The sequence below is a fragment of the Sceloporus occidentalis genome, unplaced genomic scaffold (genome assembly GCF_023333645.1).
Source record: "Sceloporus occidentalis isolate IW3139 unplaced genomic scaffold, rSceOcc1.0.p SCAF_1, whole genome shotgun sequence".
NCBI lineage: Eukaryota > Metazoa > Chordata > Lepidosauria > Squamata > Phrynosomatidae > Sceloporus > Sceloporus occidentalis.
Window position 1 is genome coordinate 260,483,432 of NW_028316981.1, and position 72,089 is coordinate 260,555,520.

The 72,089-nt window shown below is 40.7% G+C and overlaps 1 pseudogene; it reads left to right on the forward strand.

Annotated features, from left to right (window-relative positions):
* Positions 1-27,961: 27,961 nt before the first annotated feature.
* Positions 27,962-28,107, forward strand: LOC149323803 (U2 spliceosomal RNA; annotated as a pseudogene).
* The last annotated feature ends 43,982 nt before the right edge of the window (positions 28,108-72,089 follow it).

The window sequence follows — 72,089 nt, forward strand, 5'->3', positions numbered from 1 at the left end:
CTACTTCACTTTTTTAAAAGACTCATCTTCCTTGAAAGAAGTGGTTGCATTGAAGCAATCATTTAATTGCTTTTATATTGTTCCTCTGGGTTAGCTCCATCATCTTTTTTATTTTCTTTGCTGTATTCAACTTTTGGTCATATAGCACCCCTACACTTAGAGTAATTTTCTCTTTAATTTCTTACATACTTACTATATGGTTTTATCAAAAGTATTTGACTGGGACCCAAAACATGACCCTACTTCCAAATTGACCACAGTATGTTATTCTTTAGCTCAGCATCCATGTTTGAGATGTCTGCAAAGGAGAAACCACATTATGAACTGGAAGGATAGGCTTCCTCTTTGTAGATGTTTGCATACTATTAAGAGAACATGAAGCAGTTCCATTTACCTAATGCACATTCACATAGGTTTACAGTAACAGTGTTAGTGGCAACAAAAACATCAAAAATATAAATGGGGAATTATACACTGGCTTTTAATTGCATGTATTGAATTAATGTAACAGAGGAAGAAGAAAGAAAAAAGAGGTAATATATAGAGGGAAATTATATAGAAAAATAGACAATTTAATTTTTAAAAAAGATTTAAAATTTTAAAAAAGCACACACAAACAAAACAAAATCTTCAGTAGTGTAACGACATGCCAAAATTGTATCTTCACTGTTCTAGAATGCACCCAAAGGATAGCATTTCATGTTTTATAGTCTAGAGGAAAAAGAAATTAATATAAGGTGTCACTTTTTTGGTGTGACAAAAAAGCAAGTGTGTGTCATACATTATACTTGGAGAACTGAGAAAAAGTCTGCTAGTGAAATGACTCCCATTCACTAGGATGATGTACTACTGATGATCTACCAACCTCAGTCATCCTTGACACTTAGGTAGCATATACCCATCAATAGGATTTATTTAAACTGACTCTAATAAGCCCCAGAGAAATAAAACTGGAATTAACAGCTTCTCTGGCTGTAAAGGGTACTCTTTAAAACCAGACATTCTCTATTACAAACTTTTGCAATACTCTTAGTGCTATGGTAGATATCCTACAACCTATCACCAAGAAAGCCACAGCCAAGAGTTTGCAAGATTTGAGCGGGGTTAAATTGTTTCTTTCTTTTCTGGAAACTCATGGCAGACCAGCAACTGACAGCTTGTGCACTGGCACCAATCCACAGACCACCAGGTTAAGTAACAATGTTTTAAAGTTCTCTCTTTCATGGAATCACCAGAAGGTGAAGCTAACTTGACAGCAGATAATAGAAACAAAAGTCATAGAACAATTACAGGCTGCCGTAGTTGTTTCTAGATACTCCCTCTTTCCACCTTTTAGCAACTTTCAGAAGGGATATGTTTATTGTCTCCTGGTACAATATGTTTGATTTTGCTCCTGAGACATTAATTAACAAAGCCAGCATGATGCATGGAGCATCGGACTATGACTTTGGACCTACTGGTGACCTTGAGTAAGGGCACATGTACACTGTAAAAATAATGCAATTTGACACCAATTTAAGTGCTGTAGCTTTATCCATGGAATCCTGGGACAGTTTATCTTACCAGTCTTTAGTGTTCTCTGCCAAAGAGTACTGGTGTCTCACAGAACTATAAATTCAGGATCCTGAAGGATGGAACCATGGCAGTTAAAGTGATGTCAAAGCTTCTCTGAACAAATGTTGCCAATAATACTCTGTGATAGATTCACCTTAGGGTTGTCATAACTCAGAAACAACATGAAGGCACACAACAACAAATAGTAAAGTTTAAGATTATCAAGTGATCTGAATAGATTCTATTCAGGATCTTTAATAAAAATGTTATACCATGGGATATAACCAACATGTATATAGGTTACACAGTTGCAACAACCTCTCCAACATGAATTACAATTTATTTATTGAATTTTTATACCACTTTCTCCCAAATATCTGAGACCCAGAGAGCTCATAATATAGAACCAGCTCTGATAAGAACCTAGTCAGAATAAAATACTAGTCATGAACCAATTTTATTGAATTCTCTATTTGCTGAAATTGTTTTGGTTGGTTTCCTTTGTTAATCTGCAATAGGTAAGTGTAGGTCTTTCTCTGTAACCATCTTTAGACCTTGTGCAAACAATATTTCAATTGCTGAAAAATATTGTGTTTATTTAAGCTTCTTTTAAACCAGGACCAACATTAGCCACCTTGGATCACAACCCAGGAGAAAGGTGGTTATAAATTCAATAAAATAAAGATAAATAAATAAATATTAATGCTTTGATTCAAGTAAGAGGGCACATGATTTTTCTTGTTACTTCCACATTACTAAGGAAGTAGACAATTTGGTACATTTATAGTCACAATTCTGGGTCATCTAGGTCATTGCATGTAATTTTTGTAGTTTTAAAATATATATATATATATATATATATATATATAATTACTTTAGAATAAAAAACCCTTTTAGTCTACTGAGCTACATTTCTCTCCAACATGCAAATTTGAGCAATCTTACCAGAGTATAAAATAGAGACCATGGGTTAGTATTTTCATTAATTCAAATAATAGGAAGTATCTCTGTTAGGAAGTCATAAAAGCCCTACTGGATCAGCCCAAAGTGCTGTCTAGTCTAGCATTCTGTTTACCACAGTGGCCAACCTAATCCTCTTGAGAAACCCGTGTAAGTGAAATAGTCTATTCCTAATCTTTTTTTAATCAGGAACTATTTCCTCTAATCATGGAGAGAAAATATAAGCACCATACATTAAAAAGTGATATCTCCAACCAAGTGTTAAAATCTGGGATGAGAACCACGTGGACCTCTAAATTATGTCAATCAACAATGCCCAGCAACCCTAGACAGCATGTCCAGTGGTGAAGAGTCCTGTAAGACCACATAATTTCCATTGCTGAACTGAATGTACACATTCTGAGATGCATAGTCACTTTGGACCCCAACTTTGGAGAAAGGCAGGATATAAATCAAACAAATACATTTAAAAATGCATGCATATCTCAAGGGATTTTAACTCTGGCAGTCACACACCTTAACAAACCTGTTCCACCAACTGATAGCAGTTCTCTTATTCAAGGGAATTTTATTTGCTGCAGAAAAAACAACAACATAAGGATTACTCCCTAGGAATAGCATTATTTCAGGAGGCACTTAATTGGAAAATTATATAAATCCTAACAAGAGGTAACAGACAGAAACAAACAAATCCATGACTTATGAATAAAAGAAGCAAAGAGTCAGATGAACAAAATATAAAGCTGCACATTAATCTTATCTGTGTGAGGCTATAGCTTGAATGGGTGTATCTGATATTTAAATTAAAGGTAGTTCAGTCAGAGAGCAAAGGACTGGCTGCGTAGAGATAATGTGAGCCATGGCTATAGCCTATCATGTACCATTTATTGATCTAGATGTTTGAAAGTATAGATATATATTTATTATTTTTATTGTGTATTTTTGTGGAGATAGTTAGCGATCCTATACTCTTATGTAGAAGGGTGAAGTGTAAATTAAATAAATAAGGAATAGTAATGATAACCAAGTACAGCTAAAGCTAAAGAAAATGGGATACTAAGAAGATGAAGGGGGGAAGAAAGGCCTTTGAGAAAAAAGGATTGCCCTCCCACAGCAGACACAGGAATTGGCAGATTAATGTCATAACTTTATCAAATACTGGGATCTGCAATGCAGCAGCCAGTGGCACTTGAGGGGACAGATTGCTTATGGGAGTCCAATTAAGCCAAGTGGCCCTAATTGACTGGCTTCTGGCCTCAGAACCCAGGGTATAAGACCATACAATTCATCCCAACATGATCTATAATAGTGATGGCGAACCTTTTTGGTTCGCCATGCCAGGAGCGGAGATTCCACTGTCCAGGATGCGTGCTAGGGGTGGTCTTCTGCCCTCCAGGAGCGGGGCTTCCACCTTCCAAGGGGTTGGGCTTCTGGGGCAGGACTTTTCCCCATGCCTTTTACTCACTTCCAGCTGTCTCTGAAAGAGAGCTAGAAATTGGAGAAAATTGGGGGAGGGGTGATGGGCACACTCCTCCTCCTCCTGCCCTTCCCTTGGCCTCCAGCTGTCTCCAGCTGGACACCTCAGGTCTGGCAAAGCCCCACAGGGAGGAGGAGGAAGCCCATGGCCCCTGCTCCTCTCCTCGAGGCTTTGCTAATCCTGAGGTGTTATTTGAAGGACACCTCAGATTTGGCAAAGCCCCACAGAGAGGAGGAGGAAGAAGCCTATGGTGTCCGGGAAAGCTGCCAGCAACACTGACCGTAGCTGATAACAGAGCCTTTAGTTTAGTGGAAGTAAAGCAGACCCTGCAAAGAAGCAGTCCGAGGGCAGGTCAAGAATACGAGCCGAAGTCAGGATTCCAGAGATTCCAACGTTCCGAAAGTCAAGCCGAAGTCAGGATACCGGGAAACAGCGTAGTCAAACAGTCCAGGGTCAAAAAAGCCAAGAGATAACGAAGTCCGGTCCGAGGTCAAGGTAACAAAGAATCTAGGAGCTAGTGCTAGCAGCAATCACGCCAAGGGATCATGCAATAAACTCTAGCAACCAGCATTAGTATCTCTCCCACTTAAGTAAGGGAAACTCTCCCTCGTGCCACCTGAGGCTGGTTGGCTAATTGCCTCTCGGCAATTCTCTGTGATCTGCGCCTGCAAGCACTCTCGGCTCTTCTCTCTTTGAAAGAAGGCACCTGCATGCAAGCTTCGTCCCCAGAGTCCCCACTAGGCAGTGGTACCATAGAAGGCCTCTCTTCGGCACTAGGACCTGGTTGAATCTCCTCCTCTGGGGCTGGAGGATCACAGCTGGGACCTGGCAGGGCAGGAACAGCACCTGGCGTTGCCTCAATCAGCCCTTGCTCTGGAGGAGGCTCATCCTCCTCCTCATCCTCCGAGAGCTGATCTTGGCTGGCCATGACATATGGCCCCTGCTCCTCTCCTCGGGGCTTTGTTAGTCCCAAGGTGTCCTTCGAAGGACACCTCAGGTCTGGCAAAGCCCCACAGGGGCGAGGAGGAGGAGAAAGCCCACAGCCCCTGCTGCTCTCCTCGGGGCTTTGCTAGTCCTGAGATGTCCTTCGAAGGGCACCTCAGGTCTGGCAAAGCCCCGCAGGGAAAAGAACTGGGCACGCGACCCAGACCTCTCCTCCCCGGGCCTTTCCTCCACCCAAAAGGACTCCAAAGGGCCTGTTCGGGTGGAAGAAAAGGAAGCCGGAGGAAGAGGACTTGGCACACGACCCAGCCCTCTCCTCCCCAGCCCTTTCCTCTGCCCGAATGGGCTCCGAGGGGCCCATTTGGGTGGAGGAAAGGGAAGCTGGGGGGAAGAGGACTGGGGATGTGACCCAGGCCTCTCCTCCCCGGGCCTTTCCTCTGCCTGAATGGGCTCCGAGAGGCCACTTCAGGTGGAGGAAAAGGAAGCCGGAGGGAAGAGGACTGGGCATGCGACCCAGGCCTTTCCTCCCCTGCTTGCCTTTCCTCTGTTCGAATGGGCTCCGCGGGGCTCTTTCAGGCAGAGGAAAGGTGAGCCGGGGGAAGACTGGGCACGCGACTCAGGCCTCTCCTCTCCGGGCCTTTCCTACACCCGAATGGGCTCCAAGAGGCCCCTTCGGGCGGAGGAAAAGGAAGCTGGGGGGAAGAGGACTGGGCATGCGACCCATGCCTCTTCCCCAGCGACCTGTCCCGGGCCCCAGCTATCTCTCTGGAGATAGCTGGAACCCGGAAAAGGTCTCTGGGTAGGAGTCACTGGCATGTGCTTGTCGCTCCTCCTGCCTCCAGCTATCTCAGAGAGGCCGGGAGAGGTGGGAGGAGGAGCTAGATGAGCGCACCTCTGGCTCCTTCTCCTGAGGGCAGATATAAAAGACTCAAGATTTGATTCTGAGTCACCTAAATACTGTAGACCATGCAAAGAGCCCAAATGGGCATGAAGACTGAAGAAGAAACAATGAGGACTAGAAATGGGAGGCTAAGCATGGTCCTTTCTAGTGCAGTAAGAGGCGGTAATAAATGACTAGGATTTCAGTCATATAACTGATTAAAAGATAAAGCTAATCTCCTGCCAGTCACAAAACCACATAGCAGGTAAGTAAAAGACATGAAGACTATCACATGAATGGAAATGACAAGACAGATATGATGTTGAACAATACCTTTCCAAAGATCTGTCTGAATGCATTTTTGAAGATGAAGGTGTGGTGCAGGAAACATGTAAGGGGAATGAAAGGACTTGTTAAGGGACTTCCGGGGGGGGGGGGGGAGGGGGGGAGAAAACTTGCAAAAGAACAACTGTGGTATGGACTACTACTTTATCAGAAGAGAGGACTCAACTGGACATAACTAGATTTTCTTGGATGAAAGCCAATGAGGGTCTGGCAAAGCATCAGGTTCAAATGGCAAAGCTATGTCAGGCATCAGTAAGACATCACTGAGACTTTGTCAGCAAGAGATGTGTAGATTTTGAAAGCAATGGAGAAAAAACATGAACACTGAAGCCAAGGATTTATATTTTGGGGGTAGGAATTAATCTCTTTTCAATTCACCCTACCCATCATAATTAAGAACACCAGTAATATGTCTCCTCTGTTCCACCTTTTTTCTCAACTGAAAATAATTTCACCTATTTCAATTCTATATTTTCACTGTAGAGATACAGCAGTTTGAAGACTCAGGATCTATCACATAAATTTTACGGATTCATGCAGTGAACACATGCATTCCTAAACTAGACAAGCTCCATACGGACTGCACTATGGATGAAGACACTTCATGCATCATTACCCTGTCTTGTTCCTACGACTTCCACACTGGCTATCATCTAATGAGCAGCATGTTGCCCTAATGGTCAATCAACAATCTTTCCTGCTCCTAAATTATGTCAGGCCTTGATATATATCTCAAATAAAAAAAAAGAAAGTAGAGAATTGAGTAATATCCCAACAAAACACAGACAAACAGGCCAATCAAGGATTGCATGGAAATATTTCTTTGGCTCTCTGAACTGTTAATAATAACCCTGCAGCTGTAGTTCTATTTTAACATTATAAATAGAGTTTTCCATGCTAGACACTAACAGGCTGGTGTTAAAAATACTAAAGCGGCGGGGGGGGGCGCTCTAAAAATTTGACACATGAATGTGTGTGATGTTGCTGCTTTCTCAAAACAGAGCAAGAGCAGAATTGATTAACTGTGGTCCAGTCTCACATGGGGGTAGAAAAAAATTGCAGCATGAACAACTAAAAAAAAAAAAAAAGAAAAAGAACAGAGACACAACACAAGTTCTGACTTCATGATTCTATTCTTACCTTTGTCAGTTAGATGCAGTTTCTCCTTCTTCCACACTTGATGAAGCATCATGGCAGACCACATGATCTTTACCACTGGTCAATTCCTCTGAATAACATATATATTGTGGAGGGCTTATAATATAAGCCCCATGACTATTTCTGGCTAGAGGGAATCAAATTCTCATATAATATGTTTTTAAAACAAAATCCTGTCAACATTGAGACTGTTAGAGGCAGCAACCTTAACATGCCTGTACTCAGTCATTGCAAATTTATATTTTCCCTAAGAGTTTAGGTATAGCTAGATCCTTTCTTTCCTGCATAACTTAGGGGTGAAACAGACTGCCCCTTTGTGCTGCCGTATGGGCAGCTTTAGAGTGTGGCATTTTGACGTCACATGCTCTGAAGCCTCCTGGAAACCAACTATGTGGGCCAGCTTCCAGGTATCTTGGGGGCATTGCTGTTACACACTGTAAGCAGCTTTTCAACATTGGGGAGTTTATTGCACAGGGCTTGGAGGACACAATCGGAGAGGTGTGAAAGGGGGAGGAAATGGAACGGAACGGGGAAAGAATGCATATTATCACACAGGAGAATGCTGACGATGCTGCCAGAAGTCCCCAATCCATTCCCATTCCTCCCATAGCAGCCAATTTTCAACTATTCTGAACAGTTCTTGAAGATCAGCTGCTGTGGGATGGATGGGGAATGGATTGGGGGCATCCGGTGGCATTGGCGGCATTTTCCTGTGCAGTAATATGCATTCTTTCCCCATTCTGTTCCCTTTCTGCCCCCATTCATTCTGCTCTGTTCATGTTCTACAAGCCCTGCATAATAAACTCTATGTTACACACTAAAGTTGGCTTTTCCACAGCTGAAAAAGGAGCAGTTGAAAATCCAATCTGTCTTTGGGTGGGGCAGCTTCATGCCACCCCATCCAGGCCATCTATTTTGGGCCATAGCCTGCAATTAGTCTGAGTCTTTCTATCCTCCATTTTGTAGTCTGTAGTACTTTCTTTCATCATTGCTTGAAAAGTTTACTGCAGAATCTATCACCATGAGATGCCATAAACATTTACTATTTATAAGTAAACATTATATGTTCCTTCAAAGAAGATTCAGTTTCTTTCCTCACTGTTTCTTTATCAGGGACTTGGAGGACAAAATTGGGGGCATACTTATCAAATTTGCAGATGACACCAAACTAGTGGGAGTAGCTAATACCCCAGAGGACAGGATCAAAATTCAAGATGACCTGAACAGACTAGAAAGCTGAGCCAAAGCTAACAAAATGAAATTCAACACGGAGAAATGTAAGGTACTGCACTCAGGGCAGAAAAATGAAATGCACAGATATTGGATGGGCGACACCTGGCTGAATGAAACTACATGTGAAAGGGATCTGGGAGTCCAAGTAGACCACAAGTTGAACATGAGTCAACAGTGCAACGCAGCAGCTAAAAAGGCCAATGCAATTTTAGACTGCATCAATAAAAGTATAGTGTCTAGATCAAGGGAAGTAACAGTGCCACTGTATTCTGCTCTGGTCAGGCCCCACCTTGAATATTGTGTCCAGTTCTGGGCACCACAATTTAAAAAGGATGTGGAGAAACTGGAGCGTGTCCAAAGGAGAGCGACTAAAATGGTGAAGGGTCTGGAAGCCATGCCCTACGAGGAACGACTTAGGGAGCTGGGGGTGTTTAGCCTGGAGAAGAGAAAGTTAAGAGGTAATATGATAGCCCTGTTTAAATATTTGAAGGGATGTCATATTGAGGAGAGAGCTGACTTGTTTTCTGCTGCTCCAGAGACTAGGACCTGAAACAAAGGATGCAAGCTACAGGAAAAGAGATTCCACCTCAACATTAGGAGGAACTTCTTGACAATAAGGGCTGTCTGACAGTGGAACACACTCCCTCGGAGTGTAGTGGAATCTCCTTCCTTAGAGGTCTTTAAGTAGAGGCTGGATGGCCATCTGTTGGGGATGCTTTGATTTGGATTTCCTGCATGGCAGGGGGTTGGACTGGATGGCCCTTGTGGTCTCTTCCAACTCTATTATTCTATGATTCTATGATTCTAAGTTTGTATTTCGCTTCTAGAACTTGTAGGTGGGTGATGTTGGTATTGGACTGTTCACAAGCACCTTAAACTTGTGAATACTAATTACTGTACTTATGAGATATTTTACCTCACCTTCCACAACAGAGACAAGGACAAGCTTGTCAATGATGAGGATAAGCTGCCACATACTCTTGTCAAATGCCCTACAGCTGTCTTAAAAGACAACTATTTATGTTTGTGATTTACTTTTATTTCCTTGTTTTTCAAATTTCTAAAATAAATAAGTGGGTGAGCCTTTCATTTCAATACTTCATTTCATTTCATTTCAATACTTCTTTTTGGTAAGAAGTTTAAGAATTTGTAAAGAATTTCTGTATTCCAGAGAGAGAGAGAGAGAGAGAGAGAGAGAGAGAAGCTAAACAGCTCTGTCTCTCACACGCACAGAATGATTTCTGCTATCCCATACATTCCTATGTGAAACTGAAGGAAAGTGTGGCCCTCCAGATGCTGGGGAGGGGAGGGGGGAGGAAGGAAGGAAGGAGCTATGTACTTTCATTGCTAATGGTGGATCACATCCCTGACAAATGCTTCAAAAAGTTATCTTTCCCCCAAAGCAAATAAATAAAATTCAGTGAAATAGTTCTGTTCAATGCATCTACTGCAATGTAAGCATGCACACACAGTTCTGTCTTTATCTCATCTCAAACAGGAAAAACTGGGAGATCTTTGAAACGTTGTTAATTTGTTCTCACCAGGTTACATCTTTATTCCCAGACTTTCTGGCTCTAAACTATTTTAACACTGGGATAATCTAGGGTTGTTTTCAAGTTCAGGAAGTCTGAGTTCAAGCAGCCTTGCGTCCAATTTAATTTACCTAATTTCTATGCTTCTTGCCTTTCTGTCTTGCAGGCTTGTTCACATAAAGAAGTGATACAAGGATAACTAGCATGGTGTGTGTTAGAAACAGAAAGCATTTGAAAGGAGACAAAATGACACATTGGTAGCAACAGAACTATTTGTCATGTGTAGAGAGTTCTGAAGAGGATGCAAAGAAGAGGCCATGGAAGTAGTAATCTGACAAATTGTCTAACGCATTTGTTACCTGCTTCCATTGCTGTTCCAATAGCTGCTTCCTGCCACCAGCATTAGTGTCAATGAACAGGGCTGGCCCTGTCATTAGGCAGAATGTAGCAGTTACTTTGGGCTACAGATTTAAGCATTTGAAAAAATAAATGATGGTAACAGATATTTGCATGGCATCTTCCTAATATGGGAAAGGTCTGAACAGATACTTATAGAATGTTTATTGGATTGGTAGTGTCATGAAAGGGCAGAAATGTCTTTTTTAAATATTTAATTTGTTTTTTAGCTGTACAGTCATCCCTCCATATTTGCGGATTTGATATTTGTGGATTTGATTATTCACGAATTTCATTAATATGTTCTCTCTAGGACTGTCTAGGTCCTCCAGTACAACTCTGCGGTCAACTTTAACTAAAAATTGCACTGAAAGACCATTTGTAGCTACTCCAGTGCCATTCTATGGTCAGTGTATGTTGGATATTGACCACAGAGTTGCACTGGAGGACCTAGAGATTCCTAGAGAGGTGTCCTCTCAGGTAAAAACAGTGTTTTTGTTATCTGCGGTTTTTCCATATTCATGGGGGTCTTGTTCCCCTAACCCTAGCAAATATGGAGGGACAACTGTACTTCAAAAGAAGGAGAAAGTTGCTTGCAAGATTTTTTGTTGTTGTTGTTCAAAATAGACTGGTGTGTTTTAAATGTTATGTACTTTTAATTGGATGAGAGGAGGGAAGAATTCTACCCCAGTCAGCAAAATAGTTTTGGTGGTAAGGGTCAAGAATAAAATTATCTCAATGTACTTGAAAAATATATATTGTATTGGGCTCAAGAGCATAAATTTAGACAAAGCATCTATAATAGCCATCTACATGACCCGTGAATCCAGTACAGCTACATCAAGCCAGATATGGACTGCACCAACCAAGAAGATGCTCCATGAACTATTTGTTTCTCTTATTCTTTCACGCCCATGATAACATCTCTCCGATTTGTGACATGTTGTCTTAATGGCCAGTCAATAAACTTTCTGGTTCCTAAATCTTCTGTTATCCCAAAAGGTGGGGGTACTCAAGTTTCCAATCAACTATGACACCATCTCCTTGATAGTTGGGGGAACCTAATAGCTCAACAGTCCTGCAAAAGGTTAGGTAACTTTAAGGGTCTTTTACACTTACGAATACTGCAAAGAAACTCCAGTTTCAATGAATAAAAGAGTTTTATTTAGAAATGTGCAAAGGTGAATGCAAATGCATAAATCTAATTCAACTTTGCGAATCATACAGAGCTAACATAAACAAAGATATGATAAGCTGGACAGCAAGAAATCAGGAGTCAGAGGGAGGTGATATTAATAGTCCTGAAGAAGGGGTTCCAAAGAAGATGACTGGGACTCAGTGTCTGGAGGAGACACAGTGAGTGAGAGAGGCCGTCTCTGCACACAGGGTCTTTCTGTATGAGAGCACACTGTATTTGAGGGGGCTATGTCTGGGGCTGATATTTGCATCTGATTATATAGCCTTGAGGGGTACTTGGTGTTTTCTTGTAGTATAACAAAAACTTGATGGTCTTCCTAGGGAATTGACAGTAGGATTCTATAACAACTAATGACTTTAACTTTGGAGTTAAAAAAAAAAAAACATTTATTGGATTTAAGAACCCCTCCCCCCTCCATGGTTGGATAGAAAAAGTGATAAAAGAAATATGGTGCTTTAGAATGTTACTGCTTTGCAATGTGACTCACTCAGTCCTATTGCAAGAAGATGTGCAGAAGCCTGGGTGAAGATGGAATTATCAGCAAAACCTATACTATGTTTATAACTATCTAGTTCCTCCACATGTCTTCAGGTCAGCATGCCTTTCCCTTGAGAAACTTCCTGGTTCAAAGGTCATTTTGATCTCTTAAAAACATGCCTGGCTCTAGATATCAATATGTCAGAATATGAAACCCTATATTCACTGTGGAGATTGTAGGACAGGCTAACAATTCCCAAGTCCTGATATGTGCCTCAGATCAACAAGAAATGTAATGGTCTCTCTCTGTGTGTGTGTGTGAGAGAGAGAGAGAGAGAGAGAAGCAAATAAACAGTCAACAAGTTTATAAAAAATCTATGAATTTCACCAAAATGGTAAGAAGTTTAGAAGTAACTCCATGAAAAAAGTGAAAAATCTTATGGAAAAATTCAAATCAGATTTAGGGAAAAACAAAGAAAGGGGATAAAATGGAAATGTAAAAATGGGAAAAGATACTGCTGATGGGGGAAAAAGATCAAAGTTATATAATAATAGAATGATAGACTTGTAAGAGACCACAAGGGCCATCCAGTGCAACTACCTGCCATGTAGGAATACACAATCAAAGCACTCCAGACATTCCGGCATTCCCAGGAAAATGGCCTTGGATATTCTTAAACCAAGTACAACTTCCTTCTTTCTGCTCATTCACAACAAAGAAATGTGATCAAAAACCTCTAGCAATAAATTTCTCCCTGAAAGTCCCATCATTTCTCCTCAGTATTGTATAACTGTAACGGAGAAGCACTCCCAGCTGTCCAATCAGAAGGCAGCTGAGGGCCAGCCAATCGCCTGTGGGCTGGAACGTTTGAAAATTCCGAACGGTCAGTTGGGGAGTCAGTTGGGACTCAGGCAGGAGAAGGTTCAGTTGGGGGTTGGAATGTTGAGGAGTTAGGACCTGGAACCCAGAGAAGAAGGGTTTTCAGGGGTTAGAGAAAGATGGTTAGGGGTAGAGTCTGAATGGAAAAGGGCTCCCTACCATTATACTGCCAGGGCTCTAGAAAAGAGAGTGCCTGGAGTAGAATATCCTGCGGGATAGTGTTAGTTAGAAGTCAGAAGGGGTTGGTTGAGTGAGGTTGGGAAAAGACTAGTCCCGAGAAGGGCTATAGTCTTGAAGTCTCTGAGGGGACAGTGTATTAAGACGAGTAAATTTGATCTGTTAGACCAAGGGAAGACCTAAAGATTAGAAAAAGGGTCGCATCGGATATAAGAGTTTCTGTAAACCTCTGCAACTAATTTATTAAGAGACAAGTTCACAACAGCTTATTATTGACAATCTTTTATTCTGTTCTGTTTCTAAAATAAACTTATTTTATTGATTTTCAATCAATCTGCTTGGCCTAAGTGATGAGTTTTAAACACGCTACCATCTACATATTTGAGGCTAGAGATTTGTGCTTTTGTTACATCATCATATAGAAGGAAGATTGTTACAATAACACACTAATCTCATATAAGATCCAACATATGTAGGAATCCACTTCCAAGATGGCATTTCAAACCATTGTGTTAGCATATCCTACATCACTTTTGTCAGATATGGAGTTTCACATTTAATATCTAGCATCAGGCATGTTTCAAAGAGTTTACAACAACCTATGGAACAGTAGAAAGTTGCACATGTTTCAAGGCATGCTGGCCCAAGGACATGTGGGAGACCTAGGTGGCAAAATAAAAGTTAAACAAATTTGCTGCTCACTCCATTCCTCCTCCAGCACTACACATTTAGAGACAAACCCAGTCTCATTGCAAAAGCAGTTAAAGACCATCTCCTACCTGAGCCCATGCTGTGTTCCTAGTTACCCTTCTTGTTCAACTATGTCAGGGTTGTCCCAGATTCAGTCACTGTTTTGTCACTCCAAAATTGAAGCCATTAACTTATTCAGCCCCTTTTGTCAAGCAGCAAGTACTCTTCAAAGGTATGAAATAGGGTATGAATATGCAGCCCAGACAACCTCATGTGCACACAGTTGGTTCCCAGGCCAGGCCTCTATTAAACAAACAAAAAATCCTCTCTGTAGGTTTCAGATGCTGTCTTAGCCCCACTCCGTTTTACATGGACCTATGTTCAAGACAGATAATTATCACCTTTTCTACTATCCAACATCTCACTATTCAGCCTTCCATTCCTTCTTTTCTATTAGCCTTGTATGGTTTTTAAAGTTGCCATGGTTTTGTGTGTGCCTTTGTACATTTCTAAATAAAACTTTTATTCACTGAAACTGGAGTCTTTCTGCAGTTAGGACTGGTATACTCAGGGCTGGTACAGCTGGTTATGAAAAGGGGGTATGGTGTATGCCTCCCAGCTGCCCACCCAGCAGCTGGCTTCCAGGTACTCAGGCAGTGAAGTGTTTAGATACTGCATGCCTCTAAAGCACCGTAAAGCTGTGGCAGGAAAAGCAGTCTTTTTGCTGGCACTTCTTTTTGGGTTGGCAAAAAGGCAGATTGGGGCTACATCATGCAGCTGCCATGGCCACAATCCAGCTTTCTCAGTGGCATCTTCAAGCCTCCTCTTCACAGACGTATGTTCCACACATTAGCTCTCCGAAGTTACCCTTCTCTCACAGGCCTCTTCTTGAGCTAATAATTTCCCCCAGACATCAAGGAGATGCTGACACTGTTGGTGGGGACTCCAAATCCCCCCCCCACCTTAGAGTATCAAGGGCAAGCAAGATACATGATGCAGCTCCTTGCAACAACACCATATTACATTAGAAAATTACATGAAATATTATTCTTACTCACTTTAAATGACCTTTTTCAAGAGCCCAGGTGGTACAGTGGTTAAATGCCTGTACTTCAACCACTCACTCACAAACCATAAAGTTGCGAGTTCAGGACCTGCCAGGGTCTCAAGCTCGACTTAGGCTTGCATCCTTCTGAAGCCACTAAAATGAGTACCCAGATTGTTGGGGCAATTAGCTTACACTTTGTAAACTGCTTAGGGAGTGCTTAAGTGCACTGATAAGCAATATAGGTGCATCACAGACCGCCCAAAAGGGTGGTCTGCTGCCGACCTTGTTTGGTGCATGAAGGAGCCGCAGTGGATAAACTGTGCGGCTCCCCATGCAGCAAAAAGAAGCCACAAAAAGTGGCTTCTTTTTCCAGCGCGGTTGTGATGCTGCAAGGCACCAATGGCGCCCTTGTGTTATCACAAGGGCACCAAGACATGTGGATGCTAGGCGTACGTCATGTCAAAATGGCGGAGCCCATGTGTATAGGGCACCGCCATTTTGACGCCCTCGTCACGTGCTAAAAGTGCCGTCCCTTGCACGTGATGATGGCACCTCTATGGGCCCATCTATAACGTGCCACAGAAATGTACTTGCTATTGCTATATTGCTATTTTTGAAATTATCAAATGTACAAACAAAAGTGGGGGAAATTACAAAAAGAAGAAATTGCATGTAATAATATAGTAGCCCCATTAGATTTAATAGTCATGGGAAAATACAGTGCTGCATTAATCAGAAATTTGTGTCCTGAATAAATCGTGCATGGAATCAGTACCTTTTTGTGACATATATATGTTAGCATTCTTATGCCTCTTATAGGAAAGAAAATAGGATGCAGCACCACATAGGTGAATCCAGGATTTAATGCAGACCCGAGGACCTTAAACTATGAGAATGTGCCTCACATTGTCAGCTCTATAGCCATGGTAACTTTAATAATGTTTGGTGATATAGCAGTGCATCAGCTATTCAGTAAAAGCAGAAATAGCTGCCTAGTCTAATAAATGGGCAGCCCTTTTTTATTCCTTCCTTTAGGCTAAAAGAAGTGAATGGGAATGATCATTTTAATTACACAGAGCCTTGCAGGTCTCCAGTAAAGAATCCTGAATACATAAATAAAAAAAATAGTTGATTTCAAAAGTATCTTTAGGGTCTACTTCCATCTTTGATATATGCATATTGGGAATTTTGGAGAAGAAACAAAAATCTGAACGTTTTCTTTTCTTTTATAAACTGAACAAAAATAATGCTATATTTAACAGCCAAAGTGCTACTGTAAATTACTTCTGCAATAACTCTAGATTTATCTCTCTTTGTAAGCTCTTTGTAATTTGTACTTTGGCTGTTATCCACACAATATCCAGTCCTATTTTATGCATCTTTTTATGGCACACCATTATAATACACTTGACCTCCTAAACATCCGTCTACGAGTGTTGCCTTCTGTTCACTAAGCAGTTATTTCTGCCATCAGAATTTATTTGTAGCTTTCTACCTATTACTAAAAGAAAATTCATGCATAGATTCCAAGTGCAATGATCAATAAATGAATTGAAATAGAGAGAAAGTACTCACACACCTATATTTGCGTGTGTATGTACATGTGCGTGCGCGCACACACACACACACACACACACACACACACACACACACAGAGGTTTTCTATATGACAGTGGATTTTATCCTATACAATTTAGCCAGGAACATTAAAAAATAGTTAAGGGTAATACAGCCAGATTGCTATATTAATGGAGACATTTTGAAATCAATGTTTAAAACCTTTGAAATGTTACCTCTTTAAAGGAATTTAGAATCATATTGACTGAAGAAGTATTTGTCTATGTATTGTTCCCTAAGCAGGTCTACTTTAAAAGAAAAAAAAAATAAGATACCTATACAGTTATTTTCAAAACCACAAAAGCAAGCGAAGGCGAGCCGATTCAGTAAACAGTTTACTAATCCAGTTACTAATCATTGCTTGAAAATTTACACTGGATTTCTCTTAGTACAGAAACAAAGATATACCTCATGTATGTAAGATGGCAATGCTATAACTACATGTTGCAAAACCAGAAAACAATGGCAATAAAACCTCAGAGAGGGCACATTGAAGTTCCTTGCACTCTTCAGTTTTGGCCTCCTGACAACTTTTATAAAAGAAAACATGGGAGTCCAAGATGGCAGGTTGGTCAACACAACAACTTGCTTGAGATTTTTAAACAGTGTCTGATCGTGTAGCTCATGCATATATTTAATTTTGTTTTTCACTGTCATAATCCTTTTTTTTATCAGTCCAACATTCTGTATTGTTTGGCCCTTCCTGACCTGTTAGCTCCTTCCTTTTCATGACCCCGCCTACCCCAGTCACTTGCTTCCAAACTATTTTGTTCCAGTGAAGCAAACTTTATCCATCCTCCCCTGTATTATAAATAATGAAAAAAGATTTGTCAAATAAGTTGTAATTTATCTTGCCTTCCTTTGTGACTGCCACCCCCCTTGTTCTTTGTCCTTCTACTCATTTGAAGAAAAAGCTCATTGTTTCCCAAGATGAAACATAGCATTTGTTTTGGAAAGAGAGGAGGTGCACTATAGATATTTTCTTTATCTCCTTTTCCTTTTATTTATAATTCATTAGGTAGAAGCATAATACTTACCTTGTGCTCATCCCTATCTATAAAGCAAAAACAAAAGGGTGTTTGTGCAGAATAGTTTCTTGAAAAATAATATTGCTCTATCAACACCCAGTGGGCAGACATATTTTTCGACATTCCTCTTTTAATTAACTTGTCTTACAAACAAAGGCTACCAGATGAACACAATTTATCCAGTGCATATATTTTCAGCCAGAAGGCAGATAATTATTACTCACTACAGAAATAATGTTCTTCAACTTGTTCATGTAAAACAAACTTTAAATGGCATTTTTATAGCAATAAAAATTGCACAGTGAAGTGTCATCTTAAGACACAGCAATTACACGCAGGAACTTTTCATTAACCTGAAGGTCAAAGTTCAGGGACTATCACCAGTTCTTGGTAATACAAACCTAAATTGGTTTACACTAAGTGTAATGATCTAATAATCAGGGGAACATGTGAAATGTAAAGCCTCAGCATTCATTATGAGCTGCATTTCCAAGCAGATATTAGTTGTTAAATATAGTATAGATCATGACCACAATCCAAACAGAAGTACATGTTGTTCTCTAGGAACAATAGCCCTGTTCTTAGAAAACATGTTTGCCTTGGAACCCAATTCATTTACTAGGACGAAGGGTTTCATCTGCTTGTTAACTGACTTCATGTTTCACCTTGGAGCTGTGGCAAAATATCATTCGGCCTCATGTTCTGAAACCTTCAGAATCTCTTCTCTATTGACTAAAGTCAAGAAATCAACAAATACCAATGCTTTTATTTTCAATTTCCTGGAGGAACTGCATGCAGTTCAAAAGGCTATGAGTGCTTTTAGAGATACAGCCACAAAGGCTTTCAGATATATAAGCTGAAATATTTTAAGAAAGATAAATGATCCAGGAAAATAAAAAGAAACAGTATTTGAGGCTTCAAAATATAATTCTGATCAATTTCCAAAGAAGCCGTTAAAATTGCAAAGCTGATTAGAGCAGAGGTGATTTTTTTATGTCAGCTTCCAAACACAGACAAGAGCCGATGTGATGTAGTGGTTTGAGCGCTAGACTATTCCTTTGGGGACCAGGGTTGAAATTACTGCTGAACCATGAAAACCAATTGGGTGATCTTGAGAAAGTCACACACTCTCAGCCTCAGAGAAAGGCAAGGCAATTCCCCTCTGAATGAATCTTGCCAAGAAAACCCTGTGATAGGTTCTCCTTAGGTTTACCATAAGTTGGAAATCACTTCAATGCACACAAAAACATCAACAATCCAAATAAATGCCAAGCCCTGCCACAACATCCCACCTAACAGACAGGCAGATAGAGGAAAGGTTGTACACTCTCCAGAACATCTAAGTTCTATGATTGCAGTGTCCCATACTTGAGAGTTCCTGAGCATAGATCCAAAGATCAACTTGTGCACCTAGAATTGGAAACTCAAATTCTGACTGGTTCCTTGTCAGCTAAGTGAGCTCCATGTCTGGTGTCACTGAAGGCCAAAGGAAAAACAACTGGGCCCAGGATGAGAAGAAATCTTATGACTGGCGATAAACTAATTGATATTGGCCACAGTGACATGGTGAGAAAGCATGTTGAGCTGTCTCTTTTGCTGAACCCAGGTTGTGGAGCTCCCTTTCCTGGAAGGTCTGATTGACTCTCTCCCTAAGGTTTTTCCTGGCAGAGAAAGAGCTTTTTATTTAAGGAGGCTTTTAGTATGTTGCAATAGACCTAAATACCTTAAAAGCAACAGATCCTGACTGATCTTACCTGTCAGATAGATCTTACCTGTCAGATAGATCTTTTGCAATGGTCTCGGGTGGCCAGACTTCATCCTCTGTTCCCCTATCTGTTGGAATTCCTGAGGGTTCTGTTTTGGGTCCCCTCTTGTTCTCTCTATACACACTGTCTCTTAGTAAACTTATCAGCTCTTTCGGTTTCTCTTATCATCTGTACGCCGATGATACCCAGCTGTACCTTTCCACCCCTGACCTTTTGCCAGGGCTTGAGCAGCAAGTTTCATCTTGTCTGACAGCTGTCCCCCACTGGATGCACCATCGGCACTTGAAGCTCAGCATGTCCAAGACGGAGCTTCTTGTCTTCCCTCCTAAGCCCACCCTTCAATATTCCTTTTCTGTCTCTGTCAACAACATCTCTATTCAGCCAGACCAGGAAGCCCGCAGTCTTGGTTTCATTTTTGACTCCTCTCTGTCATATATCCCTCAGATTCAGGCCACAGCCAAGGTCTGTAGATTTTTCCTCTATAATATTTCCAAAATCCGTCCATATCTCTCTGCTTCTACTGCAAAGACTTTGGTCCATGCCCTAGTTGTCTCTCAACTTGACTACTGCAACCTTCTCTTGGCAGAGCTTCCTCTCTCTCACCTCCCCCATTGATTTCTGTTCAGCACTCAGCTGCTCATATTATCTCACTCGCTTGCCAGTATGACCATGTCTCCCCCCTATTGTCATCCCTTCACTGGCTCCCCTTTTCCTTCTGCATTCAGTACAAGCTTCTCCTGCTCACTTTTAAAGCTCTGCATGGGCTGGCCCCTCCCTATCTCTCTGAACTTCTTTCTCCCTACATTCCTACTCGTTCCCTCCGTTCTGGTAGCCAAAATCTCCTGTCCCAGCCCAGGATTTCCACGGCCCCATCCCGGATTCGTCCCTTCTTGCTTGCTGTACCTCACTCCTGGAACCTCCTCCCCTTACAAGCACGACTCAACACATCTCTAACCAGCTTCAAAGCTGAGTTAACGACCATATTGTTTAGGGAAGTGTTCCCAGGGAGTCTGTGATTGTGTCCTGGTTGTTCTGATGCTTGACTCATTATTGGATATTTGCTGTTTTAACTTGTTCTTATGATGTTTTTAATTTGTTATTTTAACTTTTAGATTGTGCGCCATAGGCAGGCTTTTTATATATTCTTGATTTTACTTGGTTTTGTACAGCGCCGTGTAGATTTACGGTGCTTTATAAATAAAGCTAATAATAATAGTAATAATAATAATAATAATAATCCTGAATACTAAGCAGCGTCAGCTCTGATTAGTACTTGGATGGGAGAGTGCCAATAAATACTAGCTGCTATAGGTTATATTTCAGAGGGAGGAACTGGCAAAACCATCTCTTGCCTAATAAGATCCCATGAAATTCATGGGATTGCCATAAACTGACATAGAATTGAAGGTACATGTACATACACATGTTGCAGCAAATAGAAATTTTAATGAGGGTATAGTGATTTATTCTATTCTTTTATTATTAAACATTTTAATGCTGCTTTTAACTTGTGCTTTTTAAAAAAAATAAGTTTAATTTTGTTTAACATTTGTTTTGTTTAACTTTTGTTTTGTTTTGTTTCAAATGCTGCCATTAATCCCATGCTGGAAACAGGCAGGATATAAATTAAATTAATTAAATTAATTATCCTACCCCTTTTAGAGCTCGATTCTGCCCAAAATTGAGATGCCACATGAGTTTTTTTGGCCACTGTTTTTTGCATGTTGACTTCATGTTTTGTGCAAAACCTTGTGCTAATAATAATAATAATAATAATTTGTTTTATTTATATACCGCTGTTCCAAAGATCATAGCGGTGAACAGCAAGTAAGCTAATTAGCAAGTAAGCTAATTTGCCCCCAACAGTCTGGGTACTCATTTTAGCAACATCGGAAGGATGCAAGCCTGAGTCGAGCTTGGGCCCTTTTGCTGGTCTTGAACTCGCAACCTTGTGGTTTTGAGTGAAATGGCTGCAGTACAGGCATTTAACCACTGCGCCACCAGGGCTCCTTCACTCAAACTCTCACTTCATTCAAACTCCCACAAACCAATATTTAGACGTTAGGAGAAAATTGCATTTCAAGCACAAGTGCAAATATACCTTTAAACATATTTATTTTATAACATTTTAACAGTATACAGAAAAATATACAAAAGAAACTATTTGTTTGTTTCAAGCTCTAAATTGAATTGTGCTCTTCATGTAGGTTTCTAGGCTTTTTCTCAGTACTAACTAGATAATTAGATTTCTGAGTTAGTCACAAGTTCCATTAAAGAGAGCTGCCACTTATTTCTATTTGGAAATGTGAATGATATATCTACATTATATAATAGAAAGGGAATGGATGACATGAACAAAATTATATTACAGTGAAGAGAATATTGTTTTACCTGGGAAGTACAGTTTTATAAGTGAACTGTTAGATAATACATCAAAGCACATATAATAGCTTCTGATGGTTTGGGGTTTCCCTCCCCCCCTTAGCACAGGGGTGGGGTGGAGTTATGAAAAGTCTGTGCCAGGTAGAAGAATCCAGAAAGATTTGCCATGGAGTGTTGGCAGAGGGGTTTTTCTACACTTTCTGCTCCATCTGTCTTTCTAGTGCAGATAAAAATTCAGTTAGGATGTACAATTTTGAGTAGGAAAATGGCTGGTTGAAAAAAAAGGTTCAAACTGGGATTGTCCTGGCTAAAAGCGAGATATGACAACACTAGCCCTAAGTGCAGTACCTTACATTTCTCTGTGTTGAATTTCATTTTATTAGCTTTGGCCCAGCTTTCTAGTCTATTCAGGTCATTTTGAATTTTGATCTTGTCCTCTGGGGTATTTGCTACTCCTCCTAATTTGGTGTCATCTGCAAATTTGATAAGTATGCCCCCAATTCTGTCATCCAAGTCATTGATAAATATGTTGAATAGCACTGGGCGCAGGACAAAACCTTGTGGAACCCCACTTGTCACTTCTCTCCAGGATGAAAAGGAGCCAGTGTTGATTACCCCTTGGGTTCCGCTGGTCAACCAATTACAAATCCATGTAACAATTACCTTGTCTAGCCCACATTTTACAAGCTTGTTTGCAAGAATGTCATGGGAAACCTTGTCAACGGCCTTACTGAAATAAAGATATACTATATCCACAGCATTCCCTTCATCTACCAAGCTGGTCATTTTATTAAAAAAAGAGATTACTGTATATATTCATGTATAAGTTTAGAAATTTTAGTCAAAAAATTGACCTCAAAAACCTGAGTCGATTTATCCATAAGTCAATGTAAGTACTGTACTTTAACTCTTATTTTAAAAAAAGGAACCATGCCCTGGTGAAAAGTAAGAGCATAATCTGTCATGGAAGCATTGACCCTTTCTCTGTTCTCTCATCCACCCAGCTTTTAGTATGAACACAAACAATTGTGCCTGTTGGAATTTTGCAAGATGTTTGGCATTGTTTTCTTTGCTTCATCCTTTGGATCCTTTGTCACATGCCCCTGTGTTTTACGCTCAACTTATACACAGGTCATATCAATATCCATAATTTTGGCCTCAAAACCTATAAACCTAATAAACCAAAACTTATATGTAAGGTCAACTTATAGTTGTGTATATACAGTAGATTTGTCTGGCATGACCTGTTTCTCTGAAACTCATGTTGGCTTTTTGTGATTATGGAATTGCCTTCTAGATGTTCACAAACTCTCTGTTTAATGATCTGCTCCAGAATCTTTCCTAGTATTGCTGTCAGACTAACTGAACAATAATTGTTTGGATCCTCTTTTTCCCCCTTTTTAAAGCTGGGGACAACGTTTGCCCTTCTCCAGTCTGCTGGACGTCTTCTGTTCTCCAGGAATTCTCAAAAATTATTGTCAATTGTAACACACTAAGTTTTATTGATGACAACCCCCTGGGCCTTTTATCCCACCACTGTCACCAATTTATGTGACATCCATCCACAAGTCTCTCCTTTGATGGACAACACCACTGTGTCTACTGTTTGGTAGTGTAGTTTGATTTTAAAACACCACCCACATATTTCTTAAGTAATAACAAAAGTTTATTGTAAGGCAAGAAAATAAACTTTAACTTGGTTTCAAAGTTGTTATTGTTGACTTCTTACTTTAGACTTGGTTATTTAGGCGGGGTACAAACCACCAGAAAGAGGCATGTCCCCAGCGCCTCTCTTTGCTCTGCAGGAGCACTGCAGCAACCAAATTGCATGGCACTCCTGTGGAGCAAAAAAGAAGCACCGGGAAGGGGCTCCTTTTTTGCAGCACACTTCCGCGCCCTAAAGTGCCAGCGACGCCGTGGTGACATCACAACTGCGCCACCCCGTTTGGAGGAGGTGCAGCTGCAATATCACCAGTACGCTCTGCATCCACTGGGCGCGCTGCAGCTGCAGCACCCTTGTCACGCACAAGGGCTGCCGGGTGTGAGGGCACTCTGCCTACCAAGCAGCCCTCACACATAACGAGAGCACCTCAAAGGCCTGTCTGTTCCAGGCTTTAGGTACAAGTTGTTATTTTACTCTTAATATTAACTCAGCCACAAAGACACTATTATCTTTCTGAATACAAACTGACAAAACTCCTGTTTCAGAGTCTGGCTTGTTCCTAACACTGTCCCACTTTGGACTTATCAGACCCTTCCGTGGTCTATCAACAACTCTGTTCCCTCAAGAACTCCCGGAACACACACCCTCTCTCAGGCTTAACTGTTCCCCTACAACTGTCAGAATCCTCACCCTCAGAATTCTCAACCCTCACCAAACAAACCAACTGTCACATGGAATCTTTCAATTCTTCAGCCAGCCCCTGATTGGCTGAGCTCTAGCTGCCTTCTCATTGGTCAGCTTGAGGTTCTATTCACCACACCAATGTGTCTGATATTACATTTGCCAATTATTTTAATACTTTTGGATGTAGGTCATACTCTTGGATGTAAGCTTCAACTTGTTTGCCCTCATCCAGTCCATTACAGACAGCAGACACTGGTTCAGTTTAGAGATAGCTTCCTTGGTATCAGATGGAGAGTGTGATGTCCTGCCAGGACTGATTGAAACTTTCCCCTGCATTTTCTTTCATTTTGGTTCAGGCCATAGTATGTTTAGTGTAGAAAAGTTCTTTGTATTAGTTTGTGGGAGGAGCTGTAGGATTCCCCTGCATTATTTCCAGGTTTGGTTTGCCCTTTCCCAACATGCTCTGCTGTAGCTAGAGGTTTTTAGTGGGGGAGCAGTCTTTGCTGTGAGCAAGCAGAGAGCTGTCTTTTGGTGGCAAGCAGGCCCAGACAGCCGGAAAGGGCATTTCTTACACCTCAGCCGAATTAGTTACCATCAGCAAGAAAATAGAAGAATTCAGGAGCTGAAAGACCCTGCACCAGCTCCATTGAGAGAGGAGAGCAAACTAACATCAGACCCAGAAAGATGACATCCGGAAGATTGCTGAACTGTAAAGTATCTTTTGTTTAGAGCTGGGGAGGAGAAAACTCTTTATTTTTGTCCTATAAATTAAATTTTCCCCCTTTTGAACTTTACATTCAGCTTCAGAGCCTTTTTTGGGTAAAAAGTTTGATCTCACCAGGGTACCGGCGTTGCACACCCAAACCTGCCACCACCTTTAGTTGGGTGTGTCTTCACAGAGAGAGAGAGAGCTGGGTGTCATCCACATACTGGTGACACCACACCCCAAAACTCTGGATGATGATGATGATGATAATACATTTTATTTATATCCCACTTCTCCCTATGGATTGAGGCAGGTTACAATGACACAAAATAACAATAAAACACATAGTACATATTAAACCAACACTACATATTCCTCTCCCCCCAACCTCCCTACCTACCTTAAAAACATAACAAAAACAAAACAACAACAATATAAAATACTGGTTAAAATTACTCAAAAGTAAGCATACTTGAGATGAGACATCTTCTTGGGACAGACAGAAGCTATCTATATCAGTGGAAGGGGAGGTTAGTCTGGAAAGGCCCTCAGGAAGAGATCCATCTTGATGGCCTTTTTAAAGGTTTCAAGAGTGGTAATATGATGGATCTCCTCCAGCAGTTCGTTCCATAGTTTAGAAGCAGCAGGTGGGAAGGCCCAGTGACCTAGCCAAGGGGAGGGGGGTCTGTGGGGTCCAGACCCCCTTCTGTTAATTAATGTTAAAAATAATATCAACCAAACCTAATCTAATTACAAAATATATGGTGGCACTTAGTCTGGACCTCCCTTTCCAAAATCCTTGCTATGTCCCTGGAAGGCCCTTTGGATAACTGCAACCAACCTAGTCCTCCTTGGCTGCAGTAGGTTCTTTGCAAAGGATCTGAGTGAGCGGGGTGGATTATACGGAGGAAGGCGCTCCCACAAGTAAAATGGACCCAGGATGACCTCTCCCAGCAGTTTCATGTAAATGTTAAATAACAAAGAGGACAGAACAGAACCCTTCAGGACCCCATAGGTCAATGGCCAAGGAGTCAAACAGGAGCCCCAACCCCACCTTCTGTCTTTGTCCCTTCAAGCAAGACTGGAACCACTGCATAACAGTATCCCTAAGACCCATCTCAAAGAGACAGCCCAGAAGGGTACCATGACTGATGGTATTGAAAGTTGCTGGGAGATCCAGGAGAACCAACAGGGACACACTCCCCTGTCCAGTTCCCTTCGTAGGTCATCCACCAGGGCAACCAAGGCTGTCTCTGTCCCATAGCCAGGCCTGAAGCCAGATTGAAATGGATCCAAATAATCTGTTTCATCCAGAAACCCCTGGAGCTCAGAGGCCACAACCCACTCCAGAACCTTGCCCAAGAATGGAATGTTAGAGACTGGCCAATAGTTATCTAGAATGGTGGGATCCAGGGAAGCCTTTTTCATTAACGGCCTAAACACAGCCTCCTTTAGACAGGATGGAAATCTGCTTTGCTGCAGCGAGGCATTTACCAGTCTCCTTACCCACTCAGCCAGTCCACCTCTAGCTGTTTCCAAGAGCCAAGAAGGGCAAGGATCCAGTATGCATGTAGTGGCCCTTACTTCTCCAAAGATCCTGTCCACATCGTCAGGCTGTACAGATTGAAACCTATCCAATGAAACAGGACAAACAAGTGCCAAGATTACATCCACTTGACCTGTTTAGCATCCAAGTCAGAGTGGATCTGAGCTATTTTGGGACATGGGCTGTAATGCCTTTCTCGCATGTCCTGTTGTTGTTTTTTCTTGTTTTGTATACTAATTATTGTATTTTAGACTGTCTTATTATTTGATTGAATAAGGATGGATTTATTGTTGTATAGTAGCATATGGTTTTTATCCTGTCTGTAACTTGTATTGTTGTATTTTGTATTTTATTCTGTTGTAAACCGCCGTGATCATAGGAACGGCGGTATATAAATAAATTTCATTTCATTTCATTTCATTTTGTCTGCAAAGAGTCTTGCAAATTCTTCAAAGCAAGCTGTTGAGTGGTTTTTATTTTTCTCTTGTGGGCCAGAGTGTAAATGACCCCTGACCATTCAGGACAGCTCTGCTTGGTGATACTGTGCAGATATTTCACACCAGGATGATTGGCAGAGCCTTGAGGGAGGGTGGGGCTTTGATACCCTCCATGATAGAGACCAGAATTTTTAAGATAAGCAAGGTCCAATGGACCAAGCTGAGGCATGTGATGGGGGGCGGAGTCAGTATATAAGGACAGTACACCCCCATCCTGCCTCTTTTCCACCCTCCCACCCTAAATGCAGTATGAACTTTGTTGGTCACTTCAGGACCGGGTAGAAATTTTCTCCCCTTTTCCCGGGGCTTTTTGCCTACCCCATACTGTATGCTGGGATTGGTAATTGGCTTTGGGTGGCTGTTAAATAAATTTCACTGGCCCATATGGGGTTAAAGAACTGTTTGGTACGCACCATTGGCACCCCTTTGTGGTGAAAGGTTAGGCTCTTGATCAGCTTTACATGTTAAGGGGCGTGGAGTTGTGAGAGAACCTGCCTTTGGAGTAGACATGGGGTTTTTGCTCAACCTTACAAATTCATGGGAGTTTGGGGGAGAGTGCCTTATGTTTACCTTCCTAGGACTGGCTGAGGATGCAATCCGAATCATCGGATTTACCTCAGGGTTCGGTGTTTGTGCCCAAAGGGAAGGCTGAAGAGGAAGTCTAGGACTGACACCTGGCTTCAGCTGGACCCGCACCAGGCTTTTCACTTTAATCAGTTTGCTCAGAGTTTGAAGTTAAGGTTGAAGTTCACAAGTGCTTAGCTTTAAATAGATTATAGGTCAAATAAATGGCCCTTTATTCATTCAATTTACGCGTCTGGTCTCGTTATTTCATGGTTGGGTATCAATATGGTGGCAGAGAATATAGTTTCTTCACTGTCACAGTTGCTATGGCATAGACCTTCCAATGGCCTCTAGCTCATGTTCGGTCGGACTTGCTCCAAGTCTTCTGCCATCATCGCTCTAGTCTCCATCCCACTTGTTTCATTACCACCTGCTCTCTAGTAAACCAGGGAGCTCGTTTGGCTCCACTTTGTGGGAGGGGATGCAATCGTTTCCCCCCCCCCTTTTTTTTTTGAAAGAATTAAAGTATGGTACTTTACATTCACCTGTGGGTAAGTTGACCCAGCTTCTCGGCCTTTTTGGCTAAGATCAAGTGTAGTATCAGGTTTTTTGGTCAATTTTTTCAATAAAATTTCTAGACTTGTACATGAGTATCTACAGAATGTAACTTTTTAGGGTTACACTTTGCCTTTAAGGCTACATTATTGTCTTAAACTATTTGGAGTGTCATCAGATACCACAGTTGTCCTATCTCTGGCTTTACACACAGCTAGTCCAAAAATCAACAATATAACATAAATGACTGAGTGATTCCACCTCCTAATCAACAGGCCTAGGCTAGGATAAATTTACATCAAATTCAATGGCCAAAATGACATATCATGGTTTAGGTTGGGGTTCTTTTCTTAAATGCATACACATCACACAAAGGTAACAATAGAAAGCAGGCAAGACTCTCTTACTTAAGGGCTACAAACTTCAAGTATAAGAAAAATCAGGTCCAATATTTTTATTGTGGTCCTTGTAAACCTATCAGCTACATTTATAGAGGAAATATTAACTGACTAGAATTAATTGAACAAAATTATCTCTTAATGTAGCCATAAGGGTGAGATGAAAGCGAAAGTCATTGTAACATGTTTTGTAATTCTAGGGGCTAATCCGTTCAACCTAGTTTAAATGGCACAATAAGGATCTTGATAGTCATTGTGAGAAATAACATTCTGTAACATTATGTTTCAATTCTTTTAAACATAGAAATAAATCCTGTTTATAGGTACCAGACCAGCAGTTAGGAAGTTGTAGAATACTGTCTATCATCAGAACTCCAAGCTCTTCTATAAACTATTGTGAGGGTTTGATTGCATCTATGCTTTGTTTTGTCTGAAAATTAACTTTCCTCCTTTAAAGAAAAGGTATATATTGTGACTGTAAAAAAAAGGCAAATACTGGGCTGTGCAGACTGCCCCTAAGGGGCAGCCTGTAGCTGCCTTCAGGTGCATCAGATTGGGGCTGTGGCAACCTTATGCTGTAGCCCTGATCTGGCCTTTCGAGGGTGCAAAAAGTGGCTCCTTTTGGCAAACTGGAAAGGATGTGACAGCTGTGGAGCCGTGGCTTTAAGGCGCTCCTTTGGGGCTGCATCACGTGGACATAGTGCCAGAGGAGCTCTGTGATGCTATGCACCATGTGCGGCAGTGCATGGTGTCACGGTGCCCTGAGGGTGGAGTCGAGGCATGTGTTATGCTTCCAAGGCCACTGTGAGGTTTTACATTTGAAGAAAGAAAAGTTTATTGTTCAGACAATAAATCCTTGTTTTTCTTAAAATGTAAAATGTACGTTAAATGTAAATTGTACATTAAAATGTTAAAATTCAGACTAAATCAAACTGTATTTAGAAATGGTCTGAGTAAGCTGAATGGTTATATTATCTTGTTGTGAAGATTGAGTAACCAAGCTTCTTGAAAAGGATGTATGCAAGATACAACGAAGGGGTAAATGAAAGCCACATATTTTATTTGATACCTTTTCATAGGGATCAAAGAGGGATGAAATCATTCACTAACTTCATTATTTTAAGAGTAATTTTAACAATTTTAATACTGCTGTGGAAAAGTTTTGAAAATGCAGCAGTTCCATCCTATGGAATCTTACTATTTGTAGTTTTGCAAGGTTGTTAGTCTTCTCACACAGAGTGCTGTTACCTCACAAAACTACAAATCCCTGGAATCTGTAGGATGGAGCCATGGCAGTTAGAGTGGTGTCTAACTGCATTATTTCTACAGTGCAGATACTCCCTCAGTCAGTGATACAGTTTTTTGGAAAGATTCTGATCTCCAGGTAGGTTCTATATCATATATGCTGTTATTATATGCCTTCACACTGTTTCTAACATATGGTGACTCTAAGGTGAAATTATTATGAGTTTTGCTTGGCATGTTCCTTCAGAGGAGGTTTGTTTCCTGATTCCTGATTGTTTGGGATACAAACACAGTAACCAATCCCTGATAAGGCAGTTAACTGGATGACACAACATCAGATAGTAGCACATCTATTTGCCCAGCACACCCGGTTTAAAAAAAATTGAGTTGGTTCTTGATAAGAAAGAATAAAAAAGCAGAGAAAATTAGCTTTTAAAAAATCAGATATGGAAGAACATGAAATTAAAAAAGCCGTATTTACAAAAAAAAAGATAAAAAGATAAACAGTATAAAATAAACAAGGGTAATGTCAAGAGTAAGATTTAAAATAAAACAAAACATTGAGTACATTTAATATCATTTAAAAGAAAACAAACCCAAATATTATGTATGCATCTGAGTCATAATTGTATGAGTCTTAGCAACAGAGAACAGTAACTTTGCAACAGTTTCTGTTACACATTTTTGTATCTTCTAATAAATAAACCAAGTACCATTCAGAGGGCCTTCCAGGGAATTTATTTAAAGGGGTGGGGGAGTGTATAATTTATCTTGATCTCTCATCTTTGTAAAAAATTACAAAACATCAAACAACAAAAATTACAAACATGTTTTTTGTAAGGGATTCCCTGAAAATGACCATGTAGCACAGCAGAAATTATGACATTAAGATGAGCTTTAGTAAAAACCATATGGCATTTAGAGATGGTCAGATTTTCAAAATAGTTAGCACCCTATCAATATTAAATGACAGCCCTAGATTAATTGAAGAGCAGGTGGTGCAAGAGAATATTGCATTTCTATGTCTGTAACCTGGTGAGCAAGAATAAATTTTGCCGTAGAAATGTCTTGTGTGGAAAGGAAGTTGTCAGAGAAAACTATTCTCTATAATTTGTCTCTGAAGAATTTATACCACTGGCTAGTAAAGTTGTCTTTCTGACAAAGATGCATATAACCTGATTTGGATCTCACATAAAAAAGTTTTAGCCGGTATCTTAGTACCCAATATGAAACAATGCATTCCACTGAAGAACAGCCAGTTTTGGTCTGTAAGACTACTGACAGCACACCGTTTGGTACATAGAGCAATTGTCACAGAAGAGCAGAAAGTATTTGGTCCATGGCTGAAGAAAAACCCAGAATCCATAATGGGATGCCAAACAGCAGTTGTGACATATCCTGGCCTGGAATACCCTGGGTACAGCAGAAACTGTCCCCCTCCCCCTTTAGTATTTTTTTTAAGGGGGGGGGAACTATAACTTCTTCTTTTTTACTATTAGATGCTGACTGAATAGCAAAAGTCTGATGGGTTATCAAAGTGCCATAGGATTGAAAAACGAAACCTAAGCATGTAAACCATCTAAGCTGTTCAATGTTTTTTTCCATTTATGACCCATTTAGTCAGGGAAGAACTCTTGGTAAAAAACATACTTTTGATTTTGCTGAAATTAATTGTTTGCAGGTTTTCTTTACAGTAATCAGCAAGCCATAAACTTTTAAGGGATTGCACTGTAAAATATGTGGTGCTGCTGCTGGTTGTGTTGTTGCTAGTGGTGCTTGGGAATTTACCCCAGTGAGTTGCTCAAAAGTATATATTGTGGGCAGGGCTCATTATATTGAGATGGCTCCTAATAGGTCATTCCAAACTAAAAGTTCTCAGAGGTGTAAGAGTCACTTGGCAATTTATAGGTGAATTCTAAGTTATAATTTTCTAGGTCAACTTTTCCAAAGACTTGATACGTCTGTCCAATAGTTGAGTGGCCAATAAGCTTCCCATTGCTAGAGATTTAAAAGCAAAAGTGTACATTATACTTGCCCTTTACAAGATATGACCAAGATATTATAGCTCTGTCTTAGTTAAAAATGCATAACTATTTTAACATGCCCTGACCACCTCCTAATCTTCCTTACCAGCCAGCAACCACTCTGAGCAATAGAAGTCTGTTCAGCTAGTGACTGGGGCACAGCAGGATGATGTTTCCAGCCTCCTGCCACTAATGATCTGCAGTGTCATGAGGACTTGCAACTTGTTTGTTGCACTAAAGATCTTTGGCAGATATCAACTTGCTGTGCCCCAGTCACTAGCAAAACAGACCTCTTTCACGCAGAGCAGCTCCCTGGAGTTTAAGATGGGATTTGAGGACATTCATGATTATAGCAATAATGTCATGATCTTAAACATGTAGTATAACTGAATATGAAGCAGTTTGGATCTATAATTCTCCATTACAAATCTGTAATTACAATACAGAATGCCAGCTTACACCTATTAACCCATCTACATCCGGTTGGGAAATTGTTGTACACAGAAGCTCTGAGACAGAGTATGCAATTGTGGTCCTCCAGATGTTTTTGGGCTACAACTTCCATAATTCCTCACCTTTATTCTGTTATTATTCTGTTAGGAGCTGTAAATCAACAACATGCTAGCATTTGTCTCCTACAGATACTGCTATTCCTTGATTTCATAAAACCTGAAGGGAACCATTTTTATGTGGCACTGTCCAGTACATATCTAGCTGACATGTTGCAAGTCATTCGTGGATATCAGGCTGGGTCAACCAGGTGCAATGCTAGTATCTCACTCCATATCAATTTCTTCACTTTCTGCCCCACAGAACAGTGGGTTTATTCCAATATTCTCCTGGGCTGTTTGCTTCTTTAATATCAAAAATATAACTCTTTTTAAAATAATCTGTTTCCCCACTAAGCTTAGCATTAGTTCCTCTGCTTCTTTTTATTTAACAGGCTTAATTTAGAATGTTTTATTTCATTAAAGAATAAAAGACATCTTGACAATGGACTAGTGATATAGATCGTTTAATGCTCAGCTGTACCCATTATCATGAATTAAAAGAATTATATGTGGAATAGTAATCCCATCAGAACACAAGGCTTAATTGAATGGAAGTAGCCTGATAAATTGAGAACTCTGTATGAAGTGATCATTTCTTAGACTATAGCTCAGATTATAGCAGGAAGCATGCATGAGTAATATTTATTATTTTATACTGGGTTATTTTAAGGTTTGTGATATGAAATGTAGGCACAGAGTCTTTAGAACAGCCAAGCCATATAACTCACATTCACACTGATGAGCCCATAGGCAATACATTGATTTATGTTTTCTTTTTGAAACAAGAGTCAAATACAAACCATGAGCATACAAGAAAGAGCAAGAGGGAATCTTCAGGCATACTATGAGATAAAAAGAACTTTTCTCTAGACATGTTCAAAACACTTTCTCAAAAGCCTTGGGACTACAATAGCATGGTCCATGAATATATACGCTCTTTCGGTCCTGCATGTATTGTTAGCATGGTCAACCCATATTAAGACTGTACCCTATGTGCTACTGGTTGGTTTATTTGCATACATTTGTGGACTCAACTTTTTATAAAATATATAATTTGTATCTTATCTTAAGGGTAAAGCATATTTTGAGTATAAAATGTCACTGGCTCATTTTGTTCGATGCCCAGGTAGAGCTGGGATAGATTGGTGCCTGAATAGGATATGAGGTTACTACTGATGTGTGAACACAGTTTTGAGCTATGTGGAACAATGGTCTTATTCAGTATTAGCAGGTTCTAGGAGGAGAAGGACCTCCACGGGGAATGATAAAGACGTGAAAGAAGGAAATAGGGCATCCAGGTAACAGGAACCCAATAACAGGAAGGCAATAACTGTGGCTGAAGGAAAGGTTATAAATGGGAAACTTACTTGGGGAAAAAACGTGAAAAATATATACTCGACTATAAGTTGACCTCATGTATAAGTCGAGGGCAAGTTTGGGGTCAGCATTATGGATTTTGCTATGGCCCGTGGATAAGTTGAGGGTAAAATTTAGAGGCATATAGCAAATGATCTCTAAAGGATGAAGCAAAGCAAAACAATGTCAAAAATCCAGCAGACATAACTCTTTGTGTGCACTTTTAAGGCTGGATGGATGAGATACTTCTAGGTGCTTCTAAGACAGATTATACTCTTGCTTTTCACCAGAGGATGGTTCATTTTTTTTTTAATAAGAGTTAAATTACAGTATTTACACTGATCCATGGATAAGTTGACTCAGATTTTTGGGGGTTAATTTTTATATATGAGTATATACATTACATGATAATAAATGGTGAATGGGCAGAGAGTGTAGGAAACTGAATCAGAATTGTGCTATTGTGCTACTCTGGTTCTTATTTTTTTTTAAAAAAAATGTTTTTAAAAGCATGCAGGAAAACTGAGGCGGGTTACACACCGCCATGAAAGTATGGAGTCAGTCCGTACTAGGGTTAGGAAGGTGCGGTGCTTCTGCACCCCCCTAACCCTAGTACGGACTGAGTCCGTACAAAATGACGGCTCCCCTTCCACATGGGGGCCGCCATGATGACGTCATGACCACGCCGCCTCTATACGGGGCGGCGTGGACGTGACGTCATTGGTCTGTGCCAGAGCGCTTAGTGCGCCCTTTCTGCAGACCAGGAAGGAGCTCCGTTTCGGAGCTCCTTCCTGGTTTGCAGCGCCGCTTTGCATCGCTGGGCGCAGCCTTCAGACGGCTGCGCCCAGCGAAGCAAGGGAGAAAGGGGCCAAGCTCCCCACCAAGCTCCCCGCCAAGCCCCAAGGACACCCCTTTTTAGGCTGCGGGGAAGCGGCGTTTTGCCACTTCCCCGCAGCCTGAAAAGTGGCGGATTGGGGCCTCAGCGGCTGCTGTTCTGGCAGCTGAGGCCCCAATACACTGGGGAAAGGGGCGGGTACAGCCCGGCCCAAATGGGCGGTCTGTAATCCGCCTGAGAATGCACGCACAGCAGTTTCCTTGGGAACTCTTGGCAATCCTGGTGTCCACCTAGTCCATCCATTGGAAATAGTTTTGATGTTTACCTGCTAGAAATCCTCGGAGCATACCCAAGAGAGCAGCAAGTAATGTGTATCCATAGTGTGCCCCCTGTCCTCCCAATATCACAGTGATGTGGAATGAGACATTCACATGCAGAATAGGCAGTTATTAACAGATTTTTTTCCAATAGGGAATGAATTGATTTACCTAACAGCAATACAGCATCATATAGTGTCAAAAGAGCCACAATGTCATGTGATAAACTCTAGGCAAAGACAAGTCTAATGCAGCAGTTGCAGTATAACATTATCATGTAATAAACTCCTGAGTAAGTGAGCAAACATTTATTTATTTATTTAAATCAATCAGTAAATAAACCGCTGAGTGACCATAGAATAGTGAGACTAGACACAGAGAATTGGGTTGAAAAGTCCACTTTAATTAACCTAGAACCTATTGTTGAGACAACAGGCACTAGCCAATGGAAGCAAAGCCAGAAAATGTGGGGCTGCTCCCAGGAGTGAGTATATAAGAGGTAGGAGCAGGTTTGAACATGGTTAATGTTTATTGTTCCCTGAAGGGTGAAGAGCCATTGAGGCTTCTGTGAGGGGCAATCAGAAAAGGTTTTAGGTACCCAAGAAAGGAATGAAATGTCTTTAAATAAACTGATGTGGTGTCCTGCGGGAGACATACTATTTGGTGACTAGTGGAGTCACAGGTAACCAGAAGGGTTATAAGATACAGAAGTTTAATAAAGGTTCTGTGAGAACTTAGTCTGTATGGAAACATATATAAAGCTATAGAGAAACAATTACAAAAAGAAACTAAAAAAACTGTTAAATTATGTAATTAATGAAGTATTTATACACCGTATCCAATGTGAACATCATCCACTAAAAGAGATACTGTACTCAGCCTGATTTGTAAATAAATGCATTACTTTGTTTCAACAAGCAGCTGTCTGAAGTGATTTCAGAAACACATTAAAAATGCTTCCAACATTGAGAAAAGTCTTTTAGGTCTGGAACACAGTAGATAGTTGGTATGTGGCTGTCAAAGAATAATTGGTGCCAAGCTGGGGTGAAATTTGAAACCTAGAGTGCTCACATCTAAAGAGTTATAGTGCATGGGACACTTAAGAGAGTCCCGGGTTCAAGTCTCGCAGTGAAGAATCGGTGGGATATTGGCCAGCACCTTCACACCTATTTAGACTGCACTAAACCTGGAATGGAGCAAGAAGGTGATCAACCTAACGTGGTATCAGCTGGGGCCTTGCATTACGTCATGGCCTCCTCATCAGCCCAAGTGAATCACCTGAGACACAAGGACAACCCAGTAACTCTTATTATTTCTCCCCCCACTACCTGCTAAATGACCACATATCTAAAGATACTAAGGGTAAAGGTTGTCTAGTTGTGTCTGACTGCAGGGTGCTCATCTCCATTACTAAGCTGAGGGAGCCAGTGTTGTCAAAGATGACTCTGTGGTCATGCAGCCAACATGACTAAATGCCAAGGCACATGGAACATGGTTACCTTCCCACCAAAGTAGTACCTATTTACCTACTTACACTTTTACATTCTTTTGAACTGCCAGGAACTAGTGATGGGCGTTCACTCCATCACATGGCACTTGGGCCTCACACTGCTGATCTTCTGATCTTGTGGTCATCAGAGTTGGCATCTTAAACACTGAACCACCACATTCCTAAAGATACTACCTCAAGCCAGTTGTCAGGGTCCTCCAGTGTGGGAAACAAACAAACAAAAAATTAAAAACAAAACCACCCACATTAAAGGGCAAAAATTCCTATTCAGTCCTGAAATGTCCAGCAAAGTTCAAATTGCAATGGAGATCTGAGGGTGCATCAAGTTGTCATTCAAAAAAAGAAGCAACAAGGGGCAGGCAGAGCTTATAAATACCTTAGACCTGCTCCCAGATATTTGGAGTTAAGGTGCTGGCCTCTCCTCCATTGCTGTCCAACAAAAGTACACCTTATCCCACAGTGCCTCATACTCTTTGGGTCTGGATTCACAATATATGTTTATCAAGGACAATTTTTTAGCAACAGGAACAGCTCCACTGAAGAAGCAGAGCAAACTCTTCCTTCGATCCGGGAGTGTTATTGTCTAAGCTGCAGTGATCTCTGGTTACCTTTCAGGTGAGCATGAGGATTCTACCAACTAACAAGGTGATTAAATATAATCCACCAATCAGAATTCATGTCCCTAATAGCTGACAGAGTCATTGCCCTCTGGAGAATTCCTCCTGCTCTGTTGGCTTGACCTCAGCTAGCAGGAACAGTGGCTGTATTGAAGGGTCAAAAGGTGGCAAAAGAAGGAATGAGGCATTTACGTGGATACTGTAACACTTTCTGCCTCTACACAATTGTTAAAAAAATAAAGTGTTGAAAGTTGTCAATTGCCACTCTCAGTCTTTACTTCCTCTTAAATGTTGGTCATAGCTGAAAACAAGTTTTGTAAAGGTTCTCAATGGGGAAAAAGAAAATGAGTTTTGGAAGAGTTAAACAACGGATTATTCTCATTTTACGTCATCGAGAATTACTGCAGGAAAATGGTAGAATGCAGGCAGAAAACAAAAGCACAGGGCTGAATAAAAGAAACAGGGTGACTTTTTTTAACCCCTGGCTTGCAAAACTGTGTACACATATTTGGATGTGTACAATTTTAGCTGGAAACAAAGGCTTGGCACATACACAGTTGAAGCAGATTTGAGGCCAGCTTGAGCTATAAGTGGAGATCTGAATCATTCACTGTATTAACTTTTGTGATAACAGAACTTTTATATGGTTGTTTATTCAACAGAAAGTCTTCTGATTTAAAATGTTTACTTTCTTCTTGGAAAGCCTGGACAAACTTTTTAGGAATAATAATTTATAATGATATTTTACAAAGCTTCCAGGTAAAGACATGTTTAAAGTGTCTGCCTGGAAAAGAACATAGCGGAAGGATGTACTGTGCTGAAGAAAGTGATTTAATGGAAATAAACAAAAACTCTTGAAAGGATATATAAAGCATAACTAGGTAACACCATCCAGTGGCCATCCCCTGAAGCTTATACACATTCTATGCTTTGGGTACTCTATACAACATAATTCAAGGTTCCTCGTTCTATTCACAGTGAGGCTTCATCTTCAGCAGATCCAAATAAGTGGCAACTCAATGCTTGGTGGACAAACCAGTATCATATCTTCCTGTGCATGAAAGTTAGGACTTTCTTTAGTTAGGGAATAAGATAAAGTCATTACAGAACAACAAAAAAGACTGCAGAGCCATAGGTTATATCCACACAACTGCTTTGGAAAAATATTCTCTGTGTACAACATAGAAACAAAACAATGTCATTTCCATATTTTCAGAGGTGTGGAAAACAGCTTTTAAAAAATGACCCTCATGTTGGTAATGAGTGAAGCTCATGCTGCTTCAGAAGAGCAATCTTTTGAGGCAAACAGCATTTCAAATTAGGACTACCAATCTGACAGCTTTCTGACATGGAAAAGGACACAATAAATGCAAGATGAAATAAATAAATGGCCAAGGTGAGGGGGAGGAGAAGGGTTTCTTCCTTTTAAAAAAGTAAAACACAATTTATTTGGAATATGTTCAGGGCATTTATAAAAAATTTCCTCCTCCACTTTTCCTATTGTTGTAATTTAAGACCATTACAACATGTGCAAAGGAGCTATAAGCCCACTGGGTGACACTGGGGCCAGTGGTGTCCACTAGCCTAGTATCACCCAGTGTCAGGGGGCTGATGGGGGCTGCCAGGGTGGAGGTGGCCAAAAGGGTGCACTGGGCCTGCTCCTTTGCTGTAGTGGTGGAGGTCTCCATGTGAGAAGGCCAGTGGCAGCATCAAAACAAGCCAAGAGAGGATCATTCAGTCTTCTCCTTTCATGTGGTGAGGGAGGTCTCTTCACGAGGAGGCTACCACTGCTGCAGCAAGCTGACAGAAGGTCACTAAGCCCATTCCTTTGCTGTTGTGGTGGAGGTCTTCTCATGAGGAGGCCTCTGCCTTAGCAGCCACGAGGGATGCAATAGGAGGAGGGCCCAACCGGGTGTCACCCAGTGTGGGCTACATCTCCTGCATCCCGTAATGATGCAACTGTTGGGGCCAGTCATTTGCTCTCACTATAACTGATACTGAACTGTTGTTCTGAGGATAAAATGGGTTGGGAGAACTATGAATAGTTCATAGAAGAAAGGTGCCCTTAATAAATGAATTAATTTTCATATGTAGGTTTCAGAAAGGAGCATTTAAGGTATTTTACAACTTCTTTTTGGGGGGAGGGGAGCAACTGTAAGGCCTATGCTGAAGACATCTTCATTATATCTAATTTCCCTAGATAACTATATGTCAGATTCTAATTTCCCAATGTAGGAGGGCAATGTGGGAAAGCCTAAGGAGGCTCATTGATGGCTAGATCCATTGACAAACCTTGACACACCCCCTCCATGATACCTGGAGGACTGAGAAAATTGAATGAGGATTTATCAAGAGCTATATGCTGTTCACACAGCGTCCTTGTACCACCACCTCTACTGTGATATCAAGAGGGTTGAGTAGATAGCTGAAGAATGATAGATAAATATAGCCATTTCTAATATTTTTTCACACACACACACACACACACACACACCAATGACTTTAGCATGGCAAGGACAGTAGAGTGAGGCTTGTCAAAGGATATAGCCATTGACACCCCACATCTCAAGAAATGGTCATTTAGAGGCTGGTAGAAGGGCAGAGGGGAATGGCAATAGTCATTGATGATCTTCTCTTAACTTTTGCCTTCTCAACATAGGCACATAATGGCTTGCATGAAGATAGGAGGAAAGCAAGGGAATATCATTCTTGCATAAGGATGGGAGAAAACTAAGGGGAAATAATCAATCACTGTAATTCTTGGCTGCCTCCACAAACCGCTACATGCCAGAGGGGAAGGAAAAGAGTATGCCTGTGTTAAAGGGGCAGGAATAATCCTTGACTCTATTCAAAGTCTCAGGGAGGAACATGGTGGGGGCATTTGTGGAAGGTCCCCATTTCACACATACACACACAAGTCTTCAAATACTCTTTCCACTCATAGTCAACTTAAATAGTTATTAGTTTAGTCACAAAGTGGGTGTGTAGGAAAGGAGACACTGGCATTGGTGGCATCACCAAGAAACCTAAATGGTATTAGGAGATTACAGTACCTTGTCCCTCAGAACTATGGAGTATGGATTTCCTTTAGGTTCATTCACCTGAAGCTACTGGGAAAGCTACTGCACTGTCTACACACTAAAAAGAAATGTCTGCATTTGTTTGAAGTAAGAATGAAAGTCTAGTCATGCTGAACCAGCTAAGTCATGTCTACTTCACCTTCTTTTTGTAACATGGATCAACAAGCAGGACACAAATGCAACAGCATCCTCCTGCTTCTGTTTCCCACAAGTGCCCTGCACATACATGACACCCTCTGATAATGGAGATGGCATAGCCACCATTAGTAGCTGCAATATCTTCATGCTCCATTCCCCCCTTCAAAACTGTCTAACATGGCAGCTATCTCTATATCCTGTGGTAGTAAAATCCTGAATTTATCTGTGTGCTGCTTGTCCTGCATCTGCCATACTTTGGTTTCAGGTAGATGAGTCCATGTCCTTTTGTCTTGAGAATGGATGAAAAACCTCTCTCCACATCAAGGTTAATTTTATACTTTTTCTCATGTCATATTTACCCGTTTTTTCCCTATGATAAGCGGTGCCAAATTCTGACTTTGAAGAACAATGGCTCGAGTCCCTTCTGTCATAAGATTAATAACACTGTGAATCTTGTTTACTCAATGCTCCTGCTATCTCATCTCCTTTTTCTGGCATGTGCACCAATGAAAACACAACTGCCAATAAGGTCCAGCTGTAGGACTGTATAGTAAGCAGAGATCAGAAAAGATGAGAAAGGCACCTATTGGGAATATGCTGTTATAAAACAGCCTTCAGTAGTAAAGGGATCCAGACTACTATATGACCTGTTCTCATTTTCCAGCTTTTTATTTACACAGACCATGGCTATCCAAGAATGCTGGCAGGGTGAATTTAAATTTTCCTGCAAAACAAATTGCCAGTACAAGTTGCCTCTTCAATTTGTCACAATGATATTATTTTACACCAGTTGTGACTCATGCATTTTGGCATTCAAAAGAAGCCAGAAAAATGGTTAGGAAAGCTGCCCTTTTTATAAAAGAGACAAGGTGATGATTTTCTTTGTGCCAGAAGACAATTCATTTCAAAAAATTCCAAGCAATTAATACTGTAAAAGAGCACATATTAATTGCCTCTTATAAATTCTTTCACCTAGAAAGTCCTTTAGAATCAGTAACTGAAAAATGAGATTAACTTTTCCTTTACAAATTTTCATATTGTTGTAGCCATGGTAGTTTATTAAAAAAAAAAAGCAAAAACAAAACAAAAATATCCTATTCTCTATAGGTAAAGCAAGGTTTCCCCCCTCTCCTCAATGTATCAGCTTCCAGAGAAACTGAGTGAAACTGTGTGTTTTAGGATTATTATTTTTGTTACTTCAATAGTGGCTGCATATACTTCCAGAAAATGGTTCACATCAGCATTTGATATGGTACTGGGAACATGCCTTTCTATTCCCTCCAGATTCCAGATTTTTTTAACACCTTATCTCTCAAAACAGGGCATATTAGGAGAAAAATAATGGGAAATTGAGTGCCTTTAACTCATTCCCCCAATGGAGGATGGATCAAAGAATGGAAGTGTACAAGAACAAGAGGGATTAACATTTTTCCTCCTGCCAAAAATCACATCCCTGAAGCTGCTCTTAGTACTGGATACAAAATTTTCATAGACATCACTAAGTACAGATTAAGTACTTCCATAATAAGCATATTCACTCAATAGTGACCCCCATCACTTTGTCATGAAATAACTTTTCTTTTGTCTTAGGTTTATGTCCAGACTATTTGGGAGAGAGTATCTCCCCATACAAACCCACCAGAACCTTAAGATCTTCAGGGGAAGAACTTCTCTTGGTCACATCACCATCACAGGCTTGCTTGGTGAGGACATGAAAGAGATATTTCTTGATGGCTTCTTCCACCTTCTGGAATGCCCTTCCACAAGAGGCTAGGCTGATTGCATACCTGCTTTCCTTTCATTGGCAAGCAAAAATGGTTTTATTCAGGAAGGATTTAACTATATAATCATAGGATGTCTTTTATATGGTGTGTTTGTTATATGGGAAAAGATACTGCACTTAGGGCGGAAAATGAAATGCATAGATATAGGATGGGGTACACTCTATTCTGCTTTGGTCAGGCCTCACCTGAAATACTGTGTTAAGGAGTTCTGGGCACCACAATTCAAAAAGGATGTTGACAAGCTGGAGTGTTTCCAGAGGAGGGCGACCAAAATGGTGAACGGTCTGGAAGCCATGCCTTATGAGGAAAGACTTAGGGAGCTGGTATGTTTAACCTAAAGAAAAGACAGTTAAGGGGTGATATGATAGTCCTGTTTAAGTATTTGAAGGGGCATCACATTGAAGATGGCTCAAGCTTGTCATACTGAGGAGGGAGCAAGCTTGTTTTCTGCTGCTCCAGAGTAGAGGACCCGAAACATTTGATGCAAGCTACAGGAATAGAGATTCCACCTAAACATTAGGAGAAACCTCTTGACAGTAAGAGCTGTTTGACAGTAGAACACACTCCCTTGGAGAGTGGTGGAGTCTTCTTCCTTGAATAAAGACCTTCAAGGCTGGATGGCCATCTGTCAGGGATGCTTTGATTGCATGACAGGGGGTTGGACTGGATGGCCCTTGTAGTCTCTTCCAGCTCTATGATTCTATGGGTGTGTACTGTAGTTTTTAATGTATGTAATTTTATACTTTTATTTTTTGGTTTTAATTGTTTTTAAATATTTTATTGTAAAGTCTTTTAAAGTATTTTTATGTGTGAGCCCCCTTGGCTCTCTTTTCTAGGAGAAAGGAAGCATAAAAATTAAATAAATAAATAAATAGATAGATAGATAGATAGATAGATAGATAGATAGATAGATAGATAGTCCCGAAAAGCCATTTCACTTTCAACATTGGCCAAGTCTGAACAGGCCAAAAATCATATCCCCCCATCCCCAGTTACAGTGTCATCCTTTTCAAACAACACATGATCCAAACGCTGGTTCTGGAATGAACAGTCTGGACCACATTCACCACCAGAACTGGAGTATAACACCCTTAGGTAAAGGTTTTCCCTTGACATAAATGTCTAGTCTTAACCAACTATAGTGGGCAGTGCTCATCTCCTAAACTGAAGAGCCAGTGCTGTCCAAAGACTAATCCAGTAGTCATATGGCCAGCATGACTGCACCAAACACTGATACCTTCCCACTGAGAAGGGGTACCTATTTATCTAGTTGCATTTGTATGCTTTCGAAGTGCCAGGTTGGCAGAAGCTGGGACTAGTGATGGGAGCTCACCCCATCGTGTGGCACTTGGGTCTCAAACTGCCAACCTTCTGACCTTACAGTTGTCAGAATTGGTGTCTCAAGCTCTAAGCCACCGCAACACCCTTGCACCTGTTTAAAATGATCTATATCTTACTCTGGATCTTCCAGGAATATATGGAGCTCTACATTTCTGTGCTGGTGTGGTTGTCCACATTGGCATCCTACTGAATCTTCCACTATTGCTGACAGTTCTGAGGTCAGGGTACAGTGGGCTGCCCAGGGAGTTTCTGGCCAGTGAAGACAAGGCCATTGTTAGATTCTATTTTTTAAAAGGTGCATATTCTAAATTTTAAAGGTGAGTGTTCTCGGTTGTTCATCCCCTATAGTTAAGGTTTCTTATGCAACAAAGGAATCTGGGCTTGTGGGCCTCCACATGTGCTGGCCTCCAACTTCCATCAACCTAGACAGCACAGTCTATGGAGTGGAATGGTGAAAGTTGTAATCCATCAACACCCGCAAATTGCCCACCTGAGCTGAACTGCTGTTCCATTAATAGTGTTTACAGTTTCTAAAACATTTATTAAGACCTTACTTTTCTGACCAATCATAATATATCTGGTAAAGACTTCCAAATGTCACATATAGTGAAATACTGTGGAACCCAAAATATCATTCATTCATAATTTAAAAGAAGTTTGATGACAACAACTGTGCCCTTCCCCAATAGCCTCCTAATGCATGCATTGCAATCTAACATAAGAATTTGCAGGTCAGTGAAATTCAAATGAGCTTCATGGCTAAGATAATAGTTATATTGGAAGGAGGAAGATTGAGGTTTATGAAACATATATTAAGTTTTGATCTGTGAAAGCTAAGATGGGGAAAAGTTTTGTTAAAATCTACTTGTTTACTTCAAGTAAGTATGACTGGAATAGTATATCCTTCACACCTTGCCTTGTACCAGGAAAGACTGAAAATAAAGCTTTAGTTCTATAAGAATTTATTAAAATTTGCTAATTTCTTTATATTTAAAATAGAGATTTAAAATATCCTAATGCAGAAGAAATTAAAATTGACAGATTAACCCACCAAGTCTATGAGTTTTTAATATGTAATTCATTTAAAACTTGGGTCTGAATGCACTAGGGTTGCTACCTTTTCCCCCCTCAGAGGCTCCATCTTTAACATTTACATGGTGACCATGAAAAATCTGGCCTTCTTCATGCCCAAATAATCTAAAGGCACCAGATTCTTCTTAATATTGGAAGCTGAGCAGGGTCAGCTCTAGTTAGCACTTGGATGGGAGGACACCAACAAATACCACAGGCTGTAGGCTGTATTTCAGAGGAAGGAATTGTTAAAACTACCTCTGAGTATTCCTTGCCTAAGAAAACACTATGAAAATCATGGTGTCACCATAAGTCAACAGGTGACCAACAGGCAAACACTCTCTCACACACACAGACACACTCGATGCTATATCTACTGGATTTGGTAAGCAAAGCTAAAGGAGAATAGCATTTCAATCCATTTTTGAAGCATTTACCACAATTTGCAAATTTCTGTAAATGCCAGATAGAAATAATGTGAAGGTTATTTTAAAAATGGAGGATAAAGCAGAACTGACAGTTTCCCCCATCTCTTAGAATTGTAGAATCATTGAGCTAGAAGAAACCACAAGGGCCATCCAGGCCAACCTCCTGCCATGCAGGAAATCTCAATCAAAGCATCCTTGACAGTGTTGGACAGAACAGTGTTTAAATAAAAGTCTCCCACCATTTATTCTGAGCTTTCAGGCAGATCCATTTTGTAGTTCATATACTCTATCCAACAAGGAAAACAAGGAATAACACATAACATTAATTAAATAAATAATCATAAAACATTAATTTCAAACAAATTGTATGTCCATTGGAAAAATCAGGTATGAAGTGCGATGAAAAAGAAGAGAGAATTTTTGGATAAAAATCCCATTGAAAACAATACAGTGCAGCTAGGCTGCCTTGACACACACAAGTAAGCATTCTGGCATGCAACAAATATACATCCACAGTTCCTAATCTGGTGCATCTGTAGGTTTACTACAAATAAACCACACTTTACAAAAACAGAATATGGAAGGCTTCATTTGTACATATCTCTCTTTACCTAGTCAACATGCCGAGTGGAATACATGGTATCATTGGTATAGTTTGCTTGAGACTCAATAGAATATTACCACTTGAGGTTTTTTTTAAGGAAATTAATCTCATCAGAACTGAAATTCAAAGCAACATGCTTGCAAAGAACAGTCACATTCCTCTGGCTCACAGAATTACATACATCTCTGAAAAGCTGATTCTTCCATTTGATGAATATTTCTGTGATGACACACAAATTAATATCTTTGTGGCTGCATAACAGCTTTGACAATAAAGTATTGAAAGCACATCAACCTACCACAAGTATTATGGCATTGGGTTGATGATTTTGAAAGGTAGAAATGCTGAAATTAACAAGATAGATGTCCTACAGACAATTCAGTAACATATAAATATTCATTCTATTTCTCCTACATTTGAGATCCAAAGCAGTTGAAGGTAGATTAAAATATTCTTAATAAAATCTTTGAAAAGACTTTGAAACAACAGACAGACAAGGCTGAATATCTCAATAAACTACAAATCACAGGATTCCACAGGATGGAACCACGACAGTTTAAGTGGTGCCAAACTGCTTTAATTCTACTCTGTGGATATATTCTTGAAGGCATACAATAACAAGAATAGTAGACTTTTTATTTATTGAGAATTTTTAAAAATCCTATTTTTTCCAGTTGCCACTGATCTTCAAAAACTTTGAGAATCATTGGGGCTGTGCAGACCGCCCCTAAGGGACAGCCTGCAGCCTCCTTCAGCTGCACCGGAGCCAGGCCATGGCAACTGCACACCACGGCCCTGATCTGGTCTTTTTAGGGCACAAAAAAGGAGCCACAAAAAGCGGTTCCTTTTTGCGCCCTGGAAAGGGTGCAATAGCTGCAAAGCCATGGCTTTCAGGTGCTCCTTTGGTTCTCATGTGGGTACAGCACCAGAGGGGCACCGTGATGCTCTGTGGAGCAGTGTGCGGTTGTCACACCACACTGGGAGTGGAGTCGTGGCAGGCAGCATGTGGATCCAGAACAAACAAATTTTGAACTTCAATCTATTGGAAAGAAAAGTTCAATTGAAATTTCTCAGCATAGTAAAGTTCCTGAATGTCATTTCAGGTGAGTAATTCTACTAACCATAGCAGAATTTCCTTATATATATCCTGGTTTGCTAACTGATCCTTCCTAAACTGGAAACCTTGAGGTTTGTGGCTCTATCTCTGATATTTTTATGTAGCATTCTTGGCTCAGAAAAAGATCTGCTGAATATCCCAGTTTAAGAACACAGCAGATTTATAGCCTTCCCCTTACTGCCAGTCTTTAAGTCACTAATACAACACTGACAGGCCAAACACAAATCTTAGAATTTAATGTTATTTGGATATTTATTCATACAAATAAGTCACATACTAATTATTTTGCATGTATTATGAAACAGCCATACTTTTTCTAACCCTAGGGACAGGAGATTTTAAATAGCATGAGTTAACTAAGCTTCTCTGTTTTTCTAAATATACAGTACCACATATAATGTTTACATGCTTTCAAACTCCTAAACTAGTGTGTAGTATGTACTTAGGGAAAATAGAAGATCCTTTTCTGTCACCAACATAAGGCCAGTGAAAGGGACAACATATTGCTATAGTAAGTTGTGTTTGCAGAAGATATGCAAGAAGGGTAGTAATTTGGTTTCATGCACATCTTTTATAATAATATATAACCAAATGCATATATGTTAACTTGCCTTAAAGCCCACTTCTAAACATACAACTCCCCAGTTCCAACAGCTCCGCTGGCTTCTTTCAAAGTGCTGGTTATGGCCTATAAAGCCTATACTTGCTTATGTCCAGCCTATCTGATATATCATTTGAGCCCATATCCCCATACAAGTTGGTTCAGACTCTGAGATCCTCAGGAGAGGCCCTTCTTTCAGTCTTCCCACTTTCATAGGTACATGGCTTAGGGATACAAGACAGGGACTTCTCAGTGACTGTCCCTAGGCTTCTAGAAAGCTTATCTCATTAAGGTATATAGCCCCTAGCTGGGAGGGACATCCTTGTCCACAAAAGAGGAAATAGCAGGACCATTCTGAAGCATTTGTAGGCCTATTTGGAGCTAAGTGAACTGAGGCCCCATTCCCACTCGCTCATTTGCCCTGGATAGAACTGGGCAGATCCGGTTGCCCTCATATTGAATCTGCACAGAAAGAAGTTCATACTACCCTTTACCTCGATCGTTGCAATTTGCCCCTCTGAAGTTCACATTTGCAGTACAACTTTAAAATGGAGCCTCCTCTGTTGTCAATCAAATTCACTTCTGCTTTCATTTAATGTGACATATCCTACAGCTTTCCCTCCTCCTTTTTCTAAAAAAAAAACTGGTGGCACTGTGCACATATTCTGTCAACTTGTCAAATTAAAAAACCTCCAGGTGTGTGTTTTGTGTGTATTTGGGTCATTACAGATTCTGGCAACCCTAAAATGAACCCATCCTGGGGTTTTCTTGGCAAGATTTGTTCTGAGGAGATTTGTCATTGCCTTTCCCCTGAGGCTGAGAGAGTGTGACTCCCCCAAAGTCATGGTTTTCCACAGCCTTCCCTCTGAATGCCAGCCTCTAGCTTCCCCTTGATTCCAGCCCAGCATTTCCTCCTCTTTGGAACCTCTTCCCTTCCCTTCCCTTCCCTTCAAGCCCAATGCCACCTTCGAAGCCCTTGCCTCCCCCCTCTTCCCATCACAACAATAATAATAATACCTCACCTCAGAATGTCATCTCTGCATCCTCTTGCTTTTCCTCCAATTGCCACCCCAGAATGTCTTACATACACATATATATATGTAGCAAAAGCATTCACACATTGTATCGCATATTCTGTCACACACACACACAAATAATTTTAAAAAATGCCACTTGCAAAGTGCTGTGCCATGCCGGCAGCAAGCAAACGAAAGGGAAATGTAACACAAGCAGACACATTCTATCAATATGTATCAACCTGTAGAACAAGCATTCGCATAATCTGTCATAATAATAATAATAATAATAATACCTCACCTCAGAATGCCATCTCTTTATCCTCTTTCTTTGCTTGCCCTCCAATTGCCACCCCAGAATGCCATTACATACACATATGTAGCAAAAGCATTCACACATTGTATCAATTTGCCAAATTGAAATGGAAACATTTGTAACATTCGCATTGTGGCATTCGCAGATTACACACAAAAACTATTTTTAAAAAATTGCCAAGTGAGGTGCCGTGCCGGCAGTAAGCAAACGAAAGGGAATTGTAGCACAAACAGGCACATTCTATCAATATGTATCAACCTGTAGAACAAGGACTTGCATAATCTGTAATAAAATTACAAAAAGAGAGAGAGAGAGAGAGAGAGAGAGAAAGCTGCCTGCAAGAGGGGAGGCGTGTTCTGTCCTCTGTCCTCCCTCTGACCTAAATCCCTACCCTGAACTTGACCCGATCATGACCAGGGCCAAGTTCACATTTGCTGGCACCCAGTTTTTCTCAAAAGATACAGGAAATACTCCGCTTTCAAAATACCCATGTCAAGGGGGATTTGCCCCTGAACGGGTGTGCAAAACTCAAATTTGAGTGTAAAAAAATCAGCGCCAGTATGAACTTCCTGCTTTTAATCCGGTTTCTGAGCCGGGGTAAAAGGTAGTCTGAATGGCCCCAGTGTATGTAAACCCAGCAGTGTAGACCCAGACACCATCTGAACTTGAGGCTGATTCAATATTTGGCCAAAGAGACATGAGAACACTGTATTTATTTATTTTGGCTTCTGTATTCTTTCCCCATCTGTTTGCCACCAATGATATTTATCCTCAAAGACTCAGAAGATTTTCAGACCAACATCTAAGCACTGGTAAAATGCTACTAAATCGTTTAGGAAATGCATATGTGAGAAAGCCTGACATGCTTCCTAAATGTCAGGGGGTCCTCGGCTCCCCTCCAGTGTCCCTGAATTGTTCAGGGAAAGGCAAATTCCTATGAACAGAAACTTTGCAGCCATAGGAATTTTCCTCTCTCTGAATGATTCAGGGACACTGGAGGAGAGCTGACAATCTCCTGGTGTTTAGGAAGCACATCCGGCTTTCACACACATGCGCTTCCTAAATGATTTAGCAACGTTTTACCAGCACTTAAGTGCTGGTCTTAAAACTTAATCAGTTTTACTTGAGTGGGCTCATTGCATCTAAATGGGGACAGACCTAAATTTATACACTTGCCCTTTGCCACAGGCAGCCAATCTGTTGGATCAATCCTGTGTATCATCACATATAAGGAGAATGTGGGTGAATGTGAAATTTCATGCTGCAATAAACAGGTTATTTTGCTATAAGAGCAAAAGTGGCACCTTAAAAATGATAAAAAAATTTCCATACTTCAAATTTGGGTGAAAGACATCAGGCACTTTTGCTTTCACATGAAAAGGGCATTCATAAGGATCTACTGTTTGCTCAGTTGTGGTTCTTTATTCATTTTGTGTCAAATATTCTCTTATCTCTCAAATAAAGGCAGGAAAAGGTCAATACATGTTGACATTTGACATTCATGTGGTAATCTTTTACCTTCCTATAATGTCACGCTCCAACACTTTTTTTGTCTAACAAGAATATCCCAGACTTTTATGAATGGGTGTACTACAGCACTGGCCGAAGTATAGCTCTTCAGATGTTGTTGGGTTGCATCATGTTACATTCCTCAGTACTGGTTAAACTGGATAAGACTGCTGCTAGTTGCAGTCTAGTCACCTCTGTCAAACTCTGATGTCTAGTCACCTCTGTCAAACTCTGATGTACCCTGCGCATAATCTGCCTATGCAACTCTTGGCATAGGATCAGCATTCACTACCCAAATAGGGATTTACTGTGCTCATTAGTTTACAGGTCTTCATAAAGGCAGCATTGCTTGCCATTTATAAATATTTGTGGATACGTGGTATTGCAATCTGTCACAAAGTGCATGTTGAAATATAGAGTTTGTAGCTTTGGAGCTCTTATTTCAAAGCTAAGGCACCGTTTTCTAAAGTACCATGAGTGTTTGAGCACTAAATTACTCCGCTGTAGTTTTGAAAAGTTTCGGGAGAATGCACAAAATATGGTAGTTTCATAAGAATTTAACTTAGGAGCTTATTATGTGATTTAAGAAGCTCAGTTTGAACATTATTAAAATGTCATAAATAGATCTTGTGCCAGAAATCTCTTTACTGATCATGTTTTGAACCTTATTCCTGCTAAGCTTTATGCCTTCATAATCCTTTCTTTTAATTCTACTTGTTTTGCTAGGAATTTAGGAGCTTACCATATCAAAATAAATAGCCCGTAGAAATAAAAGGAACTGAGCAAAGGTTTTATCCAGTTAAGGGCAGACAGTGCCAAAGGATGGGATATGAGCCAATCCAATTCCACTGTGAGCAAGAATAATTTGCTGTATTACAAATTTATGCTTGCAATTAAGGTTTTAGATGTCTCAGACAAAACCAAATCTTTTCTTCTTCTCGTCCTTTTTTAAAAAAATGGACCATTGCAGGGGTCACTAAGACATACTTCTAGGCTGAGTTCATTAGGGCATACTCCTTGGTTACTCTATAGCCTCATTTTTACTAATCTAGACAGTTGATGTGAATATCTATAAAAAACTATCCACTTACAGAAATATTTGTCAGCCTATTAATTGCAAAGAGGAACACCAGAGCTTGACAAAGCTTCTCTTTCTCTTTTTCTCTTCCTTCCTTCCTGGACTGCAGCTCTGACCTAGAATGTCCCAGCCAGCATGACCAGTGTAGGTATATGGCATTTGCCATCCCGTTAGCCCCTAGGCCCAGAGGATTATGTTGTGTTGGGATGAGAAAATCTGTTAGCTTCATTTTCTTGCATTTTCAAAATATTTTAATAATAATAGTAATAATAATAATAATAATAATAATAATAATAATAATAATAATAATACAGTTTATTTGTAACCCACTTTCCCAAAATTTTGATCAAAGCGGCGAACAATTATTTATAAAAACATTCCAATAAGATCAATTAAAAACAGCATTAAAAGCAACATTTACGGTGGGAAGGCTTGGGAAAAGAAAAACGTCTTCAGATTCTTTTTGAAAAGAGCTAAGGATGTGGTGGAGCGAAGCTCATCTGGGAGACTATTCCAAGATCTTGGGGCCACGATAGAGAATGCCCTCTGTGAGGTCCTCACATAGCGTGTCGCTGGGACCTCCAACAATTTCATCCCTGTTGATCTGAGTGTGCGGGACAGATTATATGGGGAGAGGCGGTCCTCCAAGTACTCTGGGCCCAAGCCATTTAGGGCTTTATAGGTCATTACCAACACCTTGTATTGAGCCCGGAAGCGAATAGGCAGCCAATGAAGATCTTTCAAGATGGGTGTTATATGGTCAGACCTGGAACAACCAGCAACCAGTCTCGCTGCCATATTCTGCACTAACTGTAGCTTCCGGGTTTGGTACAAGGGTTGCCCCATGTAGAGCGCATTACAGAAATCCAATCGAGAGGTTACCAGAGCATGTACTACAGTTTCAAGGTCTCTCCGGTCCAGGTAGGGACGCAGCTGGCGTATCAGCCGAAGCTGATAACAAGCGCTCCTGACGGTCGCATCCACCTGAGATGTCAGCTGGAGCGACAAGTCCAGGAGCACTCCCAAGCTACGGACCGAGTCCTTCAAATGGGAGCGTGACCCCGTTCAGGACCGGATGGCAAATCTCACCACCCAGACCCGGGGAACCTATCGCCAGTACTTCTGTTTTCTCTGGATTCAGACTGAGTTTGTTTTCCCTCATCCAGCCCATTACCGACTCCAAGCAGGCATTTAGAGGAGAGATGCCATCCCTAGTTACTGCATCAGTCAGGGACACAGAGAAACATATTTGGGTATCATCAGCATACTGATAACACCGCGCCCTGTGTCTCCGGATGATCTCTCCCAGCGGTTTCATGTAAATGTTAAATAGCATGGGGGACAGAATTGCTCCTTGAGGGACACCAGATGTAAGCACCCTCTTATCGGAGCAAACGTCCCCCAGCTGCACCATCTGGAATCTGCCCAAGGGCTAGGAATGGAACCACTGGAGCGCAGTGCCCCCGATACCTAACTCCCTCAGGTGTTCCAGAAGGATACCATGGTCAATGGTATCGAAAGCCGCTGAGATGTCCAAAAGCACTAACAGGGACATGCTTCCCCTGTCCATGCCCAGACGGAGATCATCAACTAAGGCGACCATGGCAGTCTCCACTCCATAGCCCGCCCGGAAGCCAGTTTGAAATGGGTCCAGAAAATCCATCTCATCCAAGATCGACTGAACCTCATCTTTTTTTTTCAATCCTGAAGATGTTTGTACATGGTAGTGAATTCTTGATTTATGCATGACAATGGATGTCTTACATAGTTGCATTGACCAAATTTGTCAGTATTGCCAGAATATAGAACACTGTCATACCTGTCTGTCACAGGGATGGTAAAGATGAGGAGCCTTTCAAGAAAAAGAGCTGGTAACCCTAATTCAGCATTATTGTGGGAGAATAGACATGAAATCAGTCCAGAATTTTAAGTCCAAATAGCACTTCCATCTGTCTATATTTCTGGTAGAAATTTTTTTTAGAGATATTTTAAAAATTCATTTGAAAAACAAAATAATGCCAAGACTCACATACCCAGGATCCATCTAAAATCTGTGCCAAGTTTCAGATGGTTACACTTCACAATCCTCAAGCCATGCTGAAAATACAGTGCACCCGCGCCATACGCGGGCACGCCTTACGCGGCCTTGAGCATACGCACTCAAGCCATGGGGCGCACGCGGGGCGGAAGGGGCGGCGCGTCCCATTCAATTGAATGGACGCATGCACCTGTTGCGCCCCGCAGGCGCCCGCGCCACCGTGCCGCCGCGCACGAGCCCCATTGTTTCCAATGGGGCTCGAGCATAGGCGGAATTCGCCTTACGCGGAGGGATCCGGAACGGATCCCCCGCGTAAGGCGAGGACGGACTGTATACACACCCACACATCCATACCAGTTTCCTTACTATAGATACATGATGTAATGAGCTCTCCGAATTAAATAATGTTATTTAATGCAAATGTTATAATGCAAATGTTAAAATAATTTAAACATATATGCAAACATTATACACACACACACGTGAGCATACACATAAGTATGATATTTTGGTAGCAATTGAGCAGTGTTGCCTAGTACTAAGACATTTCTCCAAATTAATGATGATCAAAGATGCCATGTAGATCTAGCTTTAGTTTAAATAAACAGCACAGAATTTACTATATTTTATAGAACATGCAGACACTGTAATTTAACTGCAATCAGTAGTCAAATACCAGTGACACCTGGAAAGATAAATGAGAAGGGAATAAATCTGTAGAAAAAGACCTAAAGTTCCATTGAATTAATGACATTTATAAAAATGTTGAGGATTAAGATTGAGGCTATAGAGTCAAAGTGTATGGGATTTATCAGATCATTATTTAATGATAGAGAACTATTTATATTCACCCTTAATTTAAGCAGGAGCAGCCATTACAAATTTACAGGCAAATGTGTCATTTCGTTTTTGTGTTTTTTTTAAAAAACAATGTTGCTATTGTCAAAAGTGGTTGTAATCTCATGCAGATGAGATATTGATCTCTTGCTGATGTTCACCACACAGCCAAAGGGGAACCACATTGCCAGCTAGAAACTCCATTAATCACAGCCTCCTTAATAACAGCACTTAAACGATCTCTCTAGCTATTAACTTATATTGCATCTCTGGCTAGGATCCAAGGTTTCATGGAAAAGGATCCCTTTGAAGGGATAGTTTTGTGGCCACTGTAGATCATTTAAATAAAAATACTCCTGCTTTCTCGAGTGCTTTGTCTACAGTAATTAGGCGGCATTAAACTCATTAGCTTGATTTAAGCCAATTAGTTCAACTGGAATAATGAAGAAAGTGAACTCTGTCATTTACTTATATCAAAGAAAATTAGCTTGACAGAAATAAAAATATGAATGAAAATCAGAAATGGAAATGTAGCTTGTTAAGGACCCTTATCAAAGTTAAGCATGACAGAAAGAAGGTTTGCATGCTATTTATTGTTGTATCAGTAGTCTTTGGTTTCCTCAAAGAGATGAGTTTTATTAGTATTGTGAGCCAAGTCCTGTCAGAATGAAACATACAACTTCCACTGATTATAACATGTGTTGCTCATATATCAAGCTGATAAAGTTGGAATATATTTTAAAGGCCGTTGCTGTATGCCTGGGTCCACTTAAAGGTAATGAGATTTCTTGCAACTGACTTTGGATTAGGCAACATTTGAGAGCACCAAAGCCTATACCCTTGATAATCATTTGGCAAATGTTATTTCTTTCTTCCATGCAACAGTGGGAGGCCACAGATGCTATCCATATTAGAAACAACAACAACACAAAGGGCCTCTTGAAATTTTAAAGTGATGATTAATTTAAACTTCATCTGTGACCTGTGATCACTTTATTTGGGTCCACAACAAGTAATACTTGAATTATCTGAACAGAAAACCTCAAACTTTGCCACTCTTGTTCAAAAAGAAAAGGAAATTAAGATCATTTATAGGAAAAAATATCTATCTACTCTGGCAGGTAATGGCTCTCCATGGTTTTGGGCAGAGATCCTTTACAGCACTATGATCTCAATGCTTTAAATGAAGATGTCAGGAATTATAGTTGAAATACAAGCAAAGCAAGTATTCTATCAGCTCAGCTATGGTTCTTTCCAGCTGCTCTTTTATAAGGCTTTCATAAAACAATAAAATATGATCAGCACTCAGTTAGCCTGACCACAGTGCTGGTAAATTTCCAAATGGACAGGGGACCAAATTACTTTAAAAGATAGCTTGCCTTGCAAATATCTACCCAAATCTTAAAACCTAAATCCAATTACTACCTCCCACTAGAATAGACTCGTTTAATTATCAGGATTTACATAACTGTGGCTTACCATTCAGCAATTAATTCAGTGAGTCTGCTGTGATTGGGACTAAGAATTGAATTTAACTAAATGGTGAACATTTGAGAACGTCATTTGGGTTCCTTTGCCAGCAAAGATAAATTAGCTGTACACAGGGGGCAGCATTTTTTTCAACTGTAGTGCCAAAATGTTAGATCCTTCTAAGGATATTATCACACAGGAGGGATTTCTCTTAATTTTGAATGAAAAGAAAATGGGGTCAGAATACATTCATGTGAATTCGCTAGTTCAGCGAATTTACGTGAATTCGAATTGCATTTGAACTGACTTCCCATTGCCCCAAAATAGCTTGCTATTGCCTGAAATTTCATGTGATCACCTCTTATGCAATAGCATGAAACCCCATGATTGCATTTGCACTTACTTCCCATTGCCCAAAATTGTGTGTGGTAGTCTATCACGCAATAATGTTAAACCCCATGATTGCTTTCAGATTGCCATTGGATTATACTCCAATTTCCCTTGTCTGATAAACACTTAACGCAGATCTGGCTTAAATACCCTAAAGACATCAGATCCCATCTGATCTTTGAAGCTAAGCAGGGTGAGCTCCAGTTAGTACTTGGCTGTGAGACTGCGAATGAATACTACGTGGTGTAGCCTATAATTCAGTGGAAAGAATTGGGCAAACCACCTCTGATTATTTCTTGCCTAAGAAATCCTCCAAAATTAATTGGGTAGTCATAAATTGGCAGGCGATTTGAAGGCAAATACACAGATGTAAGAAAGCATGCAGATAGTGACAATACCTTTCTCTCAGTGGCATATTGATTCTGGTTATTAAAGTGATTTTTTAACCTATCAGCCCTCCATATCCATGGATTCTACATCTGTTAATTTAACCATCCATAGCTTCAAAATATTAAAAACAAGCCGAAATCCTTGATTTTGCTATTTTATGCAAAGGAATCTAGACCTTCTTTCTCCTCACCTTCCCACCAGGGCCCTCCGTTCTGGTAGTCAAGGTCTGCTGTCTCAGCCCAGGATTTCCTCTGCCCCATCCCGGATTCGCCCCTTTTCACTCGCTGCCCCTCACTCCTGGAACCTTCTTCCCCCACAAGCAAGAGCCATCACTTCTTTAACCAGCTTCAAAACGGAGTTGAAAACCATCCTGTTCAGAGAAGCCTTCCCAGGCATTGCATAATTGTCGCTTACTATTTGATGTTCTTGTGGTGCCTGTTTATTGAACCATTTCCTGTATTGCTATGTACTGTATATGTTTTATCCTACTTGAGAGTATGTATTTTCCCTGGAAAATGATTAACCATTCATTATGAAGCCTTGCCCTCCCTCCAGTCCATCTCCCTTGGTCCAGGCCTTGGAGGTAGAGAGGAACTGCTGGACCTCTTACCCTTTCCCTCCACCACTCCCTTCTCCTTCTGTGTCTTGTCTTTTTAGATTGTAAGCCCGAGGGCAGGGAATCATCTAACTAAAAGATTGTATGTACAGCGCTGTGTAAATTTACAGCGCTTCATAAATAAAGGTTAATAATAAATAATAATAATAATAATAATAATAGCACATTTGAGACTAGCTGACAAATAAAAAATGCTAAAACATATGCTTTTATAGGCTTGGTCTACTTTCTAAGATGCATAGGGTAAACATCTGAGGAAGGAGACCAAGTCTAAGAAAGCTTATGCAACAACTGCTTTTAGTCAGTTAGTCTCAAAGGTGCTACAAGATACTTTGCATATTGATATTCCAGACAAACATGGCTAGATCTCCAAATTCTTTGTCATTTTATATAAGGGACACCATTTTATTATGCCATTGTGTATAATGGGACTTGCATCCTGGATGTTTGTATCCACAGGGGATTCAGCAGATACCAAGGGTTAACTGCACTATGAATTGTCTGTATTTATCAGATTTTTTTTATAATTATGGGGGGATATAAAAATGGAAAGCTGTTTTAAATAGTTTATCGTTTTAAAAATTTATGTCTTTAAATTAGTTTTTTTGAAGTAAATTCTAGAACATCCAGATCCAGGTCTCCATTGAACCATGAAGCTCAATGGGTGACTTTGGACCAAATCCTCTTTATCAGCCTGACCTTCCCCACAGGACTGATAAAGTGGGAGAAGGAGGTCTATGTATGCATCCTTGAGCTCATTAGGGGGAAAGAACCATAGAATTGGAAGAGACCACAAGGGCCATCCAGTTCAACCCCTTGCCATGCAGGAATACACAATCAAAGCACTTCCAACAAATGGCCATTCAGCCTCTCCTTAAAAATCTCTAAAGACGCAGACTCCACCAAAGAAGGATATACATGAATTCATAATAAATAAGTAAATAAATAAAACACTAACAAATAAATACAGGGATACTTATTGCTTCTACATTATGTAATGACACACTATTAAGGAAAAAAATAGAGTTAAGATGCTTTGTGTTATGTTAAAAACTGACTTTGTGTTATGTTAAAAAAAGATGCAAAGTCAATAGAATAATGGAGTATTGAGCTAGTATGTTTGCCTGGTTTACATAGGTTTATATGGCAGACAATTACATACACACACAGACACACACACTTCATGTGGGAATAATGCCCTCTGCCATTCTGATGTTGTTGGATGCCACTGCCTAGAAGCCTTTGTCAGTATATCCAGTGGTGAGAAATGCTTGGAACTACAGTTCAACCACTTCTGGGTAAGGCAAACAATTCCCACCCCAATATAAAGTACAACACAACATAGGACATATATGAATATGTCTGTGAAACCTAACCTTTGTTCAACAGGATGGAGTATTAGAGAATCTCATATGTACATTTAGTTTCAAAATGTATACAGAAGTAGATCTACAAGGCATTCTTTCTAGGACACTATCATTAATATAGTCATTTTTTAAAGTAAGCCCTGAAATTTCATGCATTGACCATTTATACTTTTCTTTCAATATGCAAAATCAAAATAAGTTACCATAAATCAGAAAAGACTTGAAGAGACACAACAACAACAACAGTGACACACAAAATTCAACATACTCTGGAGAAGAGCAATGTAATCTCTCTTTTAATAATAATTTTTAAAAATCCATGCTGTCTCTCTCTTTATAATACTTAGCCCAAATGTTACAATTTATATCAATTTCTAGCTGAAACAAGGAATGACAATTGGCCATTTCAGTGTTCTCCTTGCAAAACAATTCACCTTTGCAACAGACTTTAATGTGACTTTTCTTGACATCATATTGGCAGATGCATAAATGCTATTAGTAAATTAACCTTGGGTCAGATTTTGAACTCTTGAAGCTCTCCGCCAAAAGAAAGAAAAGGATAAAGTAACCAGCTGACAAATGTACCTCCTGATTCAGCAAAACAGTTTGCCAGATGTCTGCATGAAAAGTGTACATGCACATGCTTTCCTTTAATGGGAATTAAACATGAGTTTACCATTAATCATGTGCTGAATGGAAGCTGTAACCATTGTTAAATTTTACGTGGACTAGATTGACATCTCAGCAAAAAGTGGAAATCCTAGCCTCCCAGTTGACATAACATTTCATTGCTGAAAGAAAACAATTGCATTTGGTGGACACATATTCGATCTCTAGGTCCAGAGAAAATGCAGGCTCCTATCCTGGCAAATAATGAATATCACTTGGGATATGACAGCTTCCAACTTCAACTGAAATCAAGCAGATTCTACTGGCATCTGCTACTGACTCCAAGATCCTGTCAAAATAATGTTTCTCTGCCATGCACAGAATCCTACCATCTCTCCAAAGTGTGTTTTTAGATAACAGAGATAAATTTGAACCTCATACAAGCTCTTCCTTTTGTAGATTATATGCCATTGGCAGGTTTTTTATTTTTATTGATTTGATTATTTGTGTGTAAAGTGCTGTGTATATTTACAGCATTACAAAATAAACTATAATAATAATAATAATAATAATAATAATAATAATAATGACAAGTATTTGACTCCCATTAGAAAAACAAAATAAGAATGAAGACTTCATTATGACAAATTTACAATGTATATTAGTTGAGAAAGTGTGGTGCATTAACTGTAATGTAGATCTGGGCATTATTTTGCATCATCTTTATGAATTTGAGTCTAGGAATTGTTTGAATACACACTAACCTTCTGCTTTTACAGCTGAACATTGTAAGTACTATCCGCTATGACTGTTCTACAGCAGGAGGCTTAATAGGGATGCTGTTTCCATAACAACAAATAAGATTTGAGTAAGAACACAATACTCAGTGGTTACTGTTCTTCACAGCAGATAAAAGCAGTGATACGAAATTGCAAGCAGCAGTGTGGAAGGCTCTGTCCTACATTTAGCGAGTGTTTTAACTTGTAAATACTTAAGGGGCAGCTATAAGGTTGTGCAGATGAATATTGCAAGCAGCACACATTTGTAGTTTAAAGAAGAGTTAACCTGGATGGTTGTTTTCAGATTAGGAATCAGAATCAGAGGCACATTTAGAAATACCCCATTCTGTCCAATTTCAAATCTCTCATATAACCCTCCTCGTTTCTCTCGGCTCCATGGTGCCTTTCATATTTTTCCCAACTATTTGAGATTTGCTTATCACTATGAGGGGTTGCCCGCCATCTCAGAAAACAAAAGAGGACAATTGTACAGAGTCCCAATTCTATTAGGGGAAACACATTTTTGTGGGTTTTTTGGGCTATGTAGCCATGTTCTAGAGGAGTTTATTCCTGCTGTTTTGCCAGCATCTGTGGCTGGCATCTTCAGAGAAACACACCCATATGATTGGTCCCAATCAGGTGATTGGGTCATTTACTTGCTTTTCAGGTCAGAGGAACTGCTAAGGGATAAGCAAGTTTTCACTGAGATGAGAAAATATTTAATTGGCATTTATTTTCATGTGCAGGAAAAGTGCGGTCTGGTCTTTGGAATGAAAACCGTCAAATCGCTGATAATAATATATAATAATAAATTTTTATTTATATACCGCCCTGTGGCGAACCAATCCGGGAGGTTTACAGCATTAAAATAACATACAGCATAAAAACAATTTATTTCCCTCCCCCCTTAAAAAGTAATTAAACAACATATCTAATTTAAAACCACAATAACTAGTTAAAATAACAATAAATTAAACAAAATAATACCAACCAATAAACCACTGCAACTTCAGTTCTAAAGAAAAGGGGGCTTTGGAGACATTACTGAGGAGGGGGAAATCCTAAGATCCTGAGGCCGGGATATTTCAGTCTGGGAAGGCCTGCCTGAAGAGATCCGTCTTGACAGCCTTTTTGAAGCTGTCCAAAGATGTTAATTGACGGATCTCATCCAGCAGGCCGTTCCAGAGCCTAGGGGCGACAACAGAGAAAGCCCTCCGGGAGGTCGCCGCAAGCCTCGATTTTTAAGGCTGCAACAAGTTCCTCCCAGAGGATCGGAGAGCGCGGGGAGGATTGTATGGGAAGAGGCGGTCTCTGAGATAGCTTGGACCCAAGCCATTTAGGGCTTTAAAGGTAATAACCAACACCTTGTACTGGGCCCGGAAACCAATAGGCAGCCAGTGGAGGGACCTCAAAACCGGAGTGATATGGTCCCTTCTGGATGTTCCTGACACAAGCCTGGCTGCCATGTTTTGAACCAGCTGTAGTTTCCGAACCAGGCACAAGGGTAGCCCCATGTAGAGCGCATTACAGAAGTCAAGGCGTGAGGTTACCAGCGCGTGCACAACTGTCTCGAGATCCCTTACTTCCAGAAAAGGGCGCAGCTGGCGTATCAGCCGAAGCTGATAACAGGCGCTCCTGACCGTCGCATTAACCTGATCTATCATCAGGAGCGACGAGTCAAGGAGCACCCCCAGACTGCGAACGCAGTCACTAGAGGAGAGTGTGGCCCCATCCAGGACTGGTGGTTGCAACCCAATTCTTGGTTTCGGGGCCGCTACCGTGAGCACCTCCGTCTTGTTCGGATTCAGCTTCAATCTGTTTTTCCTCATCCAGCCCATTACCGCCCGAAGGCATTCATTGAGAGAAGAGATGCCATTAGAATTCGAGGCCGACGAACGAGACATGGAGAAATAGATTTGGGTGTCATCAGTGTACTGATAGCACCCAGCACCATAACTCCGTATGATCTCACCCAGCGGCTTCATATAGATGTTAAACAACATTGGGGACAAAATAGCTCCCTGAGGGACTCCACAAAGGAGCTCCCTCTTTCTGGAGCTACTGTCCCCAAACAGCACCCTCTGGGACCTGCCTGAGAGGTAGGACCGGAACCACTGCAATGCAGTGCCTCCGATACCTAATCTGAGTTGATCCTCTGTCTCCTTACAATTCCTACTTAACCTCATGCTTACAAGATGTAGTTCTTGAAGCTGGTTCCTCTGTGCTCTCAGATATCAACAGCAGAAAGACAAGAAACTAGTTAATCCACAACAGCACGAAGTATGACTCTGCAAATGGAAGGGCATACATATTTTTAAAAGGCAACTAAAGTGGCATGCAAAATTCTCTTTCTTGCTCTCTCGCAATCTTTTTGTTTCTTTTTTCAAAATAAGCCTGATTGCCCAAGGACAAATGTATGTAGGAAGAGTTCATTATAACCAAGTCTGAGAAGGATGTCTATTTGTAAGAAAGAAAGAAAGAAAGAAAGAAAGAAAGGGAAAAGATAAAAAGGACGACTTTGTAGACATTTAAATTTCCATTTGTAAGATAGACCATTGGAGTAGAGGATTGCTGTTGTTGTTATCTGCCCTCAAGTCAATCTCATCTCAAGACGACCCTCTGGATGAGATATCTCCATGCCTGTCCTGGACTGGATTCTGGGAATTTGAGTCCCGATTTTGAAGCTCAGCCACTGACTGAGTGAGCAAAGCTACTTGAGCATCAAGTTGTTGGTTCTGCTCCAAGAGCTCTTTAATTGCAGCTGCTTCAGCCATCTCCTTATCAGCTCGAGTATGGCCAGAGTTTATTCTGTCCTGGAATGCAGCCAGCACACACAGACACACGCCGATAAGGAAGGCAATTAACTATGAGGCTAGCAGTAGTCCACGAACCTTGCAGGGAGAAAGAGAACAAGCAAACCAAAAGCCAAGCCGAAGTCAGGATAACAGAGGTCACAGTAATCAGTCCAGTCCAGGGTCAGGTCAGCCAGAAGGTAGCAAGAGTCCAGTCCATTCCGAGGTCAAGGCAACAAGGAGTCAAGATACAAGGAGCTAGTGCAGGCAGCAGTCACACCAAAGGATCATGCAATAAACTCTGGCACTCAGTTGATGTCTGTCTGCTCATTAAGTAAGGGAAACTCTGCCCCGTGCCACCTGAGGCTGATTTGCCATCCTCCTGGATCTACGCCTGTAAGCACTCTCAGCCCTTCTTTGCTTGAAGGATGGCACGTCCAGGCATGATTCCTCCCCAGCGTCACCACTAGGCTGTTGTACCTCAAGAGGAATCCCACCAGCACTAGGACCTGGCTGATCTTCCTCCTCTAGGGCTGGGAGATCAGGGCTGGACTCTGGCAAAGCAGGATTAACACCTGGTGTAGCCTCAACTACCTCTTGCACTGGAGCAGGACCAGCACCTGGTGTAGTCTCAATTACCTCTTGCTCTGGAAGAGCCCCATCCTCCTCCTCCTCCTCCGAGACCTGATCTTGGCTGGCCATGACAATGCCCCCCCCCCCCCATCCTCCAGTGATCTTCCTAATTGAATCTAGCCATCTAAAGTCCAGTCTTCCTCTCTTTCTACTGCCTTCTACATTTCCTAGCATTGTTGTGCTTTTTTCTAATGAGTCAGTCATGTCTTTTCATGATGTGGCCAATGTTCAACAATCTCATTTTGATCATCTTGGCTTCCAGGGTAAGTTCAGGCTTGGTCTGTTCAGGGACCCATTTGTTTCTTTTGGCTGCCCATGGTATTTTCAGCAGTCTTCTCCAGTCTTCACTGTCCAGTTCTCACATCTGCATATGGTGACAGGGAATGCAATGGCTTGGACTATTCTATCTTGGATGCTCAGCTGAATATATCTTTATTCTTTAGCATTTTGTCTAGTTATTTCATTGCTGCCCTTCCCATCCCCACTCTTCTGATTTCTTGACTGCAGCCTCCATTTTGATCAATGTTTGATCCAAGATGTAGAAAATCATTAACTATTTAAATTTCTTCATTATCTAGGTTGAATGTATGTAGATCCTCCATGGTCATTGTTTTTATTTTCTTTATGTTCAGCATCCTCTCTTTGCACTTTCTTTCTTGACCTTCCTTAGCAATTGTTCCAAGCCTGCTAGTAGTGTGATGTCATCAACATCTCATAGATTGTTGATGCTCCTTCCTCTTACCTTTGCTCCTTCTTCTCTTGAGTCTAAACCTGCTCTTCATCTATTTCCTATGATTTTCTTGTAAATCATTCAGTTCTTGAATTACAGTTGGAATAACATGTCTTCACCTGTTGAAAAACATATAGCACAAAGGGAGCTGGGCAGGGAGTTCCATAGCCTAGGAGCAGCCAAGAAGGCTCTCTCTTTTGTTCCCACCAAATTTGACTGCCAGGGCAGTAGGATCAAGAGAAACAAAACTATTATTACTATTACTATTACTATTACTATTACTATTATTATTATTGCATGACTCTTGCTCTGGAGGAGCCCCATCCTCCTCCTCATCCTCCGAGACCTGATCTTGACTATTATTTGCTATTTGATGTTGGTGATGCTCGGGGACAGTCGCTCTTCAAAAACAGAGCTTAATTGTGGTGTCCCTCAAGGAGCCAGCCTGTCCCCGATGCTATTTAACATCTGTATGAAGCTGCTGGGAGAAATCATCCATGGATATGGGGCGGGTGTTATCAGTATGCTGATGACACCCAAATATATTTCTCCATGTTCTGGTCATCAGCGACAATGACAGATGGCATCTCTCCCCTCAACCAGTGTCTTCAGGAACTAATGTATTGGATGAGGGAAAACAAGCTCAAGTTGAATCCAGACAAAACGGAGGTACTTACGGTAGGGGCCTTCAAACCAGGTATTGGGCTGCAATACCTAGAGGGGTTCACACTCTCCTCAAAGGACTGTGTTTGCAGTCTGGGGGTGTTTCTTGACTCTTCGCTTTAGATGAGAAATCAGGTGAATGCAACAGTCAAGACTGCCTGTTATCAGCTCAGGCTGATACGCCAGCTGCGCCCTTTCCTGGAACGGGGTGACCTCGAAACTGTAGTACATGTGCTGGTAACCTCAAGACTTGATTTTTGCAATGCACTCTACATGGGGCTACGCTTGTGCCTACTTTGAAAACTCCAATTGGTACAGAATATGGCAGCCAGGCTGGTCACAGGAACAGCAAGGAGTGACCATATAACACCAATACTGAAGTCACTCCACTGGCTGCCTATTAGTTTCCAGACACAGTACAAGGTGTTGGTTATCACCTTTAAAGCCCTACATGGCTTGGGCCAAAACCTATCTAAGGGATTGCCTGCTTCCATATAATCCACCCCCGTACACTCAGGTCCTCTGGGAGGAATTTACTACAGCGCTTAAAGACTAGGTGACCTCCCAAGAGGACATTTTCTGCAGCCGCTCCCAACTTATAGAATGGCCTGCCGGATGAGATCCATCAAATTACCAGTCTAGAGAGCTTTAAAAAACATGTCTTCCAGGAAGGCAGGGCTTCCCAGAATAAAATACTCGGCCATGAATAAGACTTCCTATCTATTGAACTCTGCCCATGGTTGTTATTATTTGGATTAGTCAGATTTTAATATGTAGTTTTTAATGTAATACTGTTTAATCTTGTTTTAAGGGGGGCACTATGTATATATGGATGTATTTTAACTTGTTGTGTGCTTCTTTGACTGCTGGAAAAAAAGCAGGATAGAAATTAAAAAATATATTATTTATTATTATTATGTTAATTTGTTGCCGGTTTAATCAAACCCTTTCCTGTATTATGTATTATTTATATGTATTATGCTATTATTTTTTAGATTGTATGCCATGGGCAGGTTTACTCTTATCTAGTTTATTGTTTGTATGTACAGTGCTGTGCAAATCTACAGCACTATATAAATAAAGCATAATAATAATAACAGATCAATGGAAGTTAAATAAGTAGTGAGTTACAAATTTCCCAGAAATTTAAAGATTTTTACTCTAATTGGGGCTAGCAATTTCATTTAGGCCAATATTACATTAGAAAACAGGGCAGAGAAAGAGAGTACAATTAGAATATACACACTGAATCAATTGAACTTACCTAAGTGTTGACTTACTATGTTTGCATTGAATCTCTGTATTTACACTAGTTTGGACTATTAGCTGGCATTATACCAGAGTACTCTGTTCTATCTATCTATCTATCTATCTATCTATCTATCTATCTATCCATCCATATCAAACTCTGGTGTAGGTCTAAAGAAAGCAGCCATCTATATATCTTATATAGAGAGATCTTGTAGCACCTTTCAGACTAACCAAAGAAACAAGTTGGCAGCATAAGCTTTCATAGTCTTGTCTACTTCCTCAGATGATTCTTTAGTTAGAGGCTAAACAGACCAGCCAAAAGGGATGCCTCACGCTCCAACTCCATCCAAGCCACTATCATACTACCTGTCTGGCCGCATGGTGGGCGACATTATGGCTCTCCTTTGGCATGGCATTCAGATGTCACATGCCAAAAGGAGTGTTGAAAAGTGCCGCTGTAGAGGCAAGGGCCCTCTCCAGATGGGCCTTGTAGCAAGTAATGAATACGTGCTAGGGTTGCCTCGGGGCATCTCTTACAGCCGCCCCACAACCCTAGCACATATTCCGTACGTAAAAATTCCAGTGCCCTGTATACATGGGTGTCGCCATTTTGATGTGACGGCCGCGCTGTGTCCAAACGGCATGGTGCGGGTGTGATGTCTTTGCGCCGCATCAGGCCGCTTATGGCAGCCTAACCGCGGTGCAGGAAGGAGCTCCAAAATGGAGCTCTTTCCCAGAGGTTGCCTCATTCCCACGGCAACTAGATTTCCTCGGGATCAGCATCAGGGGAAAAGGGGCTGAGCGGCCCCTTTCTCCCCTGGCTGCGGCTCCCAGGGTATCGTGGGGCATGAAGCCCCAAAGACACCCCTTTTCGAGACCAGGGAGAAGCAGCATTTTGCCGCTTCTCCCTGCTCCCGAAAAATGCTGTATTGGGGCCTTTGGGCTGCCGCTGTCACTTCCCTGGCCCCAATATGTGGCACAAAGAGGCGGCTGCAGGCTGCCCCAAAGACACAGTCTGTATCCTGCCAAAGATGCCCTTTTCCCACTCCCAAAAAGGGAGCCATTTTTCTGCTTCATTTGGGGCATGAAAAATTTCGGATTCGGGCTTTGGCATGTGGTTGTTGCAGTCCCGATTCAGCGTGCAAACGAGTAGTGTTAAGTTGCCCCTTACCCGCCATCTGTTTTGCCCCCAAGTCTCAAAGGTGCTACAAGATCTTTCTTCATACCGATTCTACAGACTAACATGGCTATATCTTTGAATTCTATGTATCTTATGGTGATATTTGTGAGCTCTTCCAGTGCATGTCTTGCTGCAGTGGAGAAGTACCACAATAACTCACTCACAGGGATTGCACCAACATGCATATCTCATGGTTTGATGTTGATGTTGGCAGAGGAATGTCTCTTAAAATTGAGGCACTTTCACTGTTGTGGGCAAAATGTAAAGTAAAAACAAATAGAAAAATCTAAGCATATTAACTCTCCATTATATGTCTATAATCACCATTTAACCTGATGGCCAGAAAAATAATTTTAACAGTTCAAGCAGGAAATACATAATTGGTATTTAATTTGAAATGCTTGTAATTTAATACCTAATTGTGATCAGTTTGCTCTATTATTTCTGTATAGTTTATATTTCTAACGTCACTTCCTCCACTTTTTATTCTTTTATATAAAAACATTTATCTTGTTTATAAAGGAATGCTTTTTATTGATCAGTGCTGGAGGAAAATGAAAGAATTCATTTCTGCATCCTTGGCAACTTTCATGATTTCCCCCCAGTAGGAATGCATTTTAGTTTTAATAGAGAAATAAAATGGTAGAACAAACATCTACACGTTGTAGCATTTATTTGCCAGTTTACATATGGTCCAGATGGGAACTGAATTTGCTGGTGCAACAAGATCTTCATTTTCTCTTTATGCTAAATCTCCATTGCAAAAATGAAAGGAAAACTACTAATATTATTTCTTGATTTTTCCTAATAAAAATATTAATAAAAAATTGTCAAGTTATGTCTTATGCTCAATTAGATGATTAAGACTATAGATAGATTGTAGGAAATTGCAGTCTGGTGCTACAGATGCTTAAATGTACTGGGAAAAGTGGAAAGTAAAGAGCTATCTAACACTCTGTCATAAAGAAGAGGGAGGGGTAAAAGGCAAGGATAAGCTGAGATATGTGGCTTTGTTCTATTCAAATGTCTCTTCTCTTGCCAGAGGATAAACTCACACCAAATATCATGTAGAAAAGAAAAGATAGATGAATTCATGACTTTTGCTTTGTCTTGTATTCAAACCCTCTCCATTGTCAAATATGTAGAAATGTATCGACTTTGATAAACTTTTGAAAAACATTAAAATCAAAAAAGGAGAGGCCAGGAAATTCTAGTGGCTACTTGGGGATTGATTGTAGCATGAGCTTTCAGGGATATCAATCAGCTTTTTCAGATGCATGATAGATTGATATTAAAAACACAGATGTAACAGGATACAGAAAGATCCAATTTGGTTTTGATTTTAACTAGTTATATACCATCTGTTTATGAAAGTTAAAGGGTAAGTTCTGGTAAGCACAGATGGTGCAGATAAATTTATTTCCTTTCAGTACTAAAAAGAGTGAATTTGTCACCCGTGAGTTGCTTTTACGTTAGAATAATAATAATAATAATAATAATAATAATAAATTTTACTTTTACCCCGCCTTTAAAAAATATGATCAAGGCGGCTTACAAAATTTAAAACAATACAATACAGGATAAAATTTCAATATAAAAAGTTAAAACACCACTACAAAAAACAGGAACAGGAAATCAATAAAATACACATGTCAAGGGCAAAGAGAAGGAGAAATTAATTTACATCGGTCCGGGGTCGAAAGAGAAAAAAGAGGGCAGGAAAATAAACAGACAATCTAACTAAGGTGGGAAGGCCAACTGAAATAGATAAGTTTTCAGATTTTTCTTAAATATAGCTAGTGAGGCGGCGGAGCAAAGCTCTACAGGGAGCTTGTTCCAAAGTGAAGGGGCAGAAATGGCAAAAGCCCTCTGTGAGGTCCGTACAAGGTTAGACCTAGGGACCTCCAACAATTTAGTCCCAGAAGTTCTGAGTGTGCGGGGCGGATTATATGGGGAGAGGCGGTCCTCCAAGTACCCTGGGCCCAAGCCATTTAGGGCTTTATAGGTCAAAACCAACACCTTGTATTGAGCTCGGAAGCGAATAGGCAGCCAGTGAAGGTCTTTTAAAATAGGTGTTATATGGTCCGACCTGGAACTACCAGGAATGTTACATTATTCATGTAACATTCCTGTGTACCATTTTGAAGGAGGACAGAGGCTACACTATTAGTCCCATCTCTGATATATTTATCTGCAGACTGAGTATTATTGTTTCAATGTTTGCATGAATGGACTCCACACAATTGACAAAGGCCCTCTCCAGACTGGCCTTGCAGCATGTAATGAATATGTGCTAGGGTTACCTCGGGGCATCTCTTACAGATGCCCCGCAACCCTAGCACGTATTTCATATGTAAAAATGGCAGCACCCTGTACACATGGGTGCCATTTTGATGTGACGGCCATGCCATGTCCAAATGGTGCAGCGCAGGTGTGGTGTTTTCAGGCCGCTTGTGGCGGCCTAACCACAGCACAAGAAGGAGCTCTGAAACAGAACTCCTTCCAGGAGGGCACCTCATTCCCATGGCAACTACATTTCCACGGGAATGGCGCCAGGGGGAAAGGGGCCGAGTGACCCCTTTCTCCCCTGGCTGCGGCTCCCTGGGTGTCCTGGGGCATGAAGCCCCAAGGACACCCCTTTTCAGGACCAGGGAGAAGCGGCATTTTGCCACTTCTCCCTGGTCCCAAAAAGCACCATATTGGGGCCTTTGGGCTGCCGCTGTGGCTGCCCTGGCCCCAGTATGTGGTGCAAAGGGGTGGCTGCAGGCCGCCCCAAAGGGGTGGTCTGTATCCCACCAAAGTTTACATGAAGGGGTTCCACTCTATTGACATACCTGTTTATAGTGGGGTCACCAGGGGGTGATATGGTGAGACCCTAAACAGGTGACACTCAGTCAGGACCTTTCCCCACAGTCCCTTCTCACTGTCCCTGCACTTGCTCCTACCCCAACTCCATGCCATCCCTGCATGCTTTCCCATCCCTGTGCCATACCTGAGCATGTTCTCACCCCCTGCACCATCTCCACACCATTCTTGCACATAGTCCCACCCCCACACTCCGTCCAATCCCTTTCCTCATCAGGAAAAGGATGGGACGACATGGGGGGGAGCACATGCTGCCCCTTGGAAGCCTTGCCGTCTGCATCAGCTGACACTTTGTGCAGGGACACCACTGCCTGTTTGTGACCTTTTTCTGGTTGTGCGGAGCTGATCTGCAAGACTAGTTGCACTAAATGCAAGAGTGAAAACATAAAGTCAAGCTAGGACTAAACCACTGAGCCACTTATGATTTATCACTGTAGGCCCTTCACATGAGCCAGGCATGAATAAAGCTGATATAAAGCATATAGCTAGTGCCTTTGCTCAGATTATATTATTGGTCCATAAACAGGTTTCATATGATGCAGATGAAGGTTCTTTCACCATAGCATTTCATTTATTTTAGGAAAATCCACATGGTTCTTCTTACCTCCTAATTGTTTTTACAGATTTTACTGTAACTTGTTCTTATGTACCAAGAGTAGAGCACTTAGAAGTAGATGTCCACATTGCATAACTAATATATCATTTGAGCTTAATTTTGTTACATATTTTCAAATGAAAAATATGATGTAAAAATAGTAGTATGCTATAAAGATATTCCTCTTATTACATTATGAACTCATTTATCTAATAGCCTGCAGAATAACCTGCACCCAGACGTAGCTCATCATTAAAAAAGAAATTGTATCAATATAGTTTCACAGACAAATTCAGACCACAGGGGAGATATAGATGGATAGCCAGAAATACTAAACAATTATCTGCTAATAACCATCAGCAACCATCTCTGCCCTCCAAAATAAGAAAGAATTGAGAGAAAATATCCATCCAAACAAATAAAATGCAAATGGATTAGAAATTCACTTTTAAGTCATCAGAATTGATCAAACTATGGATCTTGTCAATGATGTTTATTAGATGGGGAAAGAATGCTGAAATATTTTCCAAAACCTTGAAAACATAAAGGCTCAGTGCAAACAGTATAAGACCTAAGGACAAATGCATTGTACTTGGGGTTATTAATATCAGGATGGAGATGACTATCTTCCTTTTCCATCTAAGTCCAAGGTGGCTTCCTTGGTACTAAACCAATGTCTGTTGTCAATAATGGACTGGACAAGGGCAAACAAGCTCCAACACTTAAACCACTACTACATCATGTTGGCTTTCAGTTATTACAAAAAGAGTAGTATTTGAGCAGCTTGCCATTGATGATAATGGAAAAACTTTGCTTGGGCATGTAAAGTTGGCAGCTCTATGGAACTGCTACCACAGTATCATTCTTATTTTAAATAGTATGGCTTCATTTTGATAATTTGGATTGTCTGTAATAAAATCTCTCTCTCTCTCTCTCTCTCTCTCTCTTACATACACACACACAGAATCTTACTAGGCTTATATAGTATGTCTGCTGATGCTAGGAATATAGCTTCATTATTTTGATTCCTGAAATCTCAGGTCATCCTTCAATTTCACTATAATCAAAATGGTCAGAATAAAAGTTTTAATTAGCAATATTGGGCCAAAACAGAAGGCCCTGAAGAGGTGGCTTCAAGCCACCCCTTAGAAAGCCAGATGGAGGTCATGGCAACCACACACCATGACCCCAGTCTGGCCAGCTTCCACCCCAAATAGGAGTGGAAAAATTCCTTTGCTGCTGGAGCCAAATTTTTCCTGGCTCCGGGGTGAGTGGCGTCTAAACACCATGCCCCCAAGTTTCCTGGAAGCTGACCAGTGTGTAAACGCCACACCCCAAAGATGATTACAATCTGGCTTTAAGAGATCATCTGTTTCAGCCCACTGTCTTTTGTGGTTGATTTCTCCCTTATAAGAGGATCTGTCTTATATTGGCTTCTTAATAAAGTTTTATCAGTCTGAATCCACATGTAACGCAAAACTGCATTTGAAGAGTATTCCTTCCCCATCTTCTAATTCAAGGAAGTGTATGCATATGTGTGCGTGTGTTTCCTTGTATTAGAAGAGGAGGAAGGACAACTCTTCAAATGCAGTTTTGTGTTATATGTGGATTCAGATGCATTGATTGATAGAGCTTTATAAAGAAGCCAAGATAAGACAGATCCTCACTATACTAGCATTTAGCCAGAGCTATCAGTCTTCACCTTCCATGAGCACTAAAATTCATCATGTACAATATATTTCTGCTACCAAGGCCTGTACAGTGCCTTCCAAAGCACTAGGATAATACATAAAAGAACATGATAGAACTAGATATGGGAAGGAATATTAAAAGGACTGAAGAGACTGACATGTACACAAATACCTGCTTTGATAACCTTGAAACTTATAGCTGGGCTGAGGAAAAAGAGAATCATATTTGTCCCCCAAACATCAAGGATACATTATAATATCAGAATATTAAATTGTAACAGGGCAGAACAATGCATAATATT